At 50.3% G+C, this 71437-nt stretch overlaps 1 protein-coding gene and 1 long non-coding RNA gene across 2 annotated transcripts; one reads left to right on the top strand and one right to left on the bottom strand.

Moving 5' to 3' along the window:
- Positions 1–42867: 42867 nt before the first annotated feature.
- On the bottom strand, positions 42868–66542 carry FOXD2 (forkhead box D2). The gene is given in 7 exon segments (XM_068406085.1): positions 42868–44107; positions 47108–47767; positions 52292–52473; positions 52879–52950; positions 64610–65249; positions 65251–65294; positions 65297–66542. Coding segments are annotated over 3 exon segments (1338 nt in total). The 5' UTR covers positions 66084–66542; the 3' UTR covers positions 42868–44107; positions 47108–47767; positions 52292–52473; positions 52879–52950; positions 64610–64742.
- LOC137666259 (uncharacterized) lies at positions 64894–68641 on the top strand. Its single transcript, XR_011048620.1, has 4 exons — positions 64894–65209; positions 67767–67934; positions 68056–68266; positions 68473–68641. It is a non-coding gene; the product is annotated as an uncharacterized lncRNA (long non-coding RNA).
- The last annotated feature ends 2796 nt before the right edge of the window (positions 68642–71437 follow it).

The following is a 71437-nucleotide window of genomic DNA, read 5'->3' as shown; positions in this document are numbered from 1 at the left end:
TGCAAAGGCCTGAACTCACCACTCCAGGCAGCTTGAGCAAGAAACCTGAATCTCTACAGGGATTTTTAGTTAAGTACATCGACTCAAGTTAGAACTTTTGGTCTTAAAGGGTAAGGTAACCATTAAAACCATTTCCAAGTGCCATTACTCTAGCAAAAACAAAACAAACCCTAAAGTTTCTCTTTTTTTTTTTTCCTTGTGTTTAATTCCTTGCCCTCAAAGAAAAAATGGATACATCTTTATCACCTAAAATGACAGGAGAGCAGGAGTAGGAACTTTTTAAAGGTGTAATACTCCCAGATTCATTGATTTCTTTTTCTTTCATATACACTGTTTTCCGTCATGATCCACTGATCCATCTGTTGAGGGTTTGGGTTTTGTTTGTTTTGTTTGGTTGTTTTTTTTCAAATGTACAGCCTAAATACAAAACCAAATCTGGATACAATGAAATTGCTATTTTCTTGCAGATGAAGTTGGCAGCTCAGGGACATAATTAGGCCCAATCTTTCTTCTGTGGAAGTCAGTGAGATCTTGAGACATCACCTTCAAAAAGTCAGCCCACTTCACCAGCTCTGATCCAGATTACAGCAGTAGCTGCCCTGGCTTTTTAACCCAGCCAGCCCTCAAGGCACATTTTCCTTGTGCCACCTTGTAAAGCCAAACACAAATGTTAAAAAGACCAAAAACCTGCCAGGAGGTTTGCATTTCTTACCACTTCACTTCTTTGCACATCATCAAAAGCAGGAAGGACAGGATGAGTTAAGCAGCTCAGAGCCATGCTTAGATAGACCCGCTTTGGGACTGAAAGAATAGACCATTTCTCCCACGACACTTGCACTGTTTCATCAGTAGAAGCCACTCCACACAAACTTTCTTGATCCAATTCAGCTAAATTGGGATGAACTGCAAGTGCAAAAGTCAGTCTTGCTGATTTCAACATTGATTGCAGCAGGGTGCAAGTATGTGCTTAAGTGTTTTCTTCAATAGCAAGCTAAATAAATCATCCAAGATGCCAGTGGTCACACAAATAACATGGAGAAATCCACCAAGACTTTTAGATGCCCTACACACACACAGAGCAAGAGTGGCATTTTCAGTCTTAATACAGCAGGTTAAGAAGTGTGCATGTTCCACATCCCCAATAATATCTGATTTAGGAGAGACATTAATCAAGGCTAGACCTCAGGCAAAATCCGTGTAATCACAATGATTTATACCTTTTGACACTCTGGTTTGCCAACGCTGGAAAGACAATGTGCATCTGAGTTTGCTGCAAATATCTACTAACACATTTTTTCTGTTTTTTAGGGGTTAGAAATATGAAAACATATGTTCTGATTTATAAACTGCAGGTCAAACATGCAGGTGTTAACGGCTTTTTCCCTGAGATTTTCAACTCCAGCCAGACCTGTGTATGAACAACCAATTAAAAATAGAAAATAGCACGGCATAATGGTGTTCCCATCATCTCATAGTAACAAAATAGCACAGCAAAATTAGAAACACAGACCTTTCCACCAGGACTCAACCTCCAGGTAAGAAAACAACTTTGGATCCTGCTCGAATCCAACAAATGCTTCTGCTTTGACCTTAAATGGCGTGATTTACAGTAATAATAAATATTTTTAAGACCTTTCCAATTTAAATGGCTGAAAGTTGAAAGTTTTCACTAGTACAGTTAGTTGAATGACTAAAAGTAACCATAACCCCACTGGTACTAATGAAGGCTGCACAAAGGCTCAGATTGCCTAATAGGTACATTTTTCCTTGTTGGATTTTTTTTTTTCTTCATTGTTCTGATATTCCCTTTGGGTCCCACCTGCACAGGTAAATTTATGATGTTGAGGATTATCCTGAAATATAGGCTCTATCTACACTGGATTAAAAGTCCAGGCAGGTAAATACAGGCATGTCATAGGATCTGGTGCAGCTCGGCTGTCCCCATGCCTGGTCATGGGCATCATGCTGCCCAAGGACAGCATAGGTTAGGGCTTCACTACTGCTTAATGCTGCCGGTCTGCAAGCAAAAGGGACATGACATGAGAAGATCAAGCCAGGGCCAGGACTCATCTTCTGATTTTCATCTGTGCTCCCATGAAACACAGAAACAACCACTGTAGGTGCTTTCTAAGCTATGAACAAAGGGAGACCTTGCCCAAGGACAGCTCAGGCTCCCCATTCTTAGGTGAAGCTAATTTTGGAGGACTGAGCTGCTCTCTGGAGGGTTTTTTGTTGCTGTCTAGAGAGGAAACCCAAGCTATTCCAACCGAGACGCCACAGCAAAATGCCTACATGGGGAAAATTCAAGATTTTAGGCCCAGGTACACGTAACAGGGTGTTACACGAGAACAACTTTGCCTGCAAGTTCACAACTTCAAATCTTCTGCATGTAACACATCCACACTCTGCGTGGGAAGTTCCACTGTCCAAGGTTGCATGTCAGTCTGCAGCTGATTCGAGTCAACACCACCCCGCTTGTGGCCCACAATGCACCAGAAGACACAAGACCTGCAAAGGTGCAAAAGAACCATAGAAGCATGGATGCATTTGCTGGAAAGGGCACCTGGAGATTGCCCAGCTCAACTTCCCACTCACAGCAGGATTATTGCCAACACAAAAGCAGGTCAGCCACCAGCTGAGCCTTGAAAGCCTCCAAGAGAGGTGATCCTACAACCTCCCTGGGTACCTGCGCCGGCACTGCATCACCCCCTGAGTGAAGTACCTTGGCTTGACATGCAAGATTGATAACACCAGAACAATACATCCAGATGTGCAAAGTACAATGGGGAAAATCAAAGCAAAAATGAACATTTGAAGATTAGCCTATTTTTTCATTGCAACAGGTGGCTCACATCACAGTCATACACACAACTGCTTGATACATATTGGCTTTTCTTCTTTTTTTAAGCCTGGTTACCCCTTTGGCTTACAGAGGCTGAGAAACACTGCCCAAAACTGCCTGAAAAAAATTTCATACACAGTGCTTTAAAAAGTATTTTCCCCATCAGGTAACATAACTTATAATTAAACCAAAGATTTGTGAAGACAGCAAGTCAATATTGCCTTGAGACCACAGAATTGTTGAAAATTGTTGTTTTAATGGGAATTCAAAGTGGTTTTGCGTCATTATATTGATATATAAGTCAGCTATACATTTAAAAAAAAAAAATATCTGGCCACATAATTCCCAGCAATTCTAGCTTCTAGCAGCAGTGTCATGAAGAAAACACCATCGTTTTCAATCCCAGTAAAAACATGGTAATATGTGGTAGGAACTGCAACCAAAGAAAGCTAGAGAACATCCTTTAAAAACCTTCCAAACATCTCTCTCTTTCATGCCATGAGAGATGATTTTTTCTATTTCTTGTGAGGCACTCTGCTGTTTTGCTTGTAATTCCTCAGGGACTAGTGACTTCATGAAGAAAAACAAGCTGGACAGAATTAGCCTTTATTTATATATTAATAGTTCTACCTCCAGCAGTAGCAGATACAATTTTGAGTCAAAAATCATAATTTGTTAGTGTTTGGATAGCAGTGCTCCTGCAAAGTTGTGGTAGCAGGAATTGCTGGGGAAGGCTGAATTGTGGCTGCCGATCGCTGCATTTATTAATGATTGGATTGAAAGTTAAGAACCTACTCCAAAATTCACGAAAGCCGGGAAGATCCTTTGCATTCCTTGGATTTTATATTAAATCTTAAACATAAAGTCAAGTCATAGCACAGTGGGGAATATTGACAGGGAATGTAGGACAGAAAACCCCTTCCAACATAAGGTCTCTCAACAGTATTAGCTAGCGGGACACTGCTGGAGGCTTTGGGGAGGACTGGATATCCAAAAGCCCCCCTCCTCACCACTACCATCTCCCTGGCCAGGGTCAGTTCAGTTGGTGACTGATCCTTGTCCCCACCCTGCCCAGTGAGAGGTCCAGTCCCTCTGCCTCCCTCCCTCCCCAAAACACCCCTCGTGGGTCTCTGAGCGGGAGCCTCCACCCCGAGGGCTGGCGAGGCAGTGAAAAACGATATGAACCGAACAGCAAAATCAATATTTGGTCAGGCCGAGGGGGGACTATCGATTCTTTTCTTGTGATATCCGTGTCTCCTGCACTTCCTGCTTCTCCAGGGCACTGGAAACCCAAGTCACTCCTAGACCAAGGGTGGCCAGGCTTTGACTCTGCAACATCTGTACCTCACAAGAAGTTCACGTGTGGTCTCCCAGGCCAACGCTCATCCACTTGAGTGGCAGCAGGGACATTCTGGCACAAGGGCTACCGGGTAAGCCAGGAGGAAGTGGGAGAGCAGGAGATGCTGAGGGCAACATCATTGAGTCAATGCAGGGGAGCACTACATGGAGATGCTGCCAGCTCCTGCCTCTGCCCTCTTCCTCACAGACATTTGGCTATGTCAGGGTTTTGGCCTCTAAAATTTCATTCAATCCCCCACATCCAATCTCAGCACAGTGAGTTTAGCATCTCAAAATACGACAGTTCTTTTCCAGAAAAGTTACTATTTTAAGGCTGCTCTTCATTTGAGAAAGCTAGGTTCTCCCTAAAAGTTACCCTAGATAAAGAAGGTAACACTCTGGGCTTCTTAGTGCCTCAGTTCGCCCAGTTGCAATGGTTTTGAATTACTCTGGAAAGCACCCAGGGATACGAGGATGAGAGGAGCGTGAAAAAGGTTTTCTCCTCTTTCATCAAAACATTTCGCTTCTGGGTTTAAAAGCAGTACAGCTCGCAGCAGAAAGGCTGCTTTTAACCAAGGCTTATAGAAACCTGCCAGATGCCTTGAACTCCAGGATGAAGAGTGATCAGTGAAACTTTCAACTTCTTGCCTGGGTAAGAGGCTATTTTCTCTGGGGGAAGAACAAGGCAGTGAAACAACTCTCCACACACGTACCTGCCAAACACCCATAAACCCAACCCACGCTGAACAGCCATGCATACACATCGCAACAACCAAAACACCGCAGCATGCAAGTTGTCCTCTCCAGGGAGCACACAGGGGGGATTCCCACATTGCCCAGTTCACCCAGAGTTTGAGCCCACAAGAAAAACAAACCTTCTCAGCCATCCGCACACCATGCGTGCCAACTCCTGATCTGGCTCAAACTAGGACTATGGAAAGCCCTCGAATCCTGCTCTTCCCCACAGTCTAGATACAGGAGGAAACAGCCCAGCTGCAGCTGACTTTTGCCTCACGAGTTCTCTAAAGGCAACCCCAGGCTTTGCGGGCTCTTGACCTCTCTCACTGCTCTGCCCTCAGCCAGAAAGATCTGATGGAGGTGGAAGAAAGCCTGAACTCAGCCTTGCTAACGCATAACAACTGAAAGGCATGGGAAAGCAAAGGACAATGCATTGGCCAAAATAGTTCATCAAGGCAAACGTGAGCACAGCAGCAAGAGACTTGCCTAGGAAAAGCAAGTCTCCCTGATCACAACCACGATGTGACCAGGGTTAGGCACGTTGCTGAGAGCACCAGGTGGCACTCAGATGCTGCGGTGCCAAGGAAAACAGAGTGGCACAGAGCACAGCTCTACCTCCAAAAGCCTACCCTCAAATAAATAAAATACAATCACTGGGCACATGAACGAGAGCCTCTCCCATCACTGCTCACAGGAACATGAACAAACCATGGCTACACGTGTCCTTTGCAGGTTGCATCTGGCAGAAATTGCCTTGCAAGGGTTTGGGAGAGTCTATAGAGAAAGCACTCGGCCCTCAAAAAGACAAATATACAACAGAGCTGGCTAGGTGGTGGCTGCCCTTGCTAAACTTCATGGAAAAACACAACTTGTGCAAACCGAATTCCCTCGCTAACCTCTTCCCCTTGTTGAAATATTAAACAAAAATAACTTCTCGTTTTATCTTTGAGCCAGCAGGACAAATTCATCATTAAAGGAACCTCACTGAAGTCAACAGGGATATATTTGAGATGAAGAAATGAATTTGACCTATTGCGTTTTCTGTCCTTATGTTCTAACTAATAATCAAATTGCACAGACTTTTAATCAACGGAATCTGAAAACCTGGCCAAAGCTGCTTTCTTTCTTCACCCCAGCGTTGGTATCTGTACTTTCATATTGCTTTCTCTTTACGTAACTTTGGAAAACAGGTATTTTCAGCCAATTTAATCAAGTAATTTTTTTCATGAGTATATTGTCAAAATCTTAGCATACAGTTTGCATAGAATATTTACTCCTGAAGCAGAAACTAAGAAATAGAAAAGAAATTTTGCTATTTGAAATTTTACTATTTAAAGTTTTACCAATTCCCACCAAAAAAAAAAAAAAAAAGAGGTTTGTGGATGTTTTAGGCACACGTGTTTGCTAAAATTACTCCAGCCAAAGGACCCCTAGTCTGATCCAAGGATCTCCCTGGAAGATGCATGGAAGGAAGCAAAACAAATCTGCGGCACAGTAGGAGAGCCGAAACACTGCGTCTCGGCGCACCAACAGCTCTTTCCGCAGAGCCGAGGCACATGTTCCTTGCTGGGCAGAATACGAGGGATTCAGAGAAAGGAGGAGTTGCCGGCGAAGGAACGGGAAGATGATGAACTATAGAAGCTACCGAAGCCGGTGTTAGGTGGAAGATGCATTTTGTGTCTCATGTTATATTGCCTGCCAGTCGATTACGGTGCAGCCTGTATAAACACATCATGTGTGCTCTGACAGGGAGTCGGGGTGAAGCAGGGTGTCAGGGTAAAACAGAGGATAATAAAATCACTTTAGATTTATTTCTCTAAATTGGAAACTTCATGCTTACACCTGACTAAATCATCAGCCTGAAACTTTAGCTTGACTCCCACAGAAAAAGTATGAAACCTTATCCCATCTTTGTTTAACAAAGGCCAATCAAGCTTGCCTAATGAATTCTGCAGATGTAGGCGACGGTACGCATTTGGCCATTTTAATTCTGCGGGGCTTCATCAGACCCGTCTCCGACATACCCATCTTACTCTTTTTAAGCAGCCAAAGAGGTTTCAGCGCTCCTGAAGCCGGGCTTCCCCGCTGCAGCCTGTGGGCAGAGCGGACGCGTGAGCGTGTGATCTGGCATTAGCCACAGCCTTCAGAAATTCTGACAAATATTAAGGAAAGCGTCGCAGGTGGCCGGCAGCAAAGGCTGGAGGACGGCAGCTCTCACCCCCGCTTCTCCCCAGTGCGGTGGGAGCAGGAGCAGGGCACCTCCGCCACCATCCGCGAGGCTCCTCGCTCGCAAAGTGCAAAAGGACCTTTTTTTTTAAAAAAAAAAAAAATCTAGCATAAGGAGCTGGTTAAAAAACAATAAATCAGCAGTGAAATGTGGATAACAACCTTCTCTGTAAAATCAACATGGATTGTGTTCCTGCAGAGAGCTGTCTGACAGGCTGGTTGAAGCCTGACTGCTTGCAGCCAGATTTTTTTTTTCTTTTTCCCCAAACTGGAGGAGTAATCTTGGACTGGGGGAGGCGAGGAGGTCTCTTCCTTTTGTACATGGTTCTGCTGTGTTAGAAAATCAATAAGCAAGGTCCTGACCTCAGCATAACTTCAGACATCATTCACAACTCCTTTGAATCTCTTCCCCCACAAAAACACAATATTCTTTTTAACTGTGCACACCAGAGGGAGTGCTGGCAGGGAGGGGAGGTCTTACCTCAAGATGTGGGCAAACCCCGTTTGCACCCATCTTTCCTGACAGGTAGAAATCAAATTAGAAGAGGAACACACCCGGGGAGGGCAAGGGGAGCGAGGTTAGCTGAGGTAGAGCACAGCCCCACAGGAAATGCCGAAAAAGAAACCATACGGAGCGTGAAGTTGCTATGGATTAATATGAGAATTCCCACTATTTCTATTTTTTTCTGAGAGGAGGGCATCAAAAATAAACATTCTTTTTCTCCCTTCTTGTTTTAGCACTGAGCTATTTGTGTTAAATCCCACCTTTTTTTTTTTTTAAAAAAAAAAAAACACAAACTAAAAAAAAGCCCCCCATGCTTTGCCACACGTTTTCCCTCCAGCCGACTCCTCTGGCTAGCTAAATTGGGTGATTAAAATATAGGAAGGCCTCCATATCCCCCTCAGGATTGTTTTTAATATCTGTAAAACTGCCACTTTGTCTTGCCAAGGTAAACACCATCGCATGCAGTTCAAAGGTGAGCAAGCCTAAATGTTTCCCTTCGCCTGAAAGGAATCTGCCTTGGGACCCCGCAGGCTGTGCCGGAGGGGGACGTGGCCGAGCCCGGACCATGGCGCGGTGGCCGGAGAGGCATCTGTGTACACAACTCTAAGTTCTCCCACACAAATACTAAAAATTTCTCATTAAAAATTATTGCTGTGTCAACACGGGAGGCCGCTCAGCCCCCAATCTGGAAAAGACGTTCTGTTTTTTTCTTGTCTTTGCTGGGAAAGCGGCAGCGGCGGTGGGGAGGGATGGGACGTGAGACCGGAGTCATCTGCTGCTGACTTTGGATCTCTTCTTTCTCCCTTGTCACTCAAGCTGAGATTTCCAACTGTTCCACTTCATCTATTTTAGTTACTTGCTACCCAGATTTTTTCCTCCTTTCCTCCTTTGCTCCCTATCGTGGAGCTTTATGTTTCCCTCACACGGCTGAGCTGGCCGCAGCGCTTGGCATTACTTTAAATGGAAATGCAATTTTAAACCATCTTTTGTCGTAGCGGCTGCAGTGCCTTCAGAGAAAAAGATTTGCTGTTATCTAGACCCATCTACACAGATGTAGCTGTAAATCTGAATGTGCTCTGCCCATGCGTGATCCCTTCCACGGGTGGCCAGGAATTCATAGCAAAACAGCACAGGAACCAAATACTTGACTACTAGAGCCAGCAAGGCAAAATTCACATCAAAGCCCCATCCATTCAGGCTCTTAATTCTGCCCTACAACATTGGGCATTTTGCTCCAACACACCAAAATAAAAGTTTAATGCTTTGTTATCAAGTGAGGTGAAGGATGAGAAGTTACCCCAGGGAACAAAAAAATGGGATGGGCTGGGGTGGAGAGGGGAGGAAGGGAGCCGGTTGTGTACTGTAAAACCAAGCAGCCGCCCCTGCACAAAGTATTCATCTCAGAGGAGGGCTGGGTGGCGGGCAGGTGGTCAGCACGCCGCAGCCCTCTGAGATGGTCCTGATGCCCCGCTCCCCAATGCCACGCCATGATTCATGTGGGTTTGTGCCGAGACAACATGAAATACAGGGACGTGTAATTAACCTCATGTAATGCTATATATCAATAAGTTAAAAAAACCAACAACTTGCTTTGAGGTCAGGCACCCACACACACAACTCAAACAGTGGAGACCTAATCCAAATTTATTGGAGTTTGTAACAGCTGGACTTATGCCTCTAATACCTTTTAAGTGCTTCTTTTAACAGTGAACTCAGTGTGTCTTTCATTAAGATGGAGTTGAAAGTATGTTAAGTTCATAAGCATGAAAATAGCCATTTAGTTCTCTTGGAGATTAATTCTGCCTTCAGTTCACTCTCATCGAACCCCATTAATGTCTGGGATTTGGTCTTCAGTGTCCCATTTGCATAAGCTCTGTTTATTACAGGGCCTCTTGATAATGTGAAAGTATTAAAATATTTCTTTCCCAAAATATAGAGGCATTAATCTTGGAACTCTCCTAATGTCCTTAATTTGCCATCAATTCCCACAACAGAAACAAATGCACTTTCTAATCAGCAATCTTTTCTCGCTTACAGGCCCTGATCCAACAAGCTTTTAAGCAAACAGTTTACTTTAAGCAATGAGTAGTCGTACTGGAACCAATGGAACAGCTCGTGCGTTGTGATGGATTGGGGCCATAGAAAATTGCCTTGATGAAAATGTCAATGCTCCCAAGAGCTGGTGAAAATATATTTTTATTATAAACACAAAGAGGAACTGTTTTGATCTGAACATTATGGGGAACAAGCTTTGAACCAATGCTTTTTCACGGTAAGACCTAAACAGAAACTGAACACCGCCAGGTTGGATGACAGTTTAAAAAGGCAGCCCAGAGCCAGATTGATGTTTGTATATAATGAAATTTAGTATTGATGTGATATGGACACTGTCCAGCCTCTATGACTTGTTAAGGCAATGTACAGAGAATGTGGAGAAGATAAAAATCAAAGGAGCACAAGGAAAATAAGTCTCAACACTAAAAGGAATTGTTGTTTTGAGGAGCTATTTTGCTGCAAATGTTTTGAAGATAAGCTATGACCAGATGCAACATACAGAAGTGACAATGATGTCTGGGCACCATGCACAGACAACTATTGTGCTTGAGTTTAAGTCAGCAAATCAAAGCTGGGCCATTCACCAGACCGAGTTAATAACTAGAGATGGGTTCACAAAACAGTCACTTTGTCCCCATACCAACACATGCCCACAGGCACCAGGCAGCATATGGCCAGGAAGGGTTTGGGCAGCATCTCCATCTCCCCTGCCCACAGGGGATTTCAGGTAGCACCATCCCATAGCAAGGTACAAAGTGTTGCAAGAACAGACATTACATTGCATCACGTGGGACTGACAGATAAGAAGTGATAACAGGCAGCGACTAAACCCCAGTGACCAGCACAGAGTTAATCCCAGATTCCTGCTGCCGTGGACGGGGAATCACCCCTGTTCTTTTATGAATATCATATGTCCATCTGTTTGCTGGATTGCCATTGCGTTGCCTGCTCCATGATCACCAGGGCTTACTCCCACCAGGAGCTAACTGCACACAGGTCAGAGGGTTTATGACAGCCCCACACTGTCCCATTTACCAACACCTCACGGCCAACACAGATGTCCTTCACCCTGGAGGCTCACCTTGCACCACACCCAGCTTGACACAAGGGGGAGAGGGACAGGAGTCAAGCCAGAACGGGGAACCTCATGGCAAATGAAAATGCAGGTCCTAAAAGCACAAGGGAGACAGGGAGGAGCATTTCTGGGAAGGAGCAGGAGCCCTGGCTCAGAGACAGCTGAGATCTACATAAACCCACCATAAATGGCTTAAACTAGCCCCAGTTTGCTGCTTTTTTGGAGCATGTCATCTGCAAACTCTGAAAGGTACCTTTGCACTGACACAGCTTCTGGTGTTTTCCATGCAAAGAGAGGACAAGCCTAACAGGACACCAGGGAACTAAATTAACCATGATTTCTCACACCACTGCAAAAAAAGGGGCCAGTGCTGAAGAGATCAGGCAGACTTCAAACAGACATGAGCAGCAGAAGCCTTTACCAGACCATTGTGGAAACCAAGGAGCCTCTCATAGTTGAGTTTTTTAAAAAAAAAAAAAGTAACACAAATTCAATGCCAGACCCATCACTGACTCAAACAGCACAGAGTCTCCACCCCACCACACTGCTGAACTTTCAACATGGAGGACGTGTCAGGGGAAGAATCACTCTACTCTCATCTCATTTTTCCCAGTTATGAGTAAGCTGATGCAGCCACAGGCACGGCACTGGGTTAGACACACTGCGGACTGACCCAGCGCAGTGCACAGTAGGTTTGCACCTGGGAGGACAGCAGTCCCTGGTAACGAGGTTTCCAGCATGCAGCCTTGAGGCAGGTCACAGGGATGGGAGGCAGGTCACAGGGATGGGAGGCAGGTCACAGGGATGGGAGGCAGGTCACAGGGATGGGAGGCATCCCAGTGAGCCCACAGCCTGGTCAACCAGCCTCCCACTCCCAGACAAACCACAGCCTGGAAGTGGGAATAGGAGTGGTACCAGCACCACAGCAGGGAAACAGGGAAGAGAAATCGATGTGGTAAAAGAAGGGGTGAGGGAGAGGATGGAGCTATGTCCCATCAGTGCCTGCACACTGGATGCTTTTGGATGTGGAAAGTTGCTGGACTGGGTGGAACCAGGCGAAGAGCCAGAGAGGAGCAGGCTCTTCAACAACTTCGTCTGCAACAAAGTCATGTCCCAACTGCAAATCTTGCAAATCGATTATGCCCACAGGTTGTTGGGTTGCAAAGGCAGGAGGAGAGGGAGTTTGTTTGCTTTGCTTTTCTTAGTAAACCACAAGACCATTTCCTAGCACGTTATCCCAAGAATGACAGGCAGGGCCAGGGCTGCCGGGTGCCTGGGAAGAGGCTGCCAAGTCCCAAGGATCACCATTGCTAATTGGCTCCTCCAAAACAAGCGTGACAGAGAGCCACATTTTCTCACCCGTGGATTTCAGGGTTATATTTAACTGGCTGAGGCAGAATTAAATGTCATCCTGGCTGGAAGGGGGAAAAACAAAACAAACAACAACAAACAAAGTGAGAACTTGTCATTAAGCCGGGGGGGAGTCAGTGCTAAGCGCACTGCAACCGATGCCCACACACAGGGCTGGCACAGGCAGCCCTAACAGCAAGAAGGAACCGAGGGATTCATCCCTTTAACAACACATAGTTTAGATACAGGTCGTTTATTTTGATTCATAAATGACACAAGGGGCTTGGGAGAGGGGAGGCAGATAGTGGAGACCTTTATCCATTCTGATTTCTCTGCTGGATATTCCTACCCCCCCAGTTTGATTGTAGCCAAATACAGCAACACCGAGGGCAGAAACTTCCAGCAAAAAAAGGGATGGAGTGGCAAAAAGAGACAGGGACAGAAAAATCCTCAAACATCTGTAGCCACTGGAGGAAGTTCAATTCAGCTGGAGCACAGGTCCCTTTGAAGGTGATGAAAGAGGGTAGAGGAGGAAGGGGAAGGAGCAACACCTCCCCCGCACACAGCACCCACCCAAAAACAGATGGCAGGACTTCAGACAGCAAAGCCCGCACAGTCCCCAGCATGGGAAGGGCAGCTCCAGGCCTCCATCCTCCTGCTCCCTAAACCATGGGTTCAGGCTCCCTTGGGGCATGGTACCAGCCAGAGAAAAAACAACATCCCACACCCCACAACCTGCTACCTGCCTTCACCCCCGCTCCTGCCTGCTTCCTACCTGCATTCAGGCATGCAGAGGTGGAAACAGCCCTTGCCACAACTCTCAACAGCCCCCAGCCCCTTCCCCTTTACGGAAGGACAGTGCTGGCATCTCACAAGCTTCAAAGCCAGTATCAGGCTGTTGGAGAATTCAGTGACCCCACTCAGATACAGCAAAGGGGATATTTGCCTTCTGCCAAACAGGATGATTCAGGACATGTGTGAAGAGACAAGGCACATCCAGCCTGCTTTGGTTGCTCCTCACTTATTTTGGTTCAGGGACAAGAGGACTATATTACCATATTCACCCTGCAAGCCACATCATATGGATGCTTGCCAGGTCAGGTTTATGAGGACAAGACCAGGACTAACACAAAGGAGAGGCACAGACCCACCCAGATCATACTGGGCAACACTAGCTTACTCCCACTCCACAGGCAGCACAGCTGTGTGCCATATCCAGGGTCACAGACTGGGAAAGGAAGAGCAGGATCACAGGGAGTAATGAGGGGAGATCTTAAACCATGGGAGATTCACAGCTTCACAGGCATCAGCTAATAAGAAAATTAAACTAGGAGTACAGGTATAGTCCTAATTTTGCATTACAAGAAATTTTTTCTTTATTCTCGTCTCCTCCACCAGAAACTATTGTTTAATCCAGGTAGCCTCTTCCTCCTCCCATTCCCCAAACCAGAGAAAATGTCAAATTCTAGGAAAGTAGAGCTTCTCCAGGAAACCAAAAGCATCTTTTCCAAATGTAAGGTTTTACTTTCCAGTTTGAAGTTAAGTATTCCAGACCAAAATGAGTTTAAAATCATGCTTTTCCAAGTCAAAACAGACATTGCAAATGGAATAATTTGTTTTGAAGCAGTTTAACCTCGAGAGGAGAATGACAGAGCCAAACATTTTGGCACTATTGAATCAGAGCTTCTTATTCAGTGGAAACAGGTTATTTTGACTTTTTCATCTTAACTGGGGACCAAAAATTTCACATCCAAATTTCCTTCAGGCTGGCAGGTCTATTTTCTAACCACCCTTTCTTAAGCAAAGATGGAAATATTAAGCCTCAGCTCATATGTCTACAGGCTTATTTTCTTTAGCTCCCATCTTTAAAATCTGGAGACCATAAATAGCCAGGTTTTTTTCCTCCAGACTGCAACGCAGCCTTTTAAACCAAACATTTGTAATCGTCACAGCAGTAATAAGTACAACGTTTCTTCAAAGGGATTACATTGGACTGTGGTTTTCAGTATTGCTTCGTAGTCTGTTGTGAAATCTCCTCACCATAAATTAATTTGATTCTATTATCTTTCCGATACGATCTGCTTTCTGACAGATCGTTTTTATCTTGGTTCATTCCTGTTTCTTATTGACAGCTCAGAGCACTTTTGAAGAGATGTGAGTTATTAATGTTGACAGGGTTTGTAACAGAATATCTTTTATCCAGCAACATACCCTTTGTAATGTTTTTATTCCCCCTTCTCTGGCTACTTTAAGAGGCTAAACAGAAAAATCAAGCAAGCCATACAGCTTGACTTTCCTGGAACCCTTTTCAGTTCTTTCTGGAACATCTTTCTACATCCACTGAGGATGTTATGGTATAAGGTGTTATTCATATTGGACAAAACTACTAAAACAATAACATACTGAAGGTTAAGTACAGTGCAATCCTGTTGGAATTCCAAGCACTGGATCAAACGACTTAAAAGAAGTTCATATTTTTACAAAATGATGTAAGCCTATAATGCCAACCAACAAGAGAAACAGGGAGGAAAATTAGCAAGACAGCTTAGGTACTACCCAAGCTTGAGATAACACCTCCCCATGCACCACCAAACAGGAGAGAAAATAAAGACACATAAAGAGATTCAACCCGTTAAGTCAGAGGTGCTTGGCTGGATCCCTGGAAATTTGGCATCTACATGCCTTCTGTAGGCCTGATCCCTGGGTCAAAGTAGAGAGCTGAACCTAAGCCTTCTCCATCCTGCTTTACCACTAGCCTCAAAACACCCTTCCATTCCACATATGATTCCCTTTGCCTTAAATGCCTACTAACGATTTTCTTGAAAACATCAAAACAGTGCAAGGAACACAAGAGAAGAATTAAACTGTCACACCTCTCCCTTTGCACCTTGTCTGCTGGAGCAAATAAATTCCGGGCTCCAAAACTTCAGCAGCAGTGATTGTATTTATACCAGGGACAGCGGATAAAACACCTCTAAATCAGTGTAATTCTCTATTCAGGTTCCCCTGCAAAAGCATTTTACAGCCACCCCGGGTTCACGCCACACAAGATACCAGGATTTACGATGGGGATTTAAGCAAATCTAACTCCTAATGAATGGGGAAAGGTTTGTGTGCAGGGAGTGTGACACCCACCAGCCTCCTCTTGGTTTCCTATCTCTCCTTTCAATGTGTGTTGTGCTGATGCTGCCAGAGGCAGCAGAGGGACCAGGTGTCCAGGACTGGCCCAAATAGCCCCAGAATAGAGCAGGAACTATTCCTCCATCCAGAAAAGAAAGACTTAACAGTCCCAGGTTTCCACCTGGAGCATGAGATTTTCCCACTGGTCTCTTACAAGCTGCACCACTGGGAACGTATCTCTCCTGACAGCATGGCAGGAGAGGACCTCACCACCTGCCTTACTCACAGGAATCTGCTAGACCCAAGGCTGCCTCAGTCTGACAAGTCCTGACATTGACATTTACTGATGGAGAGTGTTTTCCCTAGGTCTGTTGGTTTACTTTGATCAGCTTCCACATTCTTATCTTACCTCCAAAATGATCAGGCCCTGTTTCTTGGTATCTTTAGCAGTAGGCTCTTAAAGCTCAGCCAGCTTGCCTTGCAGTGAAGTTAACAGTACCTTTTCCCAATTATCTGGAGCCCTTGAGAGTCCCCTGTTATTATTGGAGTGTTTTTCATTAGCTGTGCTGGTTCCAGGCTGCAGGAGTATGGAGCTCAGCACAGGAGTCAAACTGTTCTGGACAGAGCGAACAAGAAACCCAATAACACAATTAGAAGTACCCACAGGGTAACATATAACTTTACTGTCAAGCCCTGAAATAACACAGCTAGCTAATGAAATAACAAAATAAACTTTGTTTTAATTAAAATTAAGAACATTTTATCTCTCTCATTTTAATCTTAAAACAGGGGCAGCTCAAAAGTCATGATGGAACAAATGAAAAAAACATTTGCAAAGCAAGGGGCAAGGGCAACATCACTGGGTTTGGAGTGACCTGCACCACAAACTCCTGGCAGGATCTTTGTCTGAAAACAGCCTGCAATAGATGTATGTGAAGCAGATTCCTAGTGAGGAGCTAAACCTAAAAAACCCAGGGACGTTCTCCTGGTCCCACCCTACCTCCAGATTCAAGACTGAGCAGAGGATGTTCCCCCTCATCCCAGGAGGCCCCTGCAACTCAAGCAATGAAATGTGAACTGCTCAAGAGCCACCCAGACCCAAGAAGTGTGACCCAAACACAAGTGATCACGGTCTCTGCCTTGTAACACTCTGGTCCCTCGTGCCTGGGAACAGCAGCCCTGCTGCCCGCAGGGGGTTTCGTTCCACTTTGTCTTCACCCATCAGCGGCAGCTTGCTGCTGGCAGTGCTCCCTGTTCCTGCACTCCCAGGGCACCGGCAGTCAGCAACGCAGCCTTCGCTGCTGCAACCCCATGAGCCCGCGGCGCTGACAGCAAGCCTGGCATCTCCTTGTCTTCTGCCAGCTGAACTTTCACAACTTAGGCTACACCAAAGGCAAGTGGGATGAACCTGACACCTTGTCCCTATACAGCATCATGGTGCACGCCGGTCAGATGTGCACGCCAACATCAGGCACAAGCAGGGCACCCAAAACAGGTCTGACAGTACATGGCTTTGCTGCTCCAGCTGCTATTAAAGCCAAACACTGTTTACACTATTCTCATTTCTCGTGGCCTCTTTCTCCTACAGCTGATTGTTTCTTAACTGTTGGAAAGCCTTGGAGGCGCCCAGAGTTATGCCGGGAGAGGGACACCGCTGTGTTCCTCACACTTGCCATGGTTATTCAGCACAGGAATGAGCCTGCCTTGAGACATCGTGGCTGAATAAGAGGTGTTATAGAAGCTTTATGCACACAAATGGAGAAAAGGTAAAAATAATCAGCTTTCTCTTTTTATATATATATATATGTATATATAAACAGGCATTCTGGCAAAAGGTATTGAGGCAAAAAATATTTCATGCTTGACCGGTTTCAATGAACAATGGAGGTATGCAGAGAGCTAGACTATATGATCAGAGTCTGATGAAAAACAGAAATTATCTAGAGGAACCAAATCCTCTTGGTTGAAATCCCAGTTCTCTCAGAAGTTCTCCAGCATTTTTTCAACAGTTTCAATATAACCTTTTTTAAAACCAGTTTGATATCTAGTCCTGCTGTGAAACTTGAGAAATTTTCCAGTCTATTAATGCTCCATGTATGTGTATACCACCAGTACATCCACTATATAGATGAATGCTTCTGCACAGACAAGCACCAGTGAAATTCCAGAAAGAATCAGTTTATATATGTATATTTTAGTGCATTTCTCTCTTATTCTAAAATTCTGTGTAACCTCTGGACCACCACGTTCATGTGTTGCCTCCAGTATTCCCTAGATATCTCTGCTTGCATAAAGTGAGTTAAGGAAGACAGTTCAAAACTAGACTGAAAGTGTGTTAGAGCAGGGCTGATCTGTTGGTTGGATTTCTCCTGCTCACAGACTGGTCCACCCATCTGTGCCCGAGTCCAGTGGAAGCACAGGTAAGTAGTAAACCATACTACATTCTTATACTCCCTGGTTACCAAGTTTAAATTATACTGGAGGCTGCTCTGTGGGGAGCATTAGAAGATGTTCAGAAGGCAGATAGCTCCTTAGCCCATTCAGAAAATCAGGACCCTCAAAGTCCAACAGATCAGGCATTCAATCCCTGATTTCTCAGGCAACGGACCTTAAATCATCTGCCCAAGCCCAGCAGCTGGCTTCATTGCTTTGATACACATCTACAGTTTCCCAAAGAAACTGTCAGGATCTGTAGCTTGCTCTGGAGGTCACCAAACACAGAGCATGGAAAAAATAAAATCCCAAACCAAAGAGGAAGTAACAGCCAAAGTCAAGGAACATTAAATCAGCTGAAATATCCTCCCTTGCTCACTGTGAAAGAGCTCACTTACTCTGGAAACGACCCAGAAGATAGGCAGCCTTCTTCAACCCAAAATTTAATTAAATTCTTGACCTCAACCATTGGATCTAAAAGCAGAGACCTTCAAGTTATGGGGAAATCTATCAGTAACCAGGCAGGACTGTGGCATGCAACTGTGGTGAGGTCTTTCTGCCAGAATCAGCATTGCAGATGAATTTTTCTTTCTGCAAGATCTAATTGCCAGAAGACCTGAGCTACCATAGAAAGCACATGGTAATGAAGAATACTTCTAAAGTGACCAACGTAGGTGCCACAAACCACAGCATGAGCAAGGCGCTTTGATGCCATGGTTACATTGCTTTCTCATTAAAACCAGATCAAATTTGCTTACATATGCTGTAATTCTATCTAGAGACCTGCTCTGTGCAAAGTGCATGTTGTCTATGACAAATATTAGATGTCCATTAAAAGCAAAGAGGTTTCCAAAGCCAGAGCAGGAAAGATTAAGAGAAGAGGTGTGAAAGGAAAAGAGTAGAGGAACAGGAATGAATGTCTCAGAATCCAACTCAGGATGTCAAGAAATAAGTGATGTAAAAATAACACAGGAGGTCAATCACCAGTGATACAGTTCACAATTCAAAACCTGCATATCTTAAGTGATCTAAACTTATTCAATCCAATAAAAGCAACAATTCTCATTATACACTTACTATGGGGAAGTATTATTTCTGCACTGGCTTACAAACTGTCTCCCTCTTTGTTTCTCAAACTCATCACAATCTTAATACAAGTAAATCTCTGTGCATGAAATATGACCCACTGGCAGCTCCAAGGCTTGCTTTTCATCCCAAGCCTAATGGGCAAAGCACTGTGATTTCATTTCACGAACTTTTCCAACTGAGCTCAGAGTCGATCATTTGCCAGACTTTGGCTCTTGCAAACAGCCTGTCGGAGCCACTGAACTCACAAGGCCAAATCCATCAATGGTGCAACTCCAACTAACCCAAGACACTTTAGGCCAGAGACTAGTTTGTTCCAAAGCATTAAAAATGTCTCTTGAGACCTGTGATCACAGAACATTGTCATAACACTTAAGAAGTTATGGTATGTTAATTAAAAGCTGTCAAAATATATGTATGGCCCTGCCTGGGCTTCATTTGGATGTGCATAAGCCAAGAAGCTCATTTATAACAAGGGAAACTTCTCCAGAGCACTGCAGCTCCATGAGATAGTGAAGTGGCTGTCCAGCACAGCGGGACATGTTTTCAGGTGGAAGCTGTGTGTCTTTCCCTCTCCAGAACAAGGTTCCTGGTCCTTCAGCAGCACTTCCAGCCTCAGTCACTCATTTAAATACCTGAACCAAAAAGTAGTAATAGCTGCCATCTTAAACAGCATGGGCACTTGGTGTCCTTCTCCAGGAAGGAAGCTCTTGTAGCTCAAAGGGGCTAAAAGAACTAACTCAGGCAAAACCAAACAAAGCCTGTAAAGCTTGACAGATAGTGGGGTTTCCCCTATACCCAAGGGAAATGAGAGATGCCAGATGTATTTGAATACATTTGCTACTGACCAGATTCAAGCATGGCTAAAACTAGGTGCAAACACCTATTGACAGAATTAAAGCTGATATAAAGGGTGGAGTGAGTCAAATCTCAAAGCAGTGGGTCCCAGGGGGAGCACTCCTGTGACTGAAAACTAAGCACATGCTTACACAGAAGAGCTGGACCTCCAGTCATTTTCCCATCTCAAGATTATTGGGAAAGGGATGAAGAGCCAAGGCTACAGAAGGAAAGACATGCCAGCTCTTGCCCGCTCTACAAGGGTGCCAACAAGTGAATCCTGGCCCCATGGCACTCTCAGGCACTGATCTGTGGAGTGTCCCACCATGGAGAGCCCCAGAACCATTGCTGAGGGAACCAAGGTGGTACCACAGCCCTGTGTGAGAACCTAACACATCAAAGCGTATCTGGACGATCACCTTCCACACTCCATACGGGTGCAGAAGGACTTGGCGTTACAGCCTCACTCAACCCACTCCTGAACTCTTCAGAGAAACCTGAATAGCCTAAACCAAGGCTTGCAAGAGCCAGATCCCCCACTGCTACCTACTGGATAGCGTCCTGACCACATCGCTCCCCAGGGGTGTGGGATGCCTTGGCCCAAACCCTACACTTCTCCCAGCAGAGTAAAGTCTGAAGCCACCCCCATGTCCCATTTTCATGTCTTAACCAAAGGGCTGCTGAGAGGAGTCACTCCCCACAGAAATCACAAGGAGCACGGGAAGCTTCCTTTAAAAAATTTCATTTTTGACAAAGCTGCGATTTCCAAACAGGGGTTAGGGGGACAGTAGCAAGGGAATGGGTTGTCAAAAAATTCTTGTAGTGCTTTAAGTGCTTTGTTGGATCTGGATGCAAAGAAATTAGAGAAAGGATAAAAATTATGGACAACACACTACAAAACATATTAGAATAATTTCAATCCTTGGCAAAAGTATTTCAGTTCCCATAGCTTTTGATAATATATCATAAAATGTCAGTAAAAGCATTGTATGATAGCCTGTGAAAGTAACATTGTCCCACAAAGAAATACTTCATTACTGCTTTCTGCTTAACTACCCTAGAACAGCTAGCTACAAGAAAACATGAATTGCCAGGAAGTGCATTAATTGGAATATAAGGAGTTGTTGGATTCCCCATCAGAGAGAAAGGCACTTTTCCTGAGCAAAGATGATTATTAAAATTCAAGTCATGCAGGTTATACTCCAAATCCAACAGGCAGGAACTTTCCATGGTTACAACATTTTCATAATATTAAGATGACATACAGTTAATTCATTTTAAGCCAATTATGCAGAACAAACAACAATATTTGGGTGGATCTAGGAAAGCAAATAATATTTGTTTCCAAGAGCTACATGAAGCATTCATTGACTATTCTGCTAGGTAGCTCTCCAGTTATTCACTTTTTAGCAGAGAGCTGGCAAGAGCTATCACTGAAGTAAGGCAGCCTGACTTGTGGCTAAGTCCCTGTTAAGCTGAATAATGGAAGTAGGCAAAATTAATTCCAGAATAAAACTAATACAAGGAAAAAAAAGACAGAAGCCTTGAATGATGTCAGTGCTTACACCTCAGATGGTCTCAGTCAGAAGAGCAATGTCAACTCAGCCACATCACATATCTTGTTTGTTCTACAGTAATCATTAATGGGTGTAAGCCCAGGAGAATAGAAAGGAGAGACAGAGAGCATCTCACATCCTTTGGACTCTGTGTCACCAAGACAGCTCTGGATGCAGGTTTGAGCCACCCTGGAAGGGCTCTGATTTACAGTTGCCTCCCACATGAATGCTTACACAATCCTCCTTCCAGAAAAACCTGCAGAGGTGGAGGGAAGAGCCTGGGAGGCTGCACAGGAGATGAAAGCACATGTACACCCTGGTGAGCAGGGCCAGGACAGCCGTGGGAAATAGCAGGTTCAAGGGCCCAGAAGCTCTCTGACAGTGGCTGCTCGGGGATGCTTGCAGGCAGAAACAGGATAAGCACAGAAGGTCCCTCTCAGCCAGCAGCTTGTGGGTTGTGTGCCATGGTCACCAGCAGGACAATGAGCAGGAGAAACAAATATTCAACTTATCAAAGTAGCAACTGAGAAATATGCTCAACTTTGGCATACCTGATCTACCAATTATTATTTCTCCCTGTTTTGTTCACCTAAATTCCTAATCCTGCTCTTGAAATGCCGGAAGATAAAAAAAGTGAGAGTAACTGAATTGCACATTTTACAAAGCTCCACTGAACTTGGCAGCAGGCTCTGGATGTCCTCAGAGCACTCAAAATTTAGGGCCTGAATCAATTCCCCTTGGAGCTTTTCCATTCATTCAACAGCAGAGGGATTGGGATGGTTGGTAAGAGGACAAGGAGGGGAGGGCAGATGCCTGGGAGAGTGGGCAGCCAAGATGCCTGGGTTACTTTCCCACGCCTGTCCCCAAACCCAGAGCCCAACAAGCCCCTGCACCTCCCCACAACTGTTCCACCTTCACCCCATCTTTGAAGACAGCATTTGGCCATCTTAGCTGCCACAGCTCTGCCCAAAATTCACCCTTTTCAAAGAGTTTCACTCCCTGCAGTCCACAAGCTCAGAGACCAGAGACGAAGCCTGGGAAAGTCCAGCCCAGAAGGGAACATTTTGGATAGGCGTGAATATGTAAAAGCAGGGTGTGGAGACTGCACGGGCTTTGCCAAAACCAGACTGCCCAGGTGCTAATAAAGTCCCATTCGACATCCCAAACTCCTGGAAAAACCTCTTTAGTTCTCCAGGATACTTGAGCAGAGCAGGGAGGTGGGAGACAGCTAAGCGTTAACAGCTTGTGCTACGGGATCGGGGCCTCCATCGAGGTCAAAGACGCTCTTTATTCCTGGAACATCTCCAGTCCCTGGCTACCCTTGAAACCTGGGAACATAGCCACCTTTGCCCCACCTTCCCTGGCTGTGCGAAGATCAGGCTGGCCACCACCCAGGTTTGGGGCCACCAATTCTCATTTTTAAGTAAAAAAGCGGGAAAGAGAAGAGGAGGGGAACTAAGACATGGAAAGGTCAAGTGCCTTTGCCAAGGCTAAACAGCACATCAGTGGCGGAGCTGGCATTCTCGCACAGGAGCGCCTGTTTTCTACGCCAGTGCTAAAACATCCAGACCACCCTGCTGCCTCCGAGACCACACCGCCTCTGTGAAATGTGTAGAAATTCACAGGCATTTTCCCTGATTTTTACAGGGATTTTTTTTTGTTGTTGTTCCACACTTGGCTCACAGCTGTTTGCCAAAATCAAATTGCTGAGGTGTTTCTGTCTCTTTAAAACTTCATAAACAGACACTTGGACAACAACCATCAGTGAATCACAGCTGCGGTGGAGGGGTTTCAATTTAGTCATGGCAGGCTGAAAGTGAGAAACCCAAACTGAGATACAGCCCCATCCTTCTGCCTTACCAGGCTGGTGCTCACAGCCACACACAACCCTGCTGGCATCACCCACAACCTCTTCACTTGGCATGAAAGGTGCTGGTGTCTGGAGAACCAGACTGCTCTTTGATTCCTCCTGACAAATAAAAGAGCATTTGCTGCAGTAACCATTTTACTCCTTACTTCTAAAGGAAAATAGAAGAGAAAATGTCCAGGTCCCCTCTTGTTCCATCCAGTGCTACCAGGTTCTGCTGCAGTTTGCCATCTATTTTTTCAGCAGGATGGTGCAAATTTACTCAGTTGAGCATCTGCACCTTGTCCCCCCACAGCTGGGCTGTATTTCCCCAGCTTGTCACCTTGCTGCTCTGCTTGCAAGACATGCACAGCCCAAGTGTCTTGAAAGTCAGCCAGAAACCCCTCCTGCCCCTTCTCAGCCCTCATCCCTGTCCAGAGGATGCATGTGCTGTGGGTGAGATTTCATTCTTGCCCAACACACCTGCCATCAAGGTCTCTGCTGATCCCACAGCCTTCCCCCCAGACCACGCATCTCCCTATGGACCAACCCCAGGGCACATCAGGTGCATCAGAGTAACAGGGAAAGATATCCAAGGTTTACCCCAGGCAGAGGCAATGCTGCTAGCAAAGCACATGGAGATGATGTGACTATTTTTTCCTTCTTAAAAAAAAAAAAAAAGAAACGCAGAACACCAACACATCTGCAACCAAACCACAACCGAGGTTCTGCACAGCAAACAAAAGGTTAAACAAACAAACCCCGAGCAATGTCTCAGGCTTGCCAGATGCAGAAAAAAAAAAGCTTTCAGCCAGTGACATTTCTCCTTCCCCAACTGTAGGTTCATATTTTTAATGTCAGATTGCAAAAATAATAAAGGGGAGGGGGGAGAGAAGGCAAAAAAAAAGCAAACATTTAGCTCACAACTGGATGGGAAATGAACTGGAAGCTTGCATTTGTGTATATTTCTCCCTGGCAAAGAGAAGCCAGCTGGTATGTGCAAGGTCCTGAAAACCTGTCCTGACATCGGCAGAAGTGTGACCAGCAATACCTCTCCTGCACCGGCTCATGCATTTTCTCCTATCTCACTTCATCTCTCACTAAGCTCAAGCGAGCCCGCACTATTGCGGATTTATTGCCATCTGAAAAACATTAAATATCTCAGGGTTTCAAATATTTGCAGACAGCTGAAGAAGTGGCTGTGATGGAACTGTCTCTTTCTGGCATAAAGCTATCAATTTTCCATGAAAGTTGAGGCCTAGGTTTTTTTTTTTTTATTTTATTTTTTTACCCCTGGTAGAACACTGTAACAAATGACTTATTCCCCTTTTAGCAAATGCGAGGGAAGCGGACTGTCATTATTACCAAATGTGTGCACACACAAGTAACTAAGGGAAAATAAATCCCATTTGAAGGTTAATTAACTAAGGCAGGGTCACAGCTTGACAATCTGCCCTCAGCAAAGGTGAAGCACAACGTCAGAAGGTCTATGAAGCAGAGCCGTAATGAATTGCGACTTGAGGCTTGTCTATGCAGGGAAATTACCACGCACCAAGCTATGGGCTAGATTTATAGTGCTCACTCCACATTTATAGCATTAGACCCCTTGTGCAGACTAATTAGGAACTAGTTTACCTCATTTACCTTCTGACAAATGCTTCTTTGCACAGAAGCCCACAGAGCAAATTGAGACCCATCAGCTCCTTGGATTTTGCCCACACCACTGGCTTTGCACAGCAACCAGCAAGTCCAAGATGGGAAGCAAGGGAAGGGTTAGGAGAAACATGTTCAGCGCCCAGCACATGAGCAAGAGCATGGGCTTGAGCTCAACACCCTTAAGTGTACCCAGAAATCCCCCAGGTTTGGACAGAAACAAACTGGCAACAATAGTCACATCCAGCCTTGGGAGAGGGCTGAGGGTGAAGTGATGGAGAAGCCAGGGTGCATTTGTCATCCCAGCACCTTGTTCAGTCCACTCCCTACCACATCCCTGCCTGTGGCTGCGGTGCCTGTCACAGCCTCCTGTGCCCAATGGAGCAGGAAAAGCCACAGTGGTTTAGCCCAGGAGGCTGCAGGGAGTCAGAGCAGTGGTGGCGAAGAGAGCCATGCTTTTGGTGAGAGCCACCAAAGAGCTCTGGTGGAAGGGAGTAGGGCTGAGCCCCACCTAGATTTCTTCCAAGGAAATTTCTGAAGAGGACCAGCTGGCTCACTTTCACTCTGCCTGGCTTCTTGGCCAAGCTGAAGGGCACCAAGCCAACACCAGACCACCTCAGTGCTGAACAAATACACCCACCACAGAGGTTTTGTGAAGGTTGGCTGTTCTGCTTGCACCCCTTTGCCAGACAACAAGCACAGAGGGAGTATGAGTTCAGCATGCTGCAAAGGCATCAGCCAGCAAAGGGTACAAGGGCCAGAGCTGGCATGGGCAACTCCAGGCTGGAGTCTGGCCAGTAAAGTTGACAATATCATGCTCCCACACACTGACTAAAGCCAAGTCCTTCAGGGTTGCTTCACAGATGCAGGGTCACACATGCAAAACTAGTCAAGACACCAGGTGCCAAAGTGCTGGGGAAAGTCAAATATGCCATCACCAGTTAAAAACAAACACACTTCTTTTGGCATTTTGGCCTTTTGAGGCACCATACAGGCAGGGATATTAGCAGATGTCAGTAGGAGGAGAGGAGGAGAGGAGGAGTTGTGGGAAGAGCTGCCAGATTGGGATCTGCTGCCAGCCCCTACAGTGACCTCAAAAAAATCATGTTACCTCCTTGTGCTTCTTTCTCTGCAATAACAGAAGGCCAGTGACCTCCTTTGGAGGAAAATTTTCCAAGTCTTAGGGCGTGGCAAAGCTCTGATAAGAAGCAACTCAAGCCATGGCTGTCTCGGTGAAGTGTGGCTACTTTCACACCTCATTTCCCCACATAGCAGAGAGGATGGCTAAGTCTCAGGGGGGAACTGCAAGGTGCAAAACATGCTTTCTATCCAACAGGGTCTCCACCACAGTGAAACAGGCCGGCCAGTTGGGGACACGCCATACGGTGGGCTAAAAGCTCCCCCTTTTGGGGAGATCCCTTTGGAGACAGCTCCAGCACAAGGAGGTGGTGTCTGGCAGACACATTTCCATGCTAAAACCAGAGACTGGCAATCATTTCTGTTCTTATCTCTCATCTGCTGTGGAGCTAATGAATGGGGTTCACTATTAACATTCAATCACACTCCTCCCCTTGGGGCTTGGAAGTCCACCACCTCCTGTCTGCAGCAGCAGTTTTTCAGTTGCCACTTTATCTCATTTTTCTTTTCCTCCTCCCAAACTGTGGATTTCACAAAGCTTCTGAGACAGCTGCCTTACTGAAAAGGAAATGCTTAAAGCCAGCTCAACTACAAGGTGAGCCCTGCTGAAGGCTCAAGTCAGCTGTTGAAAAAGACTGTCTTCTCCTCAGTGGTCCAAAACCCAAAGGACATGGAGATAAAACCATCAGAGAAACTGCTGAAATGAGAAACAGGCACACAGGCCACCGAAAGACAGAGCAGGCCCCAAGAGGCACCATCTAAGCAAAACCATATGGCAATCTCAGCCAAGCCATCAAGACATGTATTCCGACCCGGCGCCTGCTAGCATGCTCTCCAAGCACCTTGTAGAAGTCCCTCTTTCAGCACAGAGGCATCCCGAGTGACCTGCCCAAAGCGATAACACCAAGCAAGCCATTCGGCCAAGACCTCCTGAATCTCCTACATGACCCTTTTCTCTTCCCTGTCCTCTACCTTGTTTTTTCTTCCCCCCTCCACCTTTTTCTTTACTTTCCACACATAAATATTCTTCTATTACGCACTCCTGACTCATCATCATCATCTAAGACTCTACTTTCACCTACTCTTCTCAATCTAAGCACTGCAGAATCGAGCATCTTGCAAGCTTTCACAATGTTGGCATCACACTGACAGCACCGGCCTGCTCCCTGTGAAATCAATTACAAGACAATGTTCCGCCACGGCCTGTCAGATGAGCCCTTTCACAAAGATGTACAAGAAATTTAGGAGAAGGAAAACCACCAGTGGGAAGGCAAAAAGTCTGTAGGTTTTTAGTTCCATTTCAATGGCCTATTTCAAAGTACAGATCCACATTCACCACTGGATAGAGATTGCATCCCCATGAAAAGGTAGATGGCCTCTTCTCTACAAAAAACAGTCTAGGGAATAAAACAGGTATAAAGCTACATACTCTGCAGGCTGGTCCTATGATGTCACAGCCCACTGATGTGTGCATACTGTCATATGTTTACCTACTAAAATATAAATAATATTTTATGTAGTAGTCCATTTACAAGGCAGTGTTTATGCAGAAATGGGAGGGCCTGTTCTACAGGAGTGAAGGGAGGTTAAAAGGGCTGTGTTGCTGCACTGATTTACAGGCTGCCTGATTTAATTAGTATTTGAATATGATTATTTTGGTGGTTGTGGGTGGTCATTCACAAGGGAATGCCAATATCATCATTTGAAAGCTTTTCATTTATTTCATGGGCTCGGGTAATTATATGAAACTGAAGTACATGAAACTGCCAAAAACCCAAAACATCCTTTTCAGGTACATTTGTATAGCACCTTTACCCAAAATACCACAAGAAACAGATAAGAACCTTTATTCCTCAACCAGGTAAGGCTGCAACATCCATTACATAGACACACGCTCTGGGGAATGAAGAGGTTTAGCAGCCTCCTCCAGCACAAGGAGGAACGTGGCTTTCACCAACGCTGTCCTGACCATGAGGCTCCCCTCCCTCACACCCCCACCCACCTCTATTTCTATGCTGTGTGTGCTCATATAGCCTCATTCTTATTTTAAGAACATTAATATATACATTTGAAAACCCAAACCATTAAAAAGTAGTTGGCTCGGACTTTTACTGGAACACGTGCACAAATATGTTGTTTGGATATTTTTACGGCCATTAACTTTTCCATATATAACCCAGACCTCCCATTAGGTGTTGTGAACTGGACTGCCTCTTTACTTGCCAAGTTATATTTCAATTAAATTAAAGTCACCTTTGGTCCTAATGAACCCCTGTTGTTTGCCTAATGCCATGATTAATTCCAGCTGCAAGAAATGGTATTAGCCTGGGTGGGTACACAGTTGAAGACTGATTCTCCTCCAAGATTTATGGATGCTAGAGAAGGCTCCATAATTCATATTGCTGAGTATATTACTATTCAGGCAATAAACAGAGGCCTTTGCCACAACAGGCCTCCACTAGTGCTTCAGAAACTGGGATTCACCCTAAATTTGTTCCTGCAGTAGAAACTTAACACATTTCTTTGGGCACAAATACCCAAATGCTTTCTTCCAAAGCTCAGCAGAAAGGGAGGCATCCCAAAGACCTTGAACAGTCACCTGGTGGCAAGCACCCTACTGGGGGAACAGCACAGCCAGGAGGGATTGCAGTCTATACTCTCCATCCACACCCTCCAGAGATGAAGGGTTCCCTCAGACCATATTACCACACTAGATTTACAGGACCCAAAAGAGAAAAGCAAGCAGGGACCAGATTTTGTCCTGTGATCTGAGAAGTGCTGAGCTCTAATTCGATGGCTAATTATTTTGGATCCAAGAGTGACTACTTCACATGGAAAAGTAGCATTGGAAGTAGAAGCCATGGGCCATCAAAACCCCAGGTATCTCACATACATGTCTAGCCATTAACATGCTCAGAAGGAAGAGGACAGCTCTCAACACCCTTGAGAGGCTGTACTCTATGATGAACTCAATGCCACTAGAGTGATCTTAGAAGCACCTGAAGCACATCTGCTGGACCTTCAGGAGATGCAGACATGAGAAGCTTACCCATGAGCCAAAACCTGTCTATGGGATGAGGGCTCAACTTTGCCAAAAGGGTGCTGCCTCAGTGCTGTAGCAGGACCCAGACTTTATGGGCCCCAGCACTTAAGAGCAAAGGTCCATCCAAGTGCAGAATCTCTTTCTGAACAATTGCCAATGAGGTAAAGATTCCCATGACTGACAGCCACTGAGGAGCTTGTCCTTCATGACTATCTAATCCCTTTTTTATCCCACTTGCACTTCTGGTCATGCTGGCATCAACAGGCAGAGTCCCACCGCTTTGTTACCTGTGGTGTGGCAAAGGCAGGTGCCTGCAAGGGCACAGCGTGATGCTGGAGGAGTCATGTCAGCTCTGGCCACGGTATCTAAATTCTGACTGTGCCACTCCATGAGATCCAAAGAGGAGATCATAGTGACCTACAAAGCTCTTGTGTTTTGGGTTTTTTTTTCCACAGATTTACAGGTGAATTTATCTGTGACAAGTCCCTTCCCCACTCCCTTCCCCTCCTCCTCTGCATATTAAGGCCATAGAAATTGCTTCAGTATTCAAAATCATGACTAGATTATCAGTCCTTTTCTTTTATTAGTGCCAGTGGCAATCTGATACCATGACCCAGCCCGGCCACTTGCTTCACACCTTCCCAGCTAGCATAAGCTCTCCTTAATCATAGTTGCAGAGAATTCCAGAGAAGAGGTGAAACTCAGCAAGTCTGGCACGACAAACTCAGAAAATAAAGCACAGTTCAGACTGTCCAGAGACGGAACAGGATAAGAACAGACGGGATATCTCAGTGATATGAAAATTTCTGCCGCCTTCTCAAAAAAATCATCAGTACAGAGAAAAAAAAACCACACAAAAAAAAAAAAGAAAAATTAATTTCTGTTTGCCAGAACCCTGCTTTAGGATTGTATTTGTGTGAGATGATACCTGTTGCTGACATCCAACGCAGTACTTTCCTGACAATCAGCCTACAGGATCTATTCTTAGGTGAATTCTCCCACATTTAAACCCAGATAAATCAGGAATATCTCAAGCTGGATGGAGTTTACCTATAGAGGTGAGAGTAAGGCCTATGATTTTAGACAGGCCAGAGTACCAGAAGCAGATATCCATTAATCCAAGGTTCAGAACTGTCCTCCTTTGTACAGCAGTTCAATACCAATCACATCCTAAGTACAACATTAAAAAATAGTTGCACAATTGTCATATTCAGTTCCCACGATTTCCCCCACATTCACCTCACCTAGGCCAGAACTGCACTTGAGCAAGAGTGAAGAGGCAGAGCCAAACCATGTTACATACAACTCTGCAAAGAAATACAGAGGTTCAATAGGCTTCAGACAAACCCAAGAATAACCATTACACTGTGGAAAGTATTTGCCATTGTCACGGTTTAAAGCTGGGCCGGCTATTAAACCTGTGTCAGACGCTCTCTGTTAACCCTCCCCGCCACCCGAAGGGAAAGGGGAAGGGAAAAGGGAGAGAGACTTACGGGTTGGAAAGTTAAAACAGTTTTAATAAACTATAATAATGAAAAAAGAGTATAATAATAATATTGGAATAATCAAATATATACAAATACATACAAAACCAAGATCAAGCTCCCCCGATGTCGGCCACATCACCCCCGGCACTGCAGGGCAGGCTCCGGGAAGACCCAGGCTGGGCCTAGCAACGGTCGAGAGCTGGATTCAGGGATGCACGGATTGGGATCGGGGGCAGCAGGAAAACAGGCAGAGTCCTCCTTGGATACGGGCCAAAGGCTCAAGCCACAGAAGCAGCCCGAAGCAGCAGAAACACCCAAACACAACAGAAGTAGTAAGGGAAGGGTGAAGGGGAAAAGGGCCGAGACCCTCGTGATCCCCCCGCTTTATACTGAGAATGACATGTATGGGATGGAATACCTTCGTTGGTCCATTTTGGGTCACCTGCCCTGTCTGCTCCTCCCTGCAGGTGCGACCCCCCCCTTCGGCTCTTCACTCGTAAGCAGTGAGGAATTTAGCAGTGACCTTGGTTTCTCTAAGAATAAGTACAGCAAGAGCCTTTCTGCATAACATCCCTACCAGTGTCTCAGTGTTAACTACAAATTTCAAGCATTATCAGTCCTGGAAGCAGACACTGTCTGCAAAACATGCAGTTAGTTTCAGAAAGTGCAGTTACTTAGAAGAGACTTAGCTGAAAGTAAAAATCACTGAAAGGAAAATTGGCCTGGTTTAGGCCAAACCAGGACAGCCATTAAAACATTTTTCATTAAAAGTGGCATTTCTGAGACTTCTGTACTGCTGAAAAGCAATACCAGCCTCACTTCAGAAAGTCTTTAAGAAAATTTCCATTGCTATAATTAACTTCTCTGTTGAAGTTGTATTGTTCCCCTTTCATAAAAAAAATCTCAGCAAAATTTCCATGGTTTAAAGGCAGCCAAAAAAGGTGTCCTGTTCCATTTTTCAGGAGGAACTTGTGGTCACAAGGCATCTAGGAGAACTCTAAGCTATACATAGGGTGCGGAGCAAACACATGGTAAACATCTACCCCACTGAAACCAAAGGCAAGCCAAATGGAAGGTCCAGCTCATTCTGTAAGCCAGTTTTGACACTGGAGCAGCTACAAAGTACTATCTGTTGCCACAGTTACAAAGCCTACAGTTGCTACAGGACCACAGAAGAATCAGAAATAATGCAAGAACCAGGCTTGTACAGCATGTTCCTTCTCCTGATACACCTTTTCTTGCAACTTCCATTACTGACTTGCAAAATAACATGTGAAGACCCTACAGAATGAAGACAAAATCTTAGAGAATCTGAAAGGAAACCCAAGAAGCTCAAGCAAACTGTACTCCCACTGCAGCCAACTTCTAACCCAGCTTGGTTTCAACCCTGACATCAGCAGGGAGAGACCCCCATACATAAATTAGTATTTGTCCCAGCAACTGCAAATTCACTTTTTTCAGACAGGTACAGCCTTGAATGAGGCCCTGTTATTTCCCTGATCTGTTTTTTGGCTGTTAACGTATGCAGATTATTAGACCAGCCACTACAGGAATATGCCCCACATGACGTGTTACTGTAAAGTCTCCTAGCTTGTGTGCTGCATTTCAGAGGTGTGAAGGGGCAGGCAAGACCCTCCAAAGTAGCACCCTCAACAGAACTTAACCCAGTTACTCCTCCATTGAGCCCAGTAACTTCCAGCTGGCCAGGAGATAAAAGAGTGTTGGGGTCCGCGCGAGGAAAGAACTACAGCACACCAATATGGTGCTCTAGTAGCTTCTTTATTTTGGTTAACACACACTTTTATAACCTACATACTCTCTTATGTAACGGTCACACACTAAGCTATTGGCTACAAATATTGTCCATAATCTGGCTGCGTGCCACCTCTACTGTTCTAATTGGATACTTACTATAAACTTAAGCAAGCCACATCCCTATACTTTCTTGCTATCTCATGCTGTTACATAACAGTGTACTGGTATGTTCTCTCTATAACTTTCCCACGGTCCAGGCCCCTACAAAAGAGGAACATTCATACTGATTTTAAGACCAAAGATGAAGATTGCACCATTTCTCTTTGCAGCTTGCTCCTCACTATTTAAAAAAAAAAAAAAGAAGTGTGCTGTAATTCTAATTTGAATGTAGGTCTGGTATCCAGCCTTTATTTTTCTACACCCCATCCCAAGGAGATTAATTTGTACATTTCCTCCTGGTGATAGCAGTCCACGTATGAACAAAGTCATAACAATTTCATCTTTGAGATGAAAATATTTAACTTTATTCTCTTATCCTTGTGAGCTAACACTAAAGACACTGATGCAATGATTCTGTTGATTTCTCCATTCCCCCTAAAAATGTTGAACTCATTCTCCTACTTTTTCTACCCCATGACCAGTCTTTACTGAATTTTAACAATAAAACTGCTGTGAATTGGTTGGGGAGGGGGTAGAAACAAAGGAGAAAAAAAAAAGCAAGCCCAGTTTATGTACCTCAAGACAAAGGAAAAAAAGACAGTTCCACTGTCCCACAAACATGGAAATATATCCAGCTAAACACCACAAAGAGCTCAGAACCAGATGTATCTTGTGCATGTTGCTGTACAGAAAATCATTAGGAGGTCAGGAAAATGAAAGATCATTTTGGACAAGAACATGAAAAGTGAAGGATGCAATGATGATTTCTCTGGATTCATTGCTCAGGAGAGCCTTATCTTCCTTTAAAGCAGAATTTTCTTACATTTCAGGAAATGGGTCAGAAACAGCCTTGCCATTTAAATTGCATATTTCCAGGATACAACTCTGGAGCTCATATGTCGAAGAGCTGATCAAGAGATTGTGAAACAGCTAGTCCCATTCCCAGTAGAAGACAACCTGCCTGAGTACAAGGCATCATCTCAGTTTTTCTATTCCAAAGCCAAGGGCATCAGGTGCTCAGGCCCTCCCCAGCCCCCATAATACCAGATCTAATGCTGCCTTCTGCATCAAAGCAAAGCAAACTTGAGTAGTGCCCTTTTTTGTGGGCTCCGACTTCCAGGATCTGGAACTCATGTTGCCAGAGACTAGGATTCTCTTTGTAAAAGCCATGTCCTGTCTTGCTGCTGAATCTTGGCCCAGCAAAACTCGATCTTTGGCACATCTGCCCTCTCTCTACCACTTAAATATCACTGACACATATAATTAACACCAGGTCAAACATACCACTCTAACATTTTAGAGAATCTTGTTTCAGCTGCTGTACTGAGGCTCTGTGATTGCACCAAAGATGGGTAACAGACACCAAGACATAAAGCAGGGCCAAGAAGTATCTGCAGAAAGTTTTTCACCCAATCATTGAGAATTTTAATCTGTATTTTAGTTGCTAACTAGAAGAAAAAGGATTTATTAGGATTACTGTCTCTGTACTGATATAAAATCTGTTTACACACAGAGAATAAATGCCTATTTTTATATTTAAAATAAGATATTACACAGGCCTAAATGATCCCCAAAAGCCATCTAAAGATTGGACCTAAAGCTGAACAGGCTGCTGTCTTGACCTTCACAGTCAAGAGGGGAAATCACCCAGAAAAAAAGTCAACCCCAAATTCCTTCTGGACCTGCTTGGGTCCCACAGACACATCTCCATTCCTTCTCAAATCAAATGCGCAATGCCTCGTCCAGAAACCCAGACAAACAACTGAGTGAGAATATGCTAGGAAATCCCAGCAGAGCACGAAGTTAACAAGAGGAGCAGATGCATTCCCCAACATATAGTAGCTCCAGTTTGAAATTTATTTTCTTTCTGTGCCATTAGACACTGCTCAGCCCCAGGACTTTGTGCCAGATGCAAGACTCACCCAGGGAAGCCTCTGGCTGGAGCTCCATGGACAGGCACATTAGATGAGCACAGCTTCTACTCTACTTGTGGTTAAGCCCATCCAGAAAGATAAATTCCCAGAAATCCCAGATGCTGCAAACACATCCTTCCCCAAGAGGAAAAAGATATTTTCAACATGGTTTCACAGAGCCAAAAGATCTGGTTTGTTGAATTAGTGTTTGATTACACTCCCAGCTACACCTGATCTCCTTCACAGCTCGTTCACCACCCTCTGAGAAACACCTGTAGTAAATCACCCCACCTGTCCTAAAACAACATGGCTGGATAAGAAAAACAGAAATTCAACTTCAAAAGCAGTTTCACATACTACTGAAACTTCTCCCACCCTGGACCTTTGCAAGCAAATCAAAGACCCACATATGTTGCTCAGTAGGTTTGTTCATCATGAAACCTCAAATTCTGCAAGTGACTTTCTGCTGTCCCACCAGCCTGCATTACTACATGGGACAATTTAGCAGGCAACACAAATACATCCAGTCCCTTATTCTCAAAAATCTTCTAAATGCTGTTTTTAAAGGTCCACACAATGTACCAAAACAAAATAACACTTCTTTGCAGAAAAAAAAAAAATCCACATTCCAATAAGATTTGCTTTTGAATACAAAACATATATCAAAGCAATTAACCTTTCCATTGACAACATAAGTAAAAGTAACTGCTATCCATGTCACATCTCAGTCCTCAAATCTAGAAGAGGACCCCTGTTCTTCAGACAGGGATGAAGTTAGCCCTAAGCAACATCACAAAGAACTTAGCCAGAATGAATTTGTGAAACACCACAGGAGACCTGCGGACAGATATGAACAGGGTGAAGTTGTGATAAGCTCCACATGGATACAACAAAGCAACAACAATAAATATATGCCGACAATCAGCTTCACATTTAGACTCATCTCTCCAAAAACAGTAAATATTTCTTACCTGTGAGCCCATGACAGATGGAGACACATAAGGTCAAGAAGACAAACTGGCTGCCTGGCATAGCTGGTGGAGCTTCTTCTCTTCCTTTGGAGGAGAACATGCATCTGTGTCCTTACCTTGCAATCCAGGTACAAATTCACAGCCAGACACTGCTGTCCCGTTTGACCACTGATCCCAGCTGCTAGCACTCCAGGGAACCTGGGCAGAAGACAAAGCAGAGACCCATCACAAGCTGCCCAATGTGTTCCTCTCCCCCTAGCCCCCAATCATCCAATTCTGTCAGTCATTAACATCTTTCTAAAGCAAGTCCTGGTGGGTATGTGGAACATGGACTGTCCTGGTAATGACAGCTTAAAAGCTGCAGCCAACATCTCCTTGCAAATGTGTAAAAGAATCTAGGGCAGATTCTTCCCTTTCTCTAATGACACCCCAGATGGAGCCTCCTCCTGGAGATGGAGGCTGACACTTCAGGCAGATTTTTGTTAGCTAACACTTTTCACCTGGGATACTCATAACTAAGCCCAAAATGGACCTGCTGGCAGTGCTCACCCCTTGCTGTCATATTGCTGGCACCTGGCCATATCCCTGAGCAGAAAGCAGACAAAAGCACAAAGAAAATTATAGGATGAACTCTTGGAGCAGCAATATGCTCATGCGAGTGTTGCAGACCCTTAATTTGCAAATCAGTTCTGGCTGACACTATGGCAACTGGGCCACAAGAGTCTTCCTTCTCCAAGGGGAGAGACAATAATTCCCATTGCTTATTTTTTCATGCTTAGCACTAAAAGCTTTAACCAGACTACTGTTATTTCATCATTGACTTACAGCACACACAGGTTTGGAGGATCATCAGAAACAAAAAAAAAGGCATGTCTCTTCAGCAACATCTCTCCACTGCTTTGCCTAAAAAAAAAAAAAAAAAAAAAAACCACACACAACAAAAAACCTCAGGGTTTTCTGAAGGTAAAGGAAGGACTTCTGAGCACACAAGATGAATGCAATTTAAGACCCTCCAGTTAAATTACAGATATTTTGCCAAAGTTGCTTTTAAAAAGTGAAAGGTTCATTCCACCACAGTACAACAATTTACATCCTATGTACTTGAAGAAAGAACAACGTTTATTCTCTAAAAACTCTTTTATAAATACTTTTATCAAAAAGAGTAGGGGAGAGGGGCTGATATTTTTATATCACTTTTTTTCTTCTCTCCCAGCTCCTTTATCTTTCCCCTACCATTTTAGTATTATTTTTTTAAATTCCATTAAAAATAGCTTCAGAAAGCAAGTAAAATTTTTTTTTCCTCCCACAAAAACCTCTAGTTTTTCCAAAATAAAATTTTTTAAAAAAACCCTCCAACCAGCTTCCCTTCCTCAGTATTAACCTGGCACTCTCTACAATTAGTGCTCCACATTTAAAACCCTTCTAACAGAGGCATAACAAACCAACATTAAGCTCGTTTATTGTTACTTGCTAGCTCAAAAATTTCTGCTTTCCAGCTAAAACACCAGCCTGGATCTACAGCCTCAGAAGAGCTAGATCTGAGGTCAGGGTCCCTAATCCCAAACCATCCCTTAATTTTACAATCAACAAATCCATCGCTTGTGAATATCACAGAGATTATTTTCCAAGCAGCGGAGCGAGATTGCTTGCCTAATTGGAGGACAAGCAGAAGAAAAACCTGCACCGGGTTTGCCAGCAGCCTACCTTTCCCAATCATCCCCTCCCCACACCCAGCACCTTGTGCTGCTGCAGAGAGAGGGCTATTTACAGGGAAGGCACCAGTGGGCGGGGCCTGCCGTGACTGGGCAGGGCCTGCTGTGACTGGGCGGGGCCTGCTGTGGCTGGATGGGGCTAACACACACACACATACACAGAGAGTGGTCACCAAGCTGCGATAACATCAGGGGCATCGCTGCCCCAGCCCTGGAGCAGCGCTACTCCACAGGGTTTGGGTTCTTCACATGATCTTCTTGAAGTTCATGGTCCGAATTAATGGCACCTACTGCCTTGTGCATTGAAGGCACAGCCAGGCTGGGTGCTGGAGTGCTCCTCAATGCTTCACAGCAATACTTGGCCCAACTTACTGCCTCCAAGTTAGGGGGTGCCTGGGCTGATTCCTTGACCAGGATATTTGTCTCAACAGCATTCAAGAAATAGAGGAGTCCAAGACAACTCCTACAACAATTCAAGACTCCAGTATTATGCCCAGTAGAATCTGCCTTAAAACTTCTGCCGAGCCTTGTCCAAGCGCTGGCCTAGGAAAGTGGGAGAGAAATTCCCCTGCTACAGTCTGCAAAGCTCAGTTTTAGTTCATGAGTGCTGCAGATTTATCAGAAGTGTTGGGAAGCATCAAGCATACCTTGACCGACTCGCCCTTCCACGCTGAGCTCCGCCACACGCTGAGTTTAAACTAGGTTGGCCACAAGCCTTCTGGATGCGAGCACGGAAACCGCTCCATGGTGGCTGGAGCCTGGCCAGGGCTTTGGTAGGCTCTGTGTGGTATTTCTGGGGCTTTCCACCCAGAAGGGAACATTAAAAGCTGTGATTTTAGGCATCTGTGCTAGGAACTGGGAAATACAGCGTCTCCATTCTGCAATATCTCACCTAATAATATCGTGTTCCAAACAACAGGCTTCTGCCTCCTCTGTCCCCAGAAGCAATGATCAGATATGAAGGTAGGAGGACCAAGAGATCAAAGGAGTATCCTTCGGCTCCACCTCCTTGAGGCTGTCCTGTATAACCCTAGGCGAACAGGCACCAAATTAAATCTTTTTGGTGTCCTGGCACATGGCAGCTCAGGCACCAACAGGGTTTCCAGATAGCTGCTGCATTTTCCTGAGAAAGCACCATCTCCATCCTGTCTTGCCCCGAGAAATACTCCAGCAAAACCATGCACGAATGACAGAAGTGTATCTGGGATGTTCAGAAATTCATGTTCCATAGCTAAAGCTAAAATCTGGTTTTATTAGAATGAGGTTAAACAAAAGCCTTTATCTACCTGTAAAAATTGGTATCTTCTATCAATATGCATATGTTGTCCCTTCTCTAGAATGGTGGAAAAAGCCACTTTGCTCCACAAGTCCCTTGTAAGCATTGCGTCCCTCTGAAGACCATATCCAGTCTAAGTCAATTAGAGCCAATTTTTTCCTTCTGTGCAAACCAGGCTCTAATGAAGCCAAGAACACCTCAGTGTTGCCAGACTCAGCAAAGGATGCCTGTTGGCTCTTGCCCTCTTGCATAATCTCAGAGCCGTGAAGATGCCACGGGAGCCTCCACCCATGGGAGGTGGGAGAGGAGGGTGCAGGCAGCAGGGAGACAAGGTTAGGGCAGGCAGAGGATACCAATGGGTGAGCACATGGCTTCATCACCAGCTGCCACCGCAGCACCTTTGCAAGTAGCTCTCCGACCGGTGAGCCAGCCCCATTTTTATAGGCGTGAGGTCTTCTTCATGTTATTTTAGGCACCATTAGCTAAAGCACAGCCAATGTCCAAATAGGTTTTTTTACAACCAGATGCAAACACACCAAGCCTCACTACACATAGACACAGATTTACTGGAGAGTGGTGGGAAGAGGACTGGGTCCCTGACTCACCCTCACATTTGCATTGCTTAATGCGGTACATACAGCATCCATATGTCCTTCCTCAACTCACCCAGCCCTGGCTGTGGACACACAATGGCTCTGCTGGCTTCAAGCTTCTTTTGCAGGAGAAGATCAGAGGGTTCATTCCAGGACATCTAAACTATTTAAAACATACTGCCCCATTCCTTTATGCTACAATGGCTTAGGAAATACCACTGCCTTTCCCTACACAGCACAGCAGATGCGGAGTCAGGAGTTTGAATGCAACTTTAAACCATTGCTGTAGATGCATCAGCTTTACTGGTTTCCCTCAGGTGTCTACCTCGTCATCTCTCACACAGCCCCTGATCAAAGCCAAGGGAAGGATAAACAGCACAGACAGTTTGGAAACATTGATATCCCTCCACTTTCTGCATGACTGCCATGGGCTTGTCTTCCTGGCTTTCATAGCTCTCCCCAGGCTCAACTGTTCATTTCATTGCTCCATTCTTGGCCTCTCCTCTGTCCTCCCCACAACTTCTTGCAGTCAGGGGTCACTGGAGCTCGAGCTGCTGAGACTCCCCAAGACCCCATCCCTCATTCCCAACCCATGAGTTACTTCTCCTCATTAAACCTCACCTTTCAACTTTCATTTTTCATTTGCTTATGATTCTCTCTCTGTCTCCGCAGGGTTTTTTGCTCTACACCATTCAATCACAGCCCTGTTGGTCTGGGCAAGAGTGCTGCTACAGGTTTCAGCAGGAAATGGAGGAGTGTGAAGACACCACATAAACATGCAGGGCTAAATCTTCCCTCCACACAACATAGCGCCAGCCCCTGTAGAGATGGGTTGGCTTGCATCAGCTGAAAATCTAAGCTGTGTTGCTGCGGTCACTTGGGGTTTCTTTTCTCTCAAGAAAACAGTTCAAAAGTTGATTGGAAATGGAAAAAAATCCACCTAAAAAAAAGAGAAAAAAAAACCCACATTTTTTTCCCGATTCACATGCTTTGAAACTGGCAAAGGGACTGCTGAATGGCAGGGTCCATCTGGGCCTTCTGGCTCAACGGTCTCTGATGGACATGCCCCTATGGCTCTGTCTCATTTAAAGCGTTGACTCTTATGTGGTGTCTCCATTAAAGCAGTCCTTATTCTTTCACTGTGTCGGGTGTAAATGGGAAAGTCCCCTGTGGAAGCAGTGGCTATTCAACCAAAGGGAGCAAAAACATGGCCAGCCCCGGGATTTTAGCATATATAATAAGCTGTACCTATGGTCAGAGCAGAGATAATCCAACAGCCACTTTGCCCCTTTTGAAATATCACTCCTGCTTTCAGCATCCTCCTCCTGGGCTCTTTTTTCTTTGAACCCTCAGGTCACTAGTGCTCAATGACAGTCAGTGCCATTTCCCCAAGGACTTGCCACCTGAGCACTCTCCCTCCTTCACTGAGGGGATGATCTTGTCCAAATGAGATTCCTCCTCCTGGAGTCTCTCCTAAGGTCCCAGCCTCCACCCAGACCTCTCCAGCCAGGCATCTCTTCCCAGTGGCCACAGGGCAGAGACACCTCTAGGAACTCATGCAGCAAGGGTTGTATAACTGCAGCCACCCTGGGAGATAAGAGCATCCTGCTTAGTTTATGCCACCTCCTGATGGCAAGCTCAGACCCCGCAGGTGCTGCCCAGGGCCATGTGCACAGCCTGAGAATACAGCATGTGCAGTACAGTTTCATATGGCCACCAGCCCAAGCCCTTAACAAAAAAACACCAGGTTATATTGGGGTCTGGGGTTGCTTCTCGGGCTTGCCAGTGGCTGACGGGCACCTCAGTTTTATCCTCCTGCTTATTACACCGACCCTCCCCAAACACACTCTTCCAGCACCTTCCCTAATGCAAAGGCATTTGGTCTGCTGACCATGCCTGGACTCTCCCTCATCACCACCGGTTTGAAGGATGCAGACAGGGGAGCAAACAGTGAGCCCTGCCAGGACAGGGGACTGCCCTCCCATGGATGCTCCCGTCCACCCCTGCTGACCATGGGCCTGTGACAAGCGGGTGCCCAGGGAACAAGGGACAGATAGGGCTTGGGAAGGTGCTCCAGTCCCTGCACTCACCCTGGGGGTGCGCATCTTCCCCGTCCCCGTCTCGGCAAGCCGAGATGAATTACTGAGGACAGCTGAGACAGGAGGCAAATGGCACCGCGCTGAAGCCGAACAAGGCCTGTGACTGTGCACTGTGGGATCCTAAACATTTGGAGAGCAAAGGTCAGGAGAACAGGACACTTGGCGGTGATTTTCTTCCCACCCCCGCAGCAGGGACGTGGGGCTGCTATGCCTGGAATGGCCCCAGGCATCGGACAGAACCAGTGCCCTGATGGGTCACGCCGGGGGTCAGTGGTACCCACAGGCAGGTCCTCCAGGTTTCGGTTACCACCGGGGCTCAGTGATGCCCTGCCTGCGGCCAGTCAGTATTTACAATGGACCGATGTGGTGAAGCCTGAAGCCAGGAGAAAAGTGTCCGCCGGCCACGCCGCATCCTCAACAGGGCACGGTAGGAGCTGCCGTCGGGCAGCTAATCCACCTTTCCACGTCCCCCGCCGTGCCTGCTGGCCAACCCCCAGCTGTTGCCAAAATAAACATTCGAGCATGGCAACGCTGACATTTGCTTTCTGCAAACAGGCACTGTGAGAAGGAGGGAGCCACGTTATTTTTTGCAGGCTGATCACGAGGCAGGAGACAACCTGCTGGACACGGGGCCTTTGGGAACACGTCTGCCCCCGTGACTTTGCGGCCATCCCTGCTGCGCTCCAGCTGACCTCCTCCTCATGGACCTCTTCCCCCGCCTAGCCTGCCACCGTGTCCTGAGCCTTGGAGATGCTCCCAGATGCCTCTGCAGGGTTAAACATCTCTTGCCACTTCGCTGTCCCTACATCAGGGCCAGAGAGGTCCCCAGGGCAGTAGCCCCACAAGTGGGAGCACAGCACAGGGGCGCAGCAACAGCAGGTATGGCCTCATTGGGCAGGGGACAGGCAGCCAGCACTCAGCCCATCCCTCCCCCCGAAAGGGCACCCCTCCAGCGAGGGGGTCACAGCTCTGCCCGATGCCAGCGACGGCGGCAGTCCCCATGCTTGGCTGGTGGCTGTCGCTGGGGTGTAGGCAGGGGCGGCGAGCTGGGATTTCACCTGCTGGCTCTTTTCATGCTGGGGGTGGTTAAAAAGGCATCTGGAGGGAGGTTAGAGGGGTGAAGAAGTTGAGCCAAGGGTCCTGCGGGAGGACGGGAAGGGTCAGTCCATCAGATCAGCAGGGAAAGTCCTTTTCTGCAGATTTGCTGCTCAGTTGTCCCGCAAATGAGCAAGACCAGCTGGGAGGAGGAGAGGCAGCCCTGTCATGGGTTAGATGTGCAGACCTCACTCTGGCGAGCTGCCGCCCTGGCTCCTTCCCTCCCACAGAGGCCGTAGATGTGCACATAGAGGATCCCGAGGCTGTCCACACCCCAGCTCACACCCCAGCCCACCCGCAGGAACTGGCACCTGTCAAACCTCTGGTGGAGAAGGGGACATCAGGACACTTCACAGGGGACAGGGAGAGATTTCGATGTGGACACCCACCCCTGGGTGCCCGCTGACACTGCAGCTTTTCTCACCTGTCCCAATTCCCTATTCCCATCCCATCTCAGAATTTGGGAATCAGGTGAAATCTGCTGACAGATCACCGGCATCCCTGGGATTTCCCCCGGAGGGATGGCTGGGGACAGAGGGGAGTCCCCGGGAATGTGATGCCAGTCAATTTGATTCTGGGAGAGATGCCAAAGCTGAGCACAGCTGCCGAAACAAGGGGTTTCCTCACGAGCAGGCTGCTGTCCCGCTGCCCCTGCCCTCGGCTGAACGCTGCGGGGAGAGCGGGGAGAGATCGCACATCCCACTCCTGCACCCCAACCCCCCCCGGCATGGGGGAGAGGCGTCAACCCCCCTGTCACAACCGCGATCCCAAACTCTCAGGGCTGGGGCTGTGTGAGCACTACTGTCACACTCATTAATTACCCAGATAATTCAGCTCAGTGCAAAATGAAGGGGTTTGTTTTTCTGGTTATTGCCGCAGCCAGGTTAAGGCATCTGGAAACAACTCCCACGTGTTCAAGCTGAACTGAGTATAGAAGGACAAGTTGCAGCAGCAGCAGGTCAGACTGTTAAATCGCACGTCTTTTTATTAACACTCACACTGCATTACAGAAATGGTCAGGAATCACAAGGCTGAACAGGGAAACCGAGGCACAGAGCAGCAAAGCAGCGTCCCCCAGAAGCAGACCACATCTCTGCAGCCTCATGCCCAGCACCACCCTGATCTCCCCCTCTGTGGAAAGGCTGGGCAACATCCCTGAGCCAGCCCTGGGTCCTATCCTTCGGACAGCAGCAGGCAAAGCAGTTTCAGGGGGTAATGAGGGCACACAGCCCTCAGGGCCCATGCCAATGGTAGGGGTGAATTCCCTGAAGCCGCTGGATGCTTCTCACAGCTGCAGAACAAATTCAATACCAATACTATGAGCAATGCCTTTTTAATAGGCACGAGGCGAAAAGAACCCAGCGAGTCAATATTTGTGGATGAAAACAAAACAAGCCGAGCTGTCAGCACAGAGGAATGCAAGGGAGGCCGGGACGCGGCTAGGGTAATTATTATTTCATCTGCCAGATAGCCATGGTCCTGCCTGCTGCCTCCTTCCCCCGCTGCCCAGGGTGCCTGTGCCGGAGGGAGGGCAGGGGAGAGGCGGGCATGGGGCAGAGAAGAGCAAATGTCTTGGCTGCATCGGACGTGTGGCTGGGGCTGGCTCAGCGCTCCGTCCGCCGGAGGGTGAGCGCTGCCCCGGCCCAAGTATTTAATGTCAGCGGCTGGAATGTGCTTAACACAACATTTTACAAGGGAACATTAGTCAGGCATCCGCACTGACAGAGCGAGTCAGCGATAAGGAGCCAGCACATGGGAGCTGCAGGGAGACGGCTCTTGTTTCAGGCGAAGGAGGGCAAGGCTTGCAGAGACGGTGCCGAGGCAGGCTGAGGGGGGACAAAATGGGCCAGGTAACCCCACTTTTGGTCTAGCTATCCTGACAAGCATCACACAGGAGCAACAGTGCACACCGACAGCGGGGTCCTACTTCCCATGCTCCCCCAGCTATTGCATGTGCTGCCTGAGAGCCCTCCTCCAAACCCCCTGCAAGGTGGGATTTGGGGAACCCGTCCAAAAGCCATTCCCTGCCACATGTCCTTGTTCGCAGGAGTACCCGCGTTTGGCTGTCCATGGGTATTAGGTACAGGTGGGAGCTTTTGGTAACACAGCTCAGGCTTTGCTCCCTTGCAGCAGGGTCTCTCCAGACAGCCACTTCCACCTGAGCCAGCACAATCAGGCCACGGCAAGGAGCATCCATCCATCCATCCCTAAACAGCAGGAGGGAGATGTGCCACAGCCTGGAAATCTCCCAGAAATCAGGTTGGTGAAACGTTAGTCAGCTTTGCCTGCGACCTGAAAACAGCACTGCCCTCCATCTATTCCTAGAACTATCCCTGTTCATTAGCCTTCTTGGCCCCCAGGCTTAAAAAAATCCCCCAGTGTCATGACTCCTTAATAAGATGTCATCTTGAGCCATGACAAACACGAGCGCTCAGTAAATAATAGCCCTGCCATGTAATGTCATGCCTCTCCCATCTGTTGTAGTAATGACTGTGCCTCGCTCACCTGCCACCCTCTCCCCGCTGCTCCGCACAGGCAGTGGCCGAGCCAAGCCACCACTTGCGTGGCTGCGGCAGCGGCTCAGCTACCTGGCCCCTCTGACAGCTGCCCAGCTTGGTTTCGGGGCGGGCAGGGCAGCCAGCCCTTCTGCAGGGAAGGAAATGTGCTTGGGCACAGGTGGAGGCGCACGATCCAGCGCGGGAGAGGGGGAGCACAGCCCTCAGGCACCCGGCCGCCCCGGGAGCTGCAGAGGGGCTTCCTCACCTCCTTACCTCTTTCCTCCTTATTATAACCTTTTTTCTCTTTTTATCTTTCTCTTTTTCTTTTTCTTACTTTCTCCTTCTGTCTCTTCCTTTCCTTTCCTTTCCTTTCCTTTCCTTTCCTTCCCTTCCCTTCCCTTCCCTTCCCTTCCCCTGTTTCCCTATTTCTATTTCCTCCCCTTTCCTCACTGTCACGGTCATGCTTAGTGCCTGCAGGCCTGTTTGTGCACAGTCTCTCTGCTTTCACCGCAAACCCATTTCCAAAAAGCTCTCCAGGCATCGCCTAAGGGACAGAACAAAGCTGAAGGAGTTTGAAAAGCTCACCTCGGCAGTTTTGGATCAGAGTTCTCCTTCTTCCCCCCTCCTCTCCAACTAGAGAGCATTAACCCCTTTGTGCCTTAGTTTACCCATCTACATATCTGGATTAATGACCTCGAGCAAATCTGTTGCCATGGGGTGGGTTTTTCACACTGGTTGGCTGTGGGCACTTAACTCTGCTCCCCAAAAATCCACCTTCTCTCTGAGCCATGAAGAGGAAACACCACCACAGAGCAGCTATTGCACATCACTGCTTAAGTAGCTCCTGCTTCCCTTCTCCCCACCCCTTTGTGCAGCCCCTTGCAGGGGCTGGAGAGGCAGAGGCATCGGGCTGGAGTTGCAGAGCAGGAGTTAATTGTCAGTAACAATTAAAAAAATAATTTTAAAAACAATTAAAGAATGCATGGACTAATCAAAGCTGTTTCTAGGGGGGATTCGAGTGTGTAATGTCCTCAGTTTGAAGTGAAGGTGGAGACAGACACTGCCTTTACAAGATGCCTTTTTTGCCCCCTCCCTTTCCTATGAAACTTGGGTTACACTGAGCGTGTAAAGGACAGCAGGACGTGGCAGTGCTGTTTCCCGTGAAAACTAATAGGGCCGTGCCTGCTTTCATCGGGAGTGTAATCAGAGCCACGGGTAATGTTTTAAAAGGCACAGCAGCTTCAAGTGCAAGCAAGGATTTATTACTGAAAATGAAACCGCGCTCGAGCCTTTGCGAGTCTTATTTTAAGAGTCTGAAGGAGAAAGGAGTAGGCTGGCTGGCTGGGCTGCTGGGGAGGTGAGGTGGCCAGAGCTCTGCCACTGAGGAGGTGAGGTGGCCAGAGCTCTGTCCCCAAGCAGCGATGACGAGCAGCAGTGACGAGAGCTCACAACACTGCTGGGCTGCTGTTCTTGCCCTGCTACAGGTTGTGTGCACAACCTTGGTCATGTCACTTAGCTTCACTGTGCTTCAGCTCTTAGCCTGCACAGGGGGACAAAAATCACTCCCCTACAGCTCTATAGAGAGATCATACTGCTGTATGAATAAGGATCACTTCCAGCCTCTGCAGTCCCTTTGGGGCCCCAGCAGGACCCAAGGGGGTGGCCAAGGGGTCCCGCAGGATCCTACAGGTTCAAAGAGCAGCTGTGGGACCTTCTCCCACCCTGGCACTGCCAAGTGACAGCACAGCCACTCACGGCTGGTGGGGACAGGAGGAGAAAGGGAAAAAAGTCCCAGCAGGTGGTCATAGCAAGCAAATGGATGCCCAGACTCCGAGGGTCTCTGGTTCTGCTACAGGCCCAAAGTCTGTCCCCTATTTGAGGTCCCTGGTTTCTGCTGTCTTGAAACAGAGGCAGAGCAGTGGCCCGGTGCCACTGCTGAAAGGCTGAATTCCCAGTTTTGGCAGCTCTCAGTGCTCCTGACACTACTCAATAGACTCAAATAGCTCCTCTGTGCTGATGGACAGAGGACGTCTTACCAGTCCTCCACAAGGCTGGGGGAAACAGAGAACACAGTCAGCTCCTTTGAGTTCAGGAGAGACCTGAGTACAACCTAAAAGTGCATTTGAAGGTTGAATTTGGTACTAAGAGGAGAGGAGACTGTGCACCTGAGAGCATGACACATGTTTAGGGTTTGTTTCTCCATCCCAAGAACAGTTTGGCTGGTCAGTGGGGGTGAGCTGTGCAGAAAATATAGTCCTGCATCTATTTAACTCTTTTTGAAAGGGGGGGAAACCTGCAAATTGAGTAGTTCTGTTTGGAAAAACCCTGTTGGAAAGGCTTTCTTGGCCTCAGATGCCCTTGCCATCTGCACACATAAGAAACCCTTCATAAGGTTCTCATTTCCTCTTTACCTTTTTATATAGCCCATAATAAGATCCCTAATTTTAATGGACTGTATGGATCTCACTAGCAGGTAATGGCTCCAGCAAATAGGCTTTAACCCTCTGTTTCAATAGGATCAGCAATGGAGCTTTTGGTCCCTTGCTCAGCTCCACTGCAGATGCTGATAGGATCTCTGCAGCCACCTTCACTAAAGCCCTCCCTACCTGCTGGGAGGTGCTTGGGCATAGGTGCCCCGTGCAGTATTTGTGGAAACTCACCCCTCTCCCTCAAATGCTTATGAAGCAGTACAAGAAAAATTCATAGTACCTTGCCAATTTGGAAGATGTGGAGGGAGCTGGGCTTGTTCGGCCAGAGGAGAAGGCTAACGGGTGGTTGTAGAGAAAACAGAGCCGCTCTCTTCTTGGAGGTGCATGGGAGGCAATGGACACAAGGCACAGCAAGGGAAATTCTGCCTAAATATTAGGAAAGTCATTCCTAGTAGACTAGTGAGAAGAGAGTTAGAAAAGCAGCAAGTGGAAGGGTGACTTCCCTGGGCTGATCCTCTAGAGAAAAAAAGAGCCTAAAGATGTGACACCATGGAGGTGCAAGTGGTCTCAGCAGGGCACCACGTCAGATCTGGATCTGTGTTAAAACCCACTTAATGGCTTGGGTGAGAGGCAGAGGAGAGCATAACCCTGCCCAAAAAGTGCCACGGTGTCCCTTGCTCGGGGCACAGCTCGACTGGGATGTCAGCAGGCTGGCTGGGACCTCAGCTGGGGAAGGCAGCGCACAGGAGCTGCTGGAGCCGTTACAGCAGATGGGAGAAGGCAGAGCCAGGCAGCGAGGATGCACAGAGCACGCGTCAGAGGATCTGGGCTGGTTCCTGACAGCTCCTTTCTCCCAGAGCTCCTGGACAGGAGACAAAATGTGATTTCTTGCTCCTTCCACTCAAAGGCAGCTGTGAAAGTCTGATTTATGCTGAACACTCTGGAAAAGAAAAAAGCTTGGCTGTGGAACCAAGTTCAGCACCCAGCCAGGAAAACCTTGTATGGGATCAACAAGTTTTAACCATGCAAATCGAATTTGGGTCCAAATAGAGCCTTGTTTCACGACTTCTGCCTCTCCCTTCCTCGCTGCACAGGGCCAGGCTACCTCCTCCCTGAACAAACCCTCACATCCATTCCCAGTGGCAGAGACAGGCTGGGATATTGTAGATAATTTCTTTTTCTTTTCTTTTCTTTTCTTTTCTTTTCTTTCTTTTTTTCTTTCTTCTTTCTCTTTTCTTTCTCTTTTCTTTTCTCTTTTCTTCTTTTTTCTGCTCTTCTCCAAGGCACAGCCAAACACGTCACAGCTCCGTCTTTCACTGAGATGATTCCCAGCTGCCAAAATGTACTAGAAGTCTGCCCGTCTGTGAGCCTGTCATCAAAAGCCATGGCTGAGCGTGGCCTCATGCTATGTGACCCCAGACAGTGCAGAGGAGTACTCAAGGCACTGGGGAGAAGGAATTGCTTGGCTCAGTCGCCAGCAATGAAGGTGGGCAGGTGGTCTTTTTTACCTGTGCCTTTGTTTCCCTATGTGGGTGCAGCAGACCAAAGGCCACTGTATGTCCTTTTTCCCCAGACCCACCATCTCCTGGATGGACCCTGGAAATGGGTTGTGGGAGCAGCCTTTGGATGTTGTTTGGGGTGTATCCGGTCATAACAATAGCAAATCCTCACCCTGTCCTTATACAGGTGAGATCGATTCAACAGCAGTGCTGATGCACCATGGAGAAGTGAGACCTCCCATCCAGGCCTGCTCCCATGGGGAGAGTCCAAGGGGCTCCAGAGGCCCAGAACTTGCTGTCCAAGCTGGGACCATCTCTGAAGCTTGTGCCCAACAATCTAGTTTACAAGGCGGGTACAACAGGGCCTGAATAGGTCCCGGATGCACCTGGACTTCCAGTCAAGTTGTGCAATGATAGGAGAGGCAATGAGCACAAGTTGCAGAAGGGAAAGCTTTGGTTAGATATTAGGGAAAAAAATCACCCTGAGGATGATTAAACACAGGGGACCAGAGAGGTGAGGGAATCTCCCTCCTTGGAGACATTCAAAACTTGGCTGGACAAAACTCTGGGCAACCTGATCCAAATTGGCTCTGCTTTGAGGGCTGTTGAACCAGAGACCTTCAGAGGTTCCTTCCAACCTAAATTATCCTGTGATCTACATCCACAGCACTACCCAAGATGCTCTTGCATCATCTGCAGTTCAATAAGCCCATCTGGGCTTCTGCTCCTAAATCAGCAGGATCCTAATTCTCCCTTATGATTTAATCCCTTAATTCATTTGCCATAATCCTGTAGTATGTGGCTGGAGGAAAAGGAAACTACACAGCAAAGCAAACAGAGAAATACAACCAGTGCCCCTGAGAATAGTATATTACTCCTCTTCTTTCCTGTTTGCCTTCCTGACATTCTGCTTCCATGAAAATTTGTGGGATTTCATCCAAAGCTCCAGTATCTCCTCTCCAGCAGCGGCTGGGGATGGACGCTTAGAAAGAAAATATCAGAAAGAGTGAGCACAGAGTGATCCTTTCCCTGCTGCACCCTGCCAACCTCTGGCAGCTGAAGCTTCAAGGACATCTGAAGCTAAAGGCCACATCCAAACTCAAGCGCTTAGCAGTTACCATCTGAGAAGCTGCCAGCAGAGTGAGACCCACAGCAGAGTGAGTTTTCCTGGGACAAGGTATTTCCTCTTCTTCATGTGAAACAGGCTGCCTGGTCATTTCACCAGGCACCTCCCTGTGCCCTCTCCCCCTGGTCCCAGCCCCAGCTCTTGGAGTGGAAGCTGGAAAGAGACCAGCATCACTTGTGGATCTGCTTATTGCTGCAAGAACTGCATCCAACCCACAGACGCAGAGCCCGAGAGTTTTGTCCCTATTCTCCCTTTCCTCTTCTTTCCTGTGCCCCGATCCCACAGTGATCTTGGGAATTCATGAACAAAAGCTGTCTCGGGGGTAAAACACAAATGCCATTCCCTTGACAGGCAGCGTTGGGATGCTTCTCGGCGCTGCTGTGACTCAGTCCCAACCATTGTTTGCCCGGAGAAGTGCCATGCGCCTTTGTGGCGTGCGTTCAGGTTGAAGAGCCCTTTGTAGACAATTCATCCACCAAGCCGGAATGGGAGCGGTTTACACTTTGCTCTTCCATTGTGCTGCCAAGGGAGACCTCTCCGCATGCACACACGCACAGACACACCTGCACACACAGAGCAGAGCCTGCAGCAGGAACCACCGGAGCAAGCAACCTGCTGCTGTTTTAAAACACCGCACCACGTGCTGGCAAGGGTGCTTCTCTGGGGGTGCTGAGCACCCTGGCCCTGGTTTGGGGTGCTGGGAGGCAGGAGGCGAGCGCTGGGCACATACGGTGCTCACAGGCAATGCCAGGCAGTGGGACCTGACAGCTCACACGACCATGGGGGAGGAACGATGAGGGATGCTCCAGTCAAGGACACTGTCCAACCCCACGTGTGTACCTGCAGTTCAGTCACAGGCGTGTGTGCCGACAAGGGGAGGGCAGCTTTATGCCAGAGCTTTTCTCCTTCTCTGACCTCCTCGCTTTCAATAGCTCCTGCTCCTCTGCTTCCTCCCACGCAGCACCAAGGCGTTGATGCTGCTTCAACAAAGGTCATGTGAAATGTGTTTATCTGAGGAGCTGGATGTGTGTGTCCATACCCTCTGTTTCTTCAGAGGTGTGAGTGAGCTGAAGTGCAGCTTTATGGAGGAAAATAAACTACATGCATACTCACTGCTATTGCCCACTAATGAAGCACACGGTGGTGTAGGAATCCCCCTCCGTGGCATTTGTGAGTACTCAAAGTTCATGCAGGAGGCATCAGCTGCGAGAGGAGAGTGAGAGGATGCCTCTCCTGCCTCCACGCTGAGACACAGGGCTGGCTTAGAAAAGATGACGGTGGAGTTTTGAAAAGAAGCAGAAATATGTATTTCCCCAATAATCTGAAAACTTCAATAAATGTTTTCCCTCAGTAGGACGTAGCTGAGGAATCTGGGGACCATTGCTGGAGCCAGCCGCTCTGAGAGGAGAAAGCAAAAACCCAGTCCAAGTGCAACAACTGCTGGGACAATAAAGGGATCTGATGGGGTTCAAGGGTAGGAGGGGGCTTTTTGTCTCTTTGGTATTGTTTCTTGATTAATATTTACATGTCAGAACCAGCAAAGCACACCTCCAGATCACTCACAGGATCTTTTTCTCCTTACTTGGGCAACAGAACGTATAGGCAGGACAATTGTGCAAACAAAGATGCATGCCAAGCCCATCGCACCAAAGGGAAGAAATAAAAACACCAGTTATTTAAAACACGTGTATTAACAGAGGGGTTCACCTCTCCCCTGCCTTTGTGCTCTGCTGACATCATGGAGGCAGATGAAAAAATCTCGCTGGAGCATCAGGCTGGCCCCTGGAATGGAGGGGCTTTGCTCCACGGGTCCCTGGCCTCCCTGGGCCACCTGCACTGTCACCCATGCTGTCACACACACCTTTCTGCCCCAGCAAGGCCCTGGGGAGCGGGACACAGATGCAGGAGGAGCTGGTTGAGATTCCCACTCCTTCCCTGCCAGGGAGAAGTACAGCTTTGATTTAAATTAGGGGGCAAGGTGAGGTGGGTGCAGTGTCATGATACCTGATGTAGGGATGCTTCTCTCACGGCTGAGCCTCATCTGCACATGGTTTGCAGCATCTCCCGGGTACAGTGATGGATGACAGCCACAAAGGGACAGGATCCAGCCAAATCAACTTCAAGCCAGCAAGGCTGTAGCTCTTTCCCCTTCCCATGCCCCTTTCCCCACACTCCCTCCCTGCCTCCCCTTTTCAAATGCATTCAAAAGATTTCAGCCCAAATGTTCCTAATTTGGGGCTGAACGACGTTCCCAGCATTTGTGCTTTGTAAGGGGGATGGAGGGAAGCAGAACAGCAAAGGGCTAGTGCCACCCAGCCCCTTCCCTCAGCCCGGCTTTGCACCAGGATACCAGACCCTGAAGAGAGGTGCCAGGTCCTGCCCAAGGGCTCTCCATTCTCCAGGTAATTACAGCCATGTGATCTGTGTGCTTCAGCACGCTGCGAGGAGGGCAACACAGGGCCCTCGGGGAGATAATGGGAGCCAGAAGGTCTTACCAGCTTCTTGGAGGGCAGAGTCAAGCCCTTTAAATGAAAGCCCTTGAGGGAGCGGAGAGGATCTTCCCTCAAGTGTCAGGCATGTTTCAGCATTTTATAAATACCGATGTCCTCCCTCCGCCACGCTCAGCCTCACAGCACCGGCTGTGTCCTCAGCCCTGGACCCCATCCTCATGAAGTCGAGCACCTGAACTTGACTGGGGCAGGGGAAGGTAGGATCAGGCCTCAGGTGTGTGTGTGTTTCCAGAGGCACCTTCAGCTGCTGTTGCTTTGTTCAGCCTTGTCAGGTTTGAGATACAGTTTTTTCCCTACACAAACCAAAGAAGGGGTTAAACTGAGCTCACCTTTCTGGGAGCAGGGCAAGGCAGTCACTTGGCTGGAAAGGGAGCAGGATCCAGCCCCTTTCTCTCCCCCTTCCACCCCATTCCTCTCCGCGCCCTGTTTCTCTCCTGCACATCCCACCGCTGAGAGCAGTCCTGCTGCAGAGCCTCCCCAGGTGCCCCAGTGATGAGCTGAGCTGTGAACCCTAGTGATGGGAGAGAGCACAACAGCATCAGAACCCAGGGCTGATCCCAGCTGTACCGGGCGCTCCCCAGTGCATTCATACTGAGGACCCAACACTCAGAGGGCAGAGTCACTAGCCTCATACCCCTCAGTCCAGAGATGGGGCTCTCTCCAGGTCTCGGCTCCCCATGGCTCCACCACCCAGCCCTTTTCCAGCTGATGCTCTGCTGAGCGGCATCCCCTGAGGACACACTGGGGATGCAGCTCCCACAGACCTGCTCACCCAGCACAGCCAGGCTAACCCTGGCCCTCTGCTGTGGCACGTTCAAACCTGTTGAGACCTGCAGAGGATGGGAAAGTGGCTGGGGTGACCCAGGGTGGCCGGTGAGCCACCACAGATTAGGGAGTGAGTTAGACCTGGTCTCACCTTTGCCAGGAACAGGGGGATTTTAGCAGCACACCATCTTCTGCTGGCTGGGCTCACGGCTGGTAAAAGGGTCTGTGTTTAGAAAGAGAGTAAATAGAAAGCTCTTAGGGCTGTTTGTCACACAGATTGGGGAGAGGGGGTAAGGACAGGCATTTTCCTGAGCAGCCCCAATACCTCTGCCCTCCCCTTGGGCCCCCTGGGAAGGAGGTGGGTTTGCTGCTGGTTGCAGTCCACATCCAGGCTGCAATTGCTGTGCTTTGCTGGAAAAGGAGATGAGCCCCCTGCTCTGCTCAGCTCCCCCGCTCCTGCCACCTGCCAAGGGCAGGGGGGTGACATGGGGAGGAATTAAACCCAGCTGAGTTCTCCCAGCCCTGCTACGAGGCACCTAGCACCGGTGCCACTGGTTTCTAATGGGATCCCAGGTCTGAGTTTTCCCTGGATTCACCTCCTGTTTAAAGCCAAGGCGGGGGGGACTGCCCCAAAAGGCATGCAAGGCTTTGAGGGTTGCTGGGTTTATTCCTCCAGTCTTGGGAACAAAAGGAGCATCCCGAGATGGAGACGTGAGTCTCTGGAAGGGCAGTCAACTCCCCTGAATTTTGGGGTGAGCTCAGCAGAGACCCCCAAAACTGCACTGGTGGTTGGCTGGGCTGCCGGGAGAGCGGCTGGAGGGTGGCAATGGGGAGGGGGTGAGATGGGGGGAATGGGTTTGCCAGCGGTGACTCCCCGGTGGACACGGACCAGTCCACCCCGCGCCGGGTCCTGCCTCTGCCCCCGGGTTCCTCCTAACGAGGTTTCCAGCTCGGCTGAACCCCCGCGTTGCTTTCAGGACCGCAGCCGCCCGGGGCTGGGAGGGGAGGGCGAGGGTGGAAATCGCCGTCCGCATCCTCCGATTTCTCCTCCCCAGTATTATCGAGGGTTCGGGTTACCTCAAACAAACACGAAAGCGGGACAGAACTGGGGAAGGGGGGCAGAAAATATTGTCACTGATTCATGGAAAGATGGCGGGGGGGGGGGGAGTAAAACCCTGTGCCAATGCTCCCTTTGAAAGGGGGGGCTCGGGGTTGCTTTCGGCGGTGGTCCCCGCGCCCTGTGCAGGAGTTTGTTATGGAAAGTCTGCAAAAGCCATTAGGACTTTTGTGCCGGGGCACTAGAAAAGCAACGCAGACACCACTCACTTTTCTAAATAAACATTAGTCTTAAAAAGTTTGCACTGCTGACCCCCGCAGCTCTGATTACTTGTAATTCTCTGAACCATATTTTAAGGCTCCAAACTTTTTTTTTTTTTTTTTTTTTTTGCGGGGAGGAGGCGGATTTTTTTCCTTCCTCCCTGCAGCCGTGCCACAGATGTGCCCCCAGTGCTGCGTGCTCCGGGGGCGGCGGCCGGGGCGGGGGGGGTCCCTGCCCACCCCCCAGGCAGGTCCGTATTCCCCAGCCCCGCAGGCACAGCCCCTCCGCATGTTCAGATCCCTTCACGTTGCCCCGGAGATTTTTCTTCATTTCTTCTTTTTTGGAGGGGTTGGGACCACATTCGCGATCCCGGTGCAGAGATGCTGTTCCCCTCTTCGGGGTCCCCGGGAGGGCAGAGGGGTGCAGGCTGCGGCCCCATCCCCACCAGGCAGTGCCCCCAGACAGCCCCGGGACCCCCTCCCCAAACTCCCCAAACAGCCCCATCTTCGCAGCGCGGCGGAGGCAGCTGCACCGAGGTATCATCAGTATAATTGGAAGGGTCACATGTTAAACCCTCGCTGTTGTTGGCGGTAATGTAGCTGCGTCCCTCGCTTGCACATTTACCGATTTCTCTCAAACCAACCATTGTCACAAGGTTCACTCCAGGAGGAGTGATCCAATGGGTTGCCACGGCAACTATAATGACATTAAAATAGAGGCGACAGCCGCTGCCCCCCCCACTCCCGGGCACAACTCTCCCTCCCTCCCTCTGTGCTTCTTCCTCCTTAAATCCGGCAGCACCCCGGCAAAACCCCGCACCTTTCCCGTCGGGGCAGCCCGGGAGATAACACCAGTACCAGAAGCAAAGTTGGGGGGGGCGGGGGAGGAGTGGGTTGGTTTATTTAAACCTTCCCGGGGAAAGCGGCCGAGGGAAAACAACCGGAGCGCGGCGGGAGCAGCGCGGAGCCGCCCCGAAGGGGAAAATGGTACAAACTGGGGGATTATAAAACCCCGCCGAGGCACCTGCGTGTGGGGCGGTGAGACCCTCTCCCTCGGCCCGGCCCCACGCTGAAAATCCACTTTTCGCCACTTGGTTTTCAGGGAAACGTTCGTTTCCGAATGATTTTCCTTTATTATTTCTCATCGGCGCTGCTACGCTGCTTTCCCGCATTTTTATTTTTTCCCCTCGAAATTTGTGGTGAGAAAAGATGTTTTTTAAAAAGGACCTGTGTTTCCTGTTATCACAAGGCACCCTTCCCTCTCGATGAATATTTCCCATCTGTTCTGTCCCGGACACACAAAAAAGCGCGACCAAGGAATGCTGTGCAAAAGCAAAAGGAAAAATTCTGGGAATATCGACTATAATATCAACTGGATCTGGCGGGGGGCCCCAACGTGTGTATTTCCATATGGGAGAACGTACCGCCTGTCTTTCGTCGCCGGCAGCAGATAGCAGAGCCTGAAATCGGGCTCGCCGGGATTTCAGTGACGCTTTCCCGAGTATCTTTCCCGATCTCTGAGCGGGGCTGGGAAACGAGTCGTTTCTATCAATTTCTCGCCTTTTTTTTTCCACGGGAACCCGTGGGCAGGAGTTTACCCGGCAAGAACGGAGGGGAAAGACCAGCGGCTCCGCTCAGAGCCGTGGTTTCATTTCCTCCACCAAAATGTGCCCGACACCTGCCTGCGGTTGGGGTAAATCCCGACTCCTGGCAGACCCCGGAGCGTACCCACAGCTCGCAGCTCCAAAGAAAAAGGGGGGGATTCGGCTCAAGCCGAACCGGAGCTGCCCACAGCCGGTTCACACGCGGTTTGCGGCGGTGGAGCGGCTTCCTCCAGCCAGCCCCGACGGCGGAGCTGGCGGCTCCGGCACCGGCATCGCACCGGGCCGTCACGCCGAGCATCCGCCAAGCGCCCCTGGCCAGACGGGGAAGGGGGGCTCCGGACACCCCGATCGGAGCGCCCGTCGCGGGCGGGGAAGGGGCCGAGGCGCGCTGCGACATGAACGGCGGGGCCCGGCGCTCCGAGGATGCAGGGTCCGGGGGGGCACCGCTTGGCCCCGGCCTCCCTGAGGGGCTGCACGACCCTCCGGAGCTGCCACCCACGCACATAAACTCTGCAACTGCCGCGCTGCCCCCTGTTCCTAATGCCCCCCACCTCTCAGCAGAGATGGGGAGGGGGGGACACGGGGACACCCCACCCCCCTGCAGCCTGGCCACAGGTTCCTCACCGCCGGCTGCAGCTGGAAAAAGCACTTGGGCTGGGGCGGGGGGGGGACACTCGGGGTGGGCGGTTTCGCCAGCTGCGGTTCCCCGAGGGGAGCCCATGGTGCGGTCACCCCCAGGACCTGGGGCGGGGAAGAGCGGCCAAGATGGGGGGAAGGACCGGCCGGAGCCGCGGGAGAGACGGAGAGGCGGCCGCGGGTGGGTCTCCTCTCCTGCAGGGCTAAGGGGGGGGTCCCGGCCCCCAGCCACAACTCCTTGGGGCAGAGCGCAGGGGGTGTGGGACCCTCCACGGAGCGGCGGGAGGGGAGCCCCGGGGCGAGGGGAGGCTGCCGGGGAAGCAGCCGGGACTCAGCTCGCCGCAGCTCCCGAGAGGCCAGAAATGCCCTTTTCGGCGATCTCCTGAGCTCAAGAGCCGTCAGAAACGTCCCTCTGAAGTGATCATCTTGGCAGGGGCTTATTGAAAGAGATACACAGAGTAGGAGCACGCCCGAGAGGAGATGGGAGCGTAGTGGGGCAGGGGAGAAAATGAAATTAAACCCGAATTTAAAAGAAGAAGGAAAGAGACAGTGAAAGGTGGGAAAACGAAATTATCCTCCTTATGAAACCTGTCGGGCTTCTCCGGAGCAACTGCAGAAGGGAGGCCTTTCCACCAGGGTGGATAAATTTACTCGTGTCCCACATGACCGAGGGTGGGGGACCCGGCGGGAGGGAAGAGAAAGGTCATGGGACTGGGATTTGGGTTGTAAGTCACAGAGGAGACGTGGATTTCAGTGCCGGGATCCGCGTTAGGTGGCAGCGGCCTCGCGTTTTGCAAGAGAAGTAATTAAATAGGAAAAAGAAATAAAGAAAAAAAAAGGGCGGGGGGGAGAAAAAGAGGAAAGGGCATTTCAGAAATAACCCCAGTAAAATCTCGGGGGGTTGGGATGGGAAGGCGCCTTTGTGGGGCACAGCTCCAGGAAAGCGTCACTGGGAGACCCTGCTCGCCTCGGGAAGGGGTTGCCCCCCACATCCCCCCCAGGCTGGCGGGGGGTGGTCGGCTCCCGCCCGGCCCCGGCACTCGGCCGAACCCTTCCCGCTCCTTTTGTTGCCTCTATTTTGCGGCCACGTCTCTCTCCCGGGAAGAGGAGACCCCAGGAGCGGTGCAGGCGGGAGGGGGGGCAGCACTGCCCCACCAGCCGCTTCACATCTCCCTCCCCTCGCCCCCACGCACCCTGCCGGGGACCTGCCGCCGAAGGGGGACCCGCGGTGCGAGGCGAGGAGGGGGTCCGTCTGGCTGGACCCTGGCATTTTTTGGCCCCACACCCAGACGGGGGAAGTTTTCCTTCTCCACTTACTTTGTTTAAATTTAAAGCGACAGCGGCGGCCCCTCCGTCCCCGGCCCGCCGGTGGGTCCGGCCCGCCGCGGCTGAGCTGCGGCCGGGGGTGCCCCAGCACGGCTCCGGTTTCCTACACCCGGGGTCTTGTCCTGTGTCCTCCCCTCTCCTCGCCCAGGGCTGATGGGGGGCACCATGAGGGGCACTCCAGGTAATCTCGTTCGGGGGCGGGGGGGAAATTCCCACGGATTTTGCAGGGAGTCTAGTTGGAATTAAAGGCGATCGTGTGCGCCGCAGACGGCTCTCACTGCTGAGGAGGGATTTGGGGGGGGAGTAGGGGCTCATTCAGGTTACACGGACTTTCGAGGACTCTCCGCTCGCCTCCCGTCGGCGAGGAAAAGTGGAGTATCTGGGAACTTTTGCGAGAGTGAAAGGAAGCGCCAGTGTTGGTTTAACGCGTTTCAAAACCCCGGTACTAACGAAAGAGAAATGTAATTTCACTTAAAAGGCGAGTTAAAGCGGGGAAATCGAAATCTGATCGAAACATGACAAGGACTGCCCGAAAAGCCCTTCTCTGCCACCCTGCGACATGGAGCCCGACCCTCGATACCCAGAAAGGATCGGGGGTGGGAGAAACACCACCAAATCGGCAATTAGAAAGATCCCGAGGCACCGACACGAAGCCTGCCCTGTGGGAACAGACACACAAACTCATTACACCCCTTCGGGCTCCCGCTCGACCTCTCAACGGGGAGATTCTCTCCCGTACAAGTTTTCGTTCTGGTTTACGAGACCTGTTTGGGCACACGGACAGGGGAACGATTACAATTCACTCCGTATCCATATATCTAATTTATTCGGGTCCCAGGGTATTCGGGATGAGGGTAGCCAGGGCGGTTGGGAAGCGAGGCACCCCGCTTGCCCGCGGCTGGGAAAGGCCACCGGGCTCCGGGCTCGGGGCTGCTCGGTGCCGGCTGCCCAGTGGGATCGGGCAGATTGGGCGAGCCCCTTCCCGGGTGGCGAGCGGGCGCATCCCGGGACCGTCCACTCGAGGAGATCATTAGCATTTGAATGATAAAGAAGGGTTGGAAACGCGCGATCAAACCCTGACGCGAGTGGTTTTTCTCCTGTCTTGGATCGCAGCGTCACCTGTTGCTGTTACGGGCTTGGGACGCCAAGTTACATCTTATTGAATAAAAGAATAAAATGCGAACTGGTCCCGCACGGGCGCCGGGCCCCGGCCGAGCCCGGGGGGAGCGGGGGGCTGGCACACGCTCTCCCCTGCAACCCCGCCTGGGCCGGGGACCCGGGGACGCCTCCTCCCGCATGAACCCCCCCCGGTAAACGCACCTACGGGACGGTGAAAACGGGGGTGTACGGAGATGTGTCCCCGGGGCCGCCGTGCTGCCGGCCGGAGCGCTGGGCTGCCGGGAACGCGCCCCGAGCTGCCCCGCAGCCCACCGGGCACAGGCAGGGAAACCGCTGAGCCCCGGGGGGGGGGCCCGCCGGGGTCTCCCCTCGTTCAAAGGAGGGGAGATCCCGACCCCCCCCCCCGCTGCAGCCGGGCGAGAGATTCCCGGGGGTGGACAGAGCTGGAAACCTCCTGGAGAGAGCAGGAAGTGGCTCTCGAGGACCCGAGACGAAGCGGGTGAGACTGGAGAGATCGACAGGGAGAGAAAAGGGAAGGAAAAAAGAAGGAGGAAAAGAGGGATGAAGAGAAAAAGACCAAGAGAGAGAAAAAAACAAGAGGAAAAGAGAAAAGGCAAAAGGAAGAGAAAACGGAAAAGGAAAAGAGCGAGAAAGCGAAAAAGAGAAAAGAAATAGGGTAAGAGAGGGAAAGACAAAAACAACAAAAGAGAGAGAAAAAGAATGAGAGAAAGAGGGAGAAAGAGAGAAAAAACAAAATAGAGATAAACAGAAAGAGGGGAGGGGAGAGAGAAAATTATAAAAAGAAAGAGTGAAAGAGGGAGAAAGGGGAAAAGAGACAGGTAAATAGACGAGCGATAGAGAGAAAAAAGGGAAAGAGGGAAAAAGAGAAAGAAAAAGAACGAGGGGGAGAAAGAAAGAAAGAAATACAGAAAGAAGGAAAGAAAGAAGAAAAAAAGAAGGGAAGAAAGAAGGAAAAAAGAAGGGGAGGAGAGTGAGAAAAGAGAAAGAAAAAAGAGAAGACGAAAAAGAAAAAGCGAGGAAGAGAAAGAGGAAGGAAAGACGAGCCGTGGTCCGGGAGGTGAGGGGAGAGCGTGGAGTCCCGGCCCCTCTCCTCGCCCGACAGACAGACGGAGGGGCGAGTGCAGGGCCCTGACCTACCGCGAACATCTCGAGGAGGATTTCAAAAGAAACACTTAATTTCCAAGGCAATTTTCCTGTGGCTGAGTCGGCTGCGACATCTCCTCCCGCCCTCCCCAGATCGGAAAATAGAATTTTTTTTTAAAAACCTCGTTTGTCTACTTGCTGTGCCGGGAAAGGAAAGAAACGAAAGGGAGATGAGGAGGGAAAGAAGATGCTGGAGGACAGCTATTTTCCAAAGTTACGAAGCAGGAAAATGTTTTCAGGTCGGGCAGTGGGGCACAAGGAGGCTGGGCGTTATTATTAAATCCTAAACCCACCGTGAAAACGGGAGTTTCTGTGCAGTCACAGGGAAGGGCCAGGGCAGTCCTGGAGGAAGGGCCGAGCTAGTGGAAAAGATGCTCTTGATGACTAAAGGTGGTTTCTATAATCCAGGTTGATTTATTTTTGTTCGGGGCTGCGAGGAACTAGAAAGAGAAAACCAAAAATCTCCCAGAGAAAGGAATAAGATCTTGACCTTTCCTAATTCTCCCAATCGGCAGTAATGGAAAGCAGAAGGTGCCAGGGGAGGAGGCAGGAGGCGAGGGTCGAGCGGACGGTGCAGCAGAGCCGGCCGGCCCGGGGTCCCGCACCCCGCAGGTGGGAGCCCGGCCGGCGGGGGAGAGCCAGTTCCTTCCTCGGGACCCGCTCTGCTAAACACGGGCTTAGTTAAGTGAAAGCAGAGAAATAAATTACCCCTTCCCGCTGCAGTCCCGACGGGGATATTCCGGGGCAGGATCGTTTTATCCCGCCCCGATAAACCCGAGGAGAACCCCCCGTTTTCCGCCTCGCTCGGGCTGCGCACACACGGAAAACCGCCGCGAAGTCAATACGCAAAGAACACCGCGGTTTGGTTACAACCCCTTCATCTGACATATAGAAAGGAGAGGAATGGAGGCAAGTTACAAAAAAAAATCAGCTCCACAGATGTCTGAGCAAAGCCAATGCAAGGCGGGGAAACCCGCATCGCTCCGGCCTCCCGCCGAGCCCAGCCAGAAGGGAGAAGGGAAAAACCCCAAACCTGCGGCAAAGGATCGGGCCCCGCGGCAGGAGCAGGGTCACCGCCGGACCGGCTTTGTCCGGGATTTAACGCTGGCAAAGCAACCACCGAAAGCAACACCGAGAACGGGGTGGATTCGCCTACAGACGAGACGTAAGGGAAATGCCGGGTCGCCTTTTTGGCCAGGGACTCCCAAGCAGCGACTGCAACAGCTAATTATTTTCCTTTCAGTGCTCGGTTATTGCTGGTGGCCTCCCCGCCTCCCCCCCAATAAATAAATAAAACCCTCCTTTAGGCAGCGAGGCGTGAAAAATGATCCTCACTGAACGCTTAAAAATAATGTCCCGTGAAGATCGGGGCTGCGGAGCCAGCCAGCCCCGTAATTAGGAACCATTATCCGTCCTGACTCTCCGAGGCAAGATTCCGCGTTAACCCCCCGAGCCGAACCGGGCCAGGGGTTCCCGACCCCAGAGAAGCCCCCTGAGCCCTCCCTCAAGGTCCCCCGACCCGGCAGCCGGGGGGAAACTGGTTCCCGGGGGGTCTCCGCCGATCCCCCCCCGGCTCCCCGAGCCACGCAGATATTTGCAGGCGGCGTGAGTTTGACCGGGGCACGGAAAGAGCTTGGGTGCTTGAGGGAAATTTAGGGGATGGGAAAAATCTAAAGTTAGAGCCGCTTGGGGATCTTCCATCCCCAAAAAAACCCCAACGGCGCCGGCGCTGGCAGCCCCCCCAGGCCTCCGAGAGCCGAGCCCAGCCCGGCCGGCGGCTCCGGCAGCGGGCGGCCCCCTTAGCCCTTCCAGCGGGGGGACCGCGGCTACCGGCTAAGGGGGGAAATCCCCCCCGCTCCCAAGTCAGCTCAGCTTCAATCCCGGCCGGGACCGCGGCTTAAAAACCCGCAATGACCCCGCAAGGTAAAAGAAGGGGAACGGAGCCGGAGAAAGGTGTCCCAGTCCCAGGAACCCCCAAGCCCCCTCCCCTGAGCGTGTGGGGGAAGGGGTCTCTCCGGGGAAACACCGCTTCCCTGCAGAGAGGACCCGCTCCATCCCTCCAAACCCTGAGACCACCAACTTGGAGAACCCCCTGCACCCCGGGGGGGCTGCAGGGGCGAGACGCGCTCGTCCATCCCCACGGGCACCGGCTGCTCTTTCTTATCCGCTCCTGGCACTCTGGGCTCATTTTCCTCCCGCACTTCGCAAACAAACAAGCAAAAAAAAAAAAAAAGATTAAAAATCGCTACTTTATATTAAAACAACCCACCCGCCCCCTCTGCCAGACACACAACCACCACCCAGCCTCGCTGCACATCACTTTCTTCATTCGGATCCCGTCTCCTCAAAGCAGGCTCGGTTATTAAAGGAGGCTGAACAAAGATAGCCCCGAGAGCAGCTATCAGCGCATTTTAACTTCATCAAAGACTTCGGGGGAGAGGGAGAGGAGGGGTCTGGCACCTTCTAGTAATGAGCTTGTCAGGAACACCCCTGCCAGAGCAATTGAACAATTTGCACACAAGCAAAAGAAAAGGAGCGGGGAGGGAGGGAGGAAGGGGAAATGCTACAAAAGCCCCTTCAATTTCCAACCATGTGCTTGGCAATCTGGAAAATAGATTCATTGGCCTCCTCTTTTCTCCCATGTCGAGTCTTGTAGCCCCTTTTGTAGGAGCTGGACATGAAAGGGAGACAACCAAGTGCCGGACACGAAGATCGCTTTTCAAAAGCAAATGTGTGTGAAGGCGAGATGTGAGACCGCTCGCTGCGGGGAGGCGGCACGTTCAGGAACAACATCAACAAACTGCGCGGAGGTTCGAGGTGGCACAGACAGGGGCAGAGGAGGGGGGAATAAAAAGGAGAGGGGGGAGGGAGAAAGGCCGACGGAGCCCACCCCCGGCTCCGGCGCACACAGCTCGGCTCCTGTCCCCCGCACAAAGCCCCGCTCGCCCGGGGACCGGCTCTGTCCCCCGCTCCCTGCCTCGTACGTCTCGGGTTTTTTCTTTTTTTCTCCTTCTCCTTCAGCTGGCTGCACGGGCAGAAAGGCCTCGATTCTTTAGATCAGGGTCCCTGCCAACAAACAAACCAAAGAGCCACGTTTGGTCCCTGAAATAAATAAATGGGGGGGGGGGGGGGGGGGGGTTTGGAGGAGAAGGGAGCGCTTAAAGATGTTTATTTACTTTGTAAGTTGTTGCAAAATTTAGGCGGAGATCAAGTTTCATTCGGTCATTCAAATGCTGCAGGCCCAAGGGGGACGTGTGTGCGGGGGGGAAACCCTCCAAGTTATTTTCTCATGTGTCAAATTTTCCAAGCAAAATAAAGGGAAGCGGAGGGGGGAGAGAAGGGATAACCTTTCTCCCGGCCCCCACCTCCCTCCCCCTGGAAACAGGCAGAGGGTTTTTTTGGGGGGGGGACGCCGAAAAGCAAACAAAAAAATAAAAAATAAAATTAACAAAAAAAAAATCAGAGGGGTCCTTTCCCTTGCCGGCCCATGGACCCAAAGCGGGGACACTCTCGCCCCACGCCCGGCCGCGGAAGGCACCGCCGTTTGTGGCAGCCCGTAGCGGTGGGAAAGGATGCGGCGCGGAGCAGCCCTGCGCAGGCTGCGCGCCCGGCCGCGGAGGGGAGGGCTCAGCACCGCCGGCTTCGGGCAGCGAAACTCCGCGACCGGCCGAGTGTCGCCAGCCCGGGGGTGGGAGCCACTCGCGTCCCCGAGGCCCGAGCGGGGCTCTCGGCTCTCAGCGTGACAAAGGACATCGCAAAGAACGATTGGGATTAATATTATTTTTTTAACCAGGTCACAAACATTTATTAATTTACACCAACGGTGGACAAAATTCTGTTGCCTTTTCCACATCAAATTATTCACAGATTCTCTCAATAAAATAGATATGACGGATGCACAACCAGTGAAGAGTTAACTGGACTCCGCTCATTAGCTCCCGAATAATCTATATACAAATAATTACCAATACACCAAAAAACCCACGCACGGAGGGGGTGGGAAAACGGGGATTAAAAAAAAATAGTATGGGAATTCTCCAAACTTCCTGACAGATCGGATTTTCTTTTAAACGTGCATTTGAATGTCTCATTGGAGGGGGGCGGGGGGGAGGAGAATAAACCGCAGTCCTGAGTTTCACCGACTTTTCCTCTTCTTAAAAATAAAGAAACCCTAAACAGTGCCTTTTAAAACCAAACCCGAAGCTTCAAAGAAACTAAAAATAAGATCAAGCCATTAAAACATTTTCTTTGAGAGCAGGGGAGAGACAGACACACATGGCAAAACCGCCCGGGAGAGAGATTTGCAGGAACGAAAACGAGCTCGCTGCGACCGAGGGCGGCTGCAACTCCCCTGGCCACTTTGCCAGGCGATTTGGGGGACCCCCGCGGAAAATCCGCACCTCTCAAAGGAAACATTTCCGACCTTAAGACCGTTTCTTTCTTAACACCCCCCTCACCCCCCGCAAGACGTTGCGTGTTCAACCAACCCAAGTCCCAGCTTCTGTTACGGCCACTTTATAAATATGCTTTGGCGCTTGCGGGACGAAATCATGTTATTCTTTCCCCCCTTCCCGCCCTCCCGATTTATTTTTGGTTTTGTTTTGTTTTTGTTTTTTTCCCGAGCAAAGAGACACAAACAGATCTGGATGCCACAGAGCCTGGAAATAAAGTAAAAATTAAAAAAAAAAAAAAAGAGAGAGAGGAAATATTTCCTACCTTAAAACACAACAGGAGGAGATGGGGGGGGACACGGGGAGAGGGAAGGGGAGCAGTTTCGGAGGAGGGGGGAGAACTGGGAAGGGACCGTTTGCTTCGCGACTCTCCCCCCCACCCCCTTCCCCAGCATACTTTAAAAATGACAGCTGCTCAGGGTTGTGATTTTACTGGAAAAGTTCTGGGCCGGCTGGAGGAGCGGCTCGTGTGCCAGGCTGACCTGGGGCTGTGCCGGGGCCAAGGCGGGGCTGAGCACGGCCAGGACCTGCGCCGGGGGGCCCGCCTGGCCGGCGGGGTAGGGCGCGGCGGGCGCGGCGCTGGGGTTGGTGCTGGGCGGCGGGGGCACGGCCCCCCCGATGATGTTGTCTATGGAAAAAGAGGGCCGGGAAGGGTGGTTGGTGGTGCCGCCGCCGCTGCCACCGCCGGCGGCGGCGGGCGTGGGGTCCGGCTTGAGGGTCTGGAGGAGGGCGGCGGGCAGGGCGGTGGGGCTCAGCTGGGGGTGGTAGAAGGACTTCCTGCAGTTCAGCTCGCCGCCCAGGAAGGAGGGCAGCCCCGAGGCGGCGGAGAAGACGGAGGCAGCGGCGGCGGGAGGCGGCGGAGCCGGTAACGGGCAGTGCGGCGCCGGGAAGGGAAAGGCTCCCGCGGCGCCGCCGCCGCCTCCGCCGGCGTGGTGGTGGTGGTGGGGGTAGCCCTGGAGCTGCAGGCCGTAGTTGTAGCCGTAGGGTCCGTAGGCGAAGCCGGGCAGGAAGGCGGCGGGGTCGGCGGCCCCGGCCCGCAGCAGCAGCTCGGGGTGCGGCGGGTGCAGCTGCTGCTGCCGCTTGAAGCGCTTCCTCCGGCGCAGGAAGCTCCCGTTGTCGAACATGTCGGCGGACTCGGGGTCCAGCGTCCAGTAGTTGCCCTTGCCCGGGTTGCCGGGCTCCCGGGGGATCTTGACGAAGCAGTCGTTGAGGGAGAGGTTGTGGCGGATGCTGTTCTGCCAGGCGGGGAACTTCTCCCGGTAGTAGGGGAAGCGCCCGCTGATGAACTCGCAGATCTCGCTCAGCGTCAGCCGCTTCTTGGGGCTCTGCAGGATGGCCATGGTGATGAGGGCGATGTAGGAGTAGGGCGGCTTCACCAGCGGGTTCTTCCCCGCCGCGCCGCCGCCGCCGCCCGCGGGCGCCTTCTCCCCGGGAGCGGCGCCGCGGGCGCACGCCGGCTCCGAGCCGCCGGCGGGGGAGAGCCGCTCCGGGGACCCCCCCATGCGCGCCTTGGCGGCCCCGCTCCGCGGCAGGGCGAGCCCCAGCGGATCGGCGCCGTCCTCCTCGTCCTCGTCCTCCTCCTCGTCTTCTTCCTCCTCCTCCTCGCTGTACTTGCCCCCATCCTGGGGCGGGCCCACCACGTCGATATCCGCGTCCTCCACCTCGGAGAGCGGCTCTTCCTCCGGGGAGCGCTCGGACATGATCCCGCAGCCGCCGCCGCCGCTGCTGCCCAAAGTCATTGTTGTGCGGCCGGAGCGGCCGGGGCCGGGCTCCCCCCCCCACCTAGCGGCAGCTCCCGGGATGGGCCCGGGGCAGTGCCGGAGGCCTACGGCCACCGCTGGGACTCCGCGCCCCGCCGCCGCCGCTCCGCGCCGCTGCTGGCGGGGCCGCAGCAGGGCTGCGGGGTGGTGGCTGCGGAGGGAGGGGCGGTGGAGGGGGCGCGGGGCGGGGGCGGAGGGACGGGACGCTCGGAGGCTGGGCAGGGAGCTTGGAAGCAGCGATAATAAATAATAGTAATAATGATAATAAAAGGAGAGAGAGGGAAAGGGGGGGGCGAGGGGTGCGGCGGCTCCTTGGCAGGGCTGGGGGGAGGGAGGAGGAGGGAGGGAAAGGGAAGGAGGGAGGGGCGGGGGAAGAGGGAGGGGGGAGGGCAGAAGTTGGGAAGGCGGCTCCCCCCTCCCCACCCCTCCCGCGCTGGGACGCGGTGGAAACGCTCCCACTCTGCGCCTTCTGCCAGCGCTCCCCAGGCCTTTATACGGCCGCCCCGGCATCACGTGGCGCCCGCCGCAGCCCCCGCGGGGCACGGAGAGGGGGTGCCCGGCCCGGCGCGGTCCTCGGGGAGCGCGGCCCCCGCCTCCGGCGGGGATGCTTTCGAAGAAAGGCGCTGCCCGCTCCCTCGGTGCTCGGGTGCCCCCAGCTACGCCTGGAGCCGTCTGGTGCGGGAGGGGGGGTCAGCCCTGGATAAAGCCCCCCCGTCCCAGGCACCCTGCAGTGCTGGAGGCTCGCAGGGTCCATTCCTGCGGGGTGCGACGGCCGCCTCCCTCCGCCCGCGGGCCGCGGAGGGTCCCTTCGCCCCGCAGGGCTGCCCACCCAGGCAGCGGCAGCTCAGCCCCCAGCCCTCCAGCAGCTTCGCCGGCAGGAACCCTTGCTCCGCCAGGGCAGAGCCCTCGGCCCCTTGGGGGGTCGTGTGAATTCGGGGATCCCCGCTCCCCTTTTCCACGCCCTCACGCCACCGAGCCTGAAGCACCCTGTCTGGAAACTCGCCTTCCCCGAGGGCTCCCACGGGCCCGCACCCGCGGAAGAGATGCTGCCGCCCGGCAGGTGCGGGGCGGAAGGCGAGAAGGAACGCGCGGTCCAGCTTCCCCCCAGGCGAGAAATAACCAAAGAGAAGGCTGTGCGTGTCCGCGGGGTGCTGGGACGGCATCCGAGTCCCTCATCCCCGCATGACGGGGCTGGCTGACCTGGCCGGGTAACGCTTTCCGAGGTGGCCCACCCACAGCCCAGACAGGCCCCAGGCACCCTCCGGGACGAGGAATCTCCTCCGGCCTCGGGACCTCCCGTCCGCCGCTTTCCTGCCATTGCTCCACCTGAGGCGCAGCATCCCCCGACGACTGGCAGGGAGGAGGTGGTGGCCAGCGGACACCCACCTTGCCGAGGGCTGCAGGGAGGATTTCCCTGTAACCAGAGGCACTCCAGGTGCCCCGGAGCAACAGCAGTGTCCCCCCGAGTGGCAGAGCCCCGCTCCACCGGCTGCGGCCACTCTTTCCCAGGGCAAGGCCGGGGCGCAGGGTGGGGAACACGGCCACGGCTGCAGCCGCCCACCCCACGCCCCGTGGGTGGCTGCAGCAGCCCGGTGTTCCTGTCTCTGCCGCGGACACACCGAGCCACGCTCGCACGGTTTCTTTTTTTTTTTTTCCCCTTAGAGGCTCTGCAAACACGCAGCCGCTTTCCCGGGGGGAGAACGCCTGGGGAGGGAGGAAGGGGATGATTTCCTCCAAAAGGGGTGCCAGGGGGAGATCTCCCCCCTCCAGGGCCGCGTTCAGCAGTGTGAGAATCCGCGGTGATGAATTGCCAGTCGCTGCCGTTAACAGGTGCGAGCATTTGGTGATAAAATCTCCAGCACTAATACCGGGGAGCCGGGCCAAACAGCTGCGCGGCCCCGCTTCCAAATGCCGGTCACAATTACTCAAGCCCTAACGACTCGGTGCCCAGGCTCGCCGAGCTCGGGGGGGCCCCGAGGAGCGGCCAGGAGCGGACGGCCCTTCTCCCGCACAGCTCGGGTTGAAGCAGCTATCACAGAGCCGGAGCCTCTGCGCGAACTCAGTCGCATCCTCCTCCCTCGCCGCCAACGCTGCGATCGGGGAGGATTTCTCGATCGGAGGGGAAAAATGATGAATAACTGTGCTGCGAGTTGCTCAGGAAGGTGGGAAGCCTGTGCCGCGGGCGTGTGTGAGGGCTGGGAGAACTGTCCTGAGCTCTTTCGCATTCATACCCCTCCGATACTGATAACCTGCATTTGCAACATATACATTTCCCTTCCATATATGTACGTGTATATATTCAGCTATATATATTTATATTCATATATATTTTTTCTTACATATTTTTTCCTTATATATATATAACTAGCTAACACGGAGAAATGCTTCGAAGACGCTGCATCTTTCCTACGGCTTTCTTTAAACTCTCCATTCATCAGCCCCGCGGAAAGACGGTGGGAAGAACAAATGGAAGAGAGCAGGGAGGGAAAAGACCCACGCCGCTTTCCATTTTTATTAAGTAAAATAATAGTTATGCCTCCCCTACATAAACGAGTGTCATAAAAAATTCCGAAGCAGCTGCCAGAGATTTCGACCACACACACAACGGGGCGATTGAATTTCCACTTGGTGCATTTCATGGCAGCGAGGAACCGCCGGGAGCTGAGCCTTGTGCCTCTGCACGGCGGCAAAGGGGAGGGCAGGGACGGGGAAGGGGGGGAGCAGCAAAATGACGCGCTGCGAGCGGCCGAGGGCAGCGGGCACCGCCCGGGAGATGCCCCGCCGCCCCCCGCGCCCCGCCGTGCCCAGTCGCAGGGCGGTCGCCTCCCCATCGCCCTGCCTGGAGGCTTGTCCCGCATGGCTCGAAGGGAAACAGATGTGGGTGTCCGCTGTCCGGACCCCCCTGCCTGGAGGGTGGGGGGAGCTCCCGGTAACGGGGGACACGGGTGGAGCCGTTTGCCCTCTGCTTCTGGGCATCGGGACCCCGATGAGCCCTAAAATGGGGGCGGGGGGGAAGGATCCATCGGAGGCAGCTGTTGATGGGATGCTGCCGGTGCCTTGTCCCGCTCCCGCCCCAGCATCGCGCATCCAGAGCCGCCGCAGCTCGAGAAATAGCATGTCCCGATCAGCCACCATTGACACCATTCCTGCCTGTTTCAAGGCAAAATATCGGCCCCGTTAAAGTCGGGAACGACCCGAAAGGAAACGACAGTGAAGGAGTCACGGTCCCTCCATCTGCGAGCGGCTCCCGTTCGCCGAGTCAGTATTAGCCTCGGCTTTGCCAGGCAAGATCGGCGGCAGAAACAAATCAAAACGAGAAAAAGTACCTAAACTACACTCGTCCCGAAGTGATTTAGGAAAGGGAAACCCGGGGCTGAAGCAAACCAGATGGTCGGATCCCAGACACGTATCTACACACGCACACACGTCCCGGCCGTGCATCTACACGCGGAGCGAGGGGTGAGTTTTAATCACGGGTTTGTCCGGCGGGGTAAGAAATAATGCGGTCTTCCGGAACAGAAACCAAATCGATCTGCCCGAAAAGATTGCCTTGTCATCGTCCCACTGCTCCCACGCGTGCAGGGCTGGGAGGGAAGCATTTTATTTTGGGCAGATTTTTGATTTTTCTGCCCTCCCCTCTGAAGTATTTCACTACAGACAGCCTCCCTTCCCATCTCCCGTTTTAACCCGATTCTGCTTTACATTTCACGTTAAGCTGCGCTATCAAACGTGCCTGAGGCTAGAGCTGGTGGGGTGGCGAGAGTCTCCAAAAATCTCAAAAGTAGAGAAAAAATAAAAGGGCCATCGGCCGATCAGGATTTTTTTTTTCCTCCTTTAAATTGACTTTCACCCTCTGTCCCGCCTGTCTTAACGAGGCGTTTGGCTGAGGCACGTTGGGCCGGCGTTTTGATGCCCTGCAGACCGCTTTAGCAGGTGAACCCCCCGGTCGAGGTTTCCCCCCCGGGGCTCCCGGTCCCCCCACCCGGGCAACTCCGTGGGAGCGGGTCGGAGCCCTTGAGACCTGCAAAACGGCAACAACCACCAGGCACATTTTTTTTCCACAGGGAAAAGCTTGTTCCCTGCCTGTCCGCCGGGACCGTTGTTTGCCATGGAGGGGGGGCGTGTAGGGGACGGCAGGGAGAACAACCCCGGAGCACCGCGGGGTGCGATCGCTGCTCCTGCCCTGGCACTGGCCATGCCCCCGCCTCAGGGAGCCGGTCCTGGCCGGAGCATCCCCCGGTGCTGATCCTGCACCGTTATGCCCGGGAAGGGCAGCATCGGGCCCTGCAGCGGTTCCGTGCGGGGAGTTTAGCTCCAGCCCAGCCGACGTTGCTCCCAGATCCTTCCAGACGATCTATTGGTTTTGTGATACATAATCGTTCTTGTTTCCTCTGCCGAGCAGCATCTAAATTCGTTTATTCTGATGAGAACCGCATCTACAAGTCCCCCAAGGCTCAGTGATGGATTTTTCTGTATTACCTCGTTATCAAGCTTGGCTGACCTCTAACTTCTCTGAAAACATGAACAAGACAGACCTGCTGCTGCCTGGGTTGCCCCAGGGGGCTCTTTTTCCACTTATGTGATTTCCTTTGATGATATTTCTCTTCTTTCCATATCCAAGGCTCAGACCTTCAGTGCTCCCTGCAGTTCCACATTTTTTTCCAGCCCTGTACTGCCAGCTCCCAGCTTGCAAAGATCAGTTTGCAGCCTGCACACCGAGAGCTCCCAGCACAGGGAGGTAAGTGGGAATGGTGGTGCCAGATAGTGCGAGATCCGTGAAATTCCCAGTTTGGAAACCACTGGAACCAAGTGCCTATATCCATCCCTGCAGCGCTCAGATGTCAGATATCTCACTTTTGTTGACTTGCATTTTCAAACACAGGTGTCCCGAAAATCCACACCAAAAAAGGCCCGGATTTCAAGGGAGGCTTTTCCCAGATGCCCCTTGTGCAGGGCTGAACCTCCACGAACCTCTGAAGAACAAGTCTCCCCGTCTTTCCTGCTCTTCAGACGAGAGGGAAACTCCTCTCCCCGCAGACATATGCATTTATTTAGGTGCTGTGATTTGAGTTTAGGACCTTGGTTTTGGACTCACAGTTCAAAAACTTTGTCTGCTGCTCTCTATTCATAACTGATCCCATCCCACATGGACTCGAAGCCCACCAGGCAAGCTCATATCCAGCTTAACACTCAAGAGGTTAACTCTGGCTTGGCATAAGCTTTTTTTTCGTACTGTTCTTCAGCAATTTGACATGAAAAGAGATGGATACACACACATGCTTACATGACTCAGGGGAACACAGTGATTTCAAGCCGTAAACCACCAGGTGCAC

Source organism: Nyctibius grandis, chromosome 8 (genome assembly GCF_013368605.1).
Source record: "Nyctibius grandis isolate bNycGra1 chromosome 8, bNycGra1.pri, whole genome shotgun sequence".
Classification (NCBI taxonomy): domain Eukaryota; kingdom Metazoa; phylum Chordata; class Aves; order Nyctibiiformes; family Nyctibiidae; genus Nyctibius; species Nyctibius grandis.
Note: the sequence above shows the minus strand (reverse complement) of the source record. Positions and strands in the feature narration are given on the sequence as shown.